Source organism: Cucurbita pepo, chromosome LG06 (assembly GCF_002806865.2).
Source record: "Cucurbita pepo subsp. pepo cultivar mu-cu-16 chromosome LG06, ASM280686v2, whole genome shotgun sequence".
Classification (NCBI taxonomy): domain Eukaryota; kingdom Viridiplantae; phylum Streptophyta; class Magnoliopsida; order Cucurbitales; family Cucurbitaceae; genus Cucurbita; species Cucurbita pepo.
This window is the reverse complement of record NC_036643.1, coordinates 6800346-6872434: the sequence shown is the minus strand read 5'-3', so window position 1 is coordinate 6872434 and position 72089 is coordinate 6800346. Positions and strand designations below refer to the sequence as shown.

The following is a 72089-nucleotide window of genomic DNA, read 5'->3' as shown; positions in this document are numbered from 1 at the left end:
TCATTTTTAAAACAAAATTTGATCATTTACACACATGACTTCAGTCATGTAGAATAAAAAGACCACCACAGACGGTAATAAAAATACTCATGGTAGTGCCCAAAAAAAATTACTCAGAGATGGAAGGTCTTTAACTTCTTTGAAAAAAAATGAATTGTCTAATCTTTCTTTTGCACAGAACAGGTTAGTCTTAAATATGTGTAAAAGGTTATACACCTAAAATACTTAGAGCTTAGGAACATAAAATGAAATATTGCAGCAAAAGAAAGAAATAAAAAACGAGCGAAGTCAAAAAGAGAGACTTGAAATAGGTAGGTGACCCACGGGAAGCTGACATGCTTGCATTGGTATAGAGAACCTAATCATGATTCTATTCAACCGAAAAATAGTTGAAATTGAGCAAAATGTTATAACAGTATCCAACTGTTCTTAGTATTTTCAATTTCCAGTAGGAGTATTATTCTCACTGGTCTAATACTTTCCAAAGTGTAGGAACATAGCCCTTAGCCCGTTACATATTGCAACACTCCCATGAAAGGATATGTAATAAAGATGCGACTAAATACACTGAGAATGCACAAAAAAACATTATCATATTGACCATCCAAACTGTTGGACCTTCAACCATGAACAAACCAACAAGCAATCCTAAAGCTTTTTTTTTACGAGAAACCCCAGATAGTTTGGTACAAGATGGCAAGATCCTACCAACGGCCTACACATACTAATACAAAGAATGAGGTGGAGTAAGCTAATCGGCTTGGAATCAAATAGTGAAGAAACCTGAACCAAACAAGGGTTGGGACCAAAATGCAAAATATAAATAAGCACACACGGATATCAATATCAGCTGTTATGCATGTCTGTAATAGTTTGAATATTAGTTGACCTCTCCAACCAGTGAAAAACTGTTTAGTTGCAGAAGAATATGTCTCAAGATATTAAGTACCAAACGATATTTTAAATAACTCAATACAACTAGATGTTAGAACCTGCAAGGAAATAAACAATAACTATTGACACAAAACGGCAATAAGTCCAAGAGAAAAAAGATCATATATCTTTACAACAGTAAGCCTATATATACTCACTGCTGTGTTTTGAACAAATATCATCATCTGCTGCATCACTGCCTTGGCATCTTCCTTCAGTTGCCTTTGTTGTGTAACTTCTGAACCTAACCTATAAAACAATCAAAGACAACATAAGAAACGATTACAATTTACAAGTCAGAGTATTATAATTTGGAAATCAGGAAAAAATGGGAGGCTAGTACTCCATCAGACATTACTTATCAAAATAGCGGTTCAAATTGTGCCACTGAGGATCTTTGCATCGATTGCCAAAGCGAATGACTTCGCAAGTGAAAACTTTCAGTTCTTCTCTGCCAGAATTCATAGAAGAGAATTACTCTTTTCACAATTTTGACTTCAAACAATGATCTAGAGAGATAAAAATCAATAGTATACCGAAATAACAACATTTTACTAAACTATCCACCTCTTGTCTGCTGCTGCAATTCTCAAGAGTTCATCCATGTCTCTTGATATTAAATTTTGGACCCCTTCTGATGGAAGCACTTCCTCCTTTAAAACTCTAATGTTATGCTCTGAGAGAGAATGCATTAGACTAGAACCCTTCACAATGGTGTTGGCAACTTCAAAAGCTAAGATTAAAATTTTGTTCCCTTTCGTTGCCACCCCCGAGGTGAAACCACCACCAAGGTTCAAACTCGTCACACTACTACCAAGTGTATCCAAAACATCAACAGCCTTTCCAAGCCCAACGGTACCTGCTCTGCCTATAAGAGAGCTCATTTCTGATACCTATATTACAAATACAATTTTTTTGAGTTGACATAGAAAAAATGATGTGATAATGTTGATTTGTCTATCAGATTCTAGTTCCCTGGAAGAACAAAATCATAGGTTCAAATATAAATCTAGCACATAAAACAAAAAGTAAACTCTCCCTTCTGGTAGTTAGAAAATTATTAAGGTCATGTGCATGAATATTTCAGAATAAATAAATACACTTGGTAGAGTAAGAAGGGTATCACCAAAATTAAACAATTCTTATAAACCTTGACACTTCATTGCGTCGCATTGAGAATATTCGACTTTATCTTTCCTTCGATAAGATGTTTGGTTTAAATTCATGAGGAAAATTTTTATGAAAATTGTCTTATAAAAAGAAGAACCATACGAAAATACTCCGCTCTTTGTAGTCATTTTTTTGAACAAAGATAGAAGAAACAGTCCTGAATATTTTTGCTAATCTGTAAACAGAATTTCATAAAAGTTAAAAGTATTTACTTAAACTGTTCTAGTTGCAAGTAAAACCTAGGTGCTTTTACCTTCGCAACAGCTTGTCTGGACTTGGTTGATCTAGATTTCTGAGATAACGTTCTAGACAAGCGAGGAATTCCATCATTGATATCATCCAGTCCATATGGAACCACATTCACCTCTGGGAACGAAAACGGTTCTCGCAACGGCTTATTCACACCATCGTCAACAGCAGACGGTATGGAGTCACTAATTTTCGATGGCAGATCACGAGACTGATAAACCATCCCCGACTCATTGTTAGAATGACCATTTTCATGCGTGGAACCCCCTACTACACCAGTATGCCCACCAATAACAGCTGAAGTGGTTCTTCTTGTTCTCGAACAAACTCCACCCATTGTGCACAAAAACAAATTATATTTCTCCTGCGTCCACAATTTCCATAAAAAAAAGCCAAATATTTTCCTCTACTAGCCCTCAATGAAGTAGAACACTAAATACATCCGCACATAAATCCTGCCTTAATTAATTTTCACAAACTTGGCCTTTCCCAAACTGAACTTCAGCAAACATTGACAATCTAAACCCCTGATGAACCCAATTACCACAAAACATATCTCGACAAATTTTGAAGCTTCAACCTCTCCACAATAGCCATATTCAACTGTGAATCGAAACACAAACAGAAGAGTTCAAAGAACAAGAATCTGAATCAATACATGGAGAATCAAATTACAAAGCCTTCACCAAAACCCATATTTCAAAAACAGATTTCCATCATTAAAGCAAGTGAAGTAAACATGCTAAAGATCTACACCATCAGCTCATACAAAAAGAGTTAAAATCAATAAATTAGTGATGTTTCAGAGACAGAGAGCAAAAGGAACAAACCAACAAACACTTGGCGGACGTAGATGGATCTGTAAGAAACCAAGATTGAAACACCGCTGGTGAATCAAACAAACACCAAAAACATGCGAAGAAAATCAAAGCGTATGAAGAGGCGATGATCTTGGAGCGATTTCCAGCGATGAATCGTGGGAGAGAAGATTGCGATAGAAAGAAGGAGAAAATCAGAGAGTAGAAATTGAAGGAAAATGGAAATGGAAGAAAAACTGAGTTGAGAGAGAGAATCAGGGAAGGGGTGAGGCTTTCAAAAATGAATAAAGAGGAAGGAGCTTGAAGTCCATAAATGGGGTCTCAGTGGTACAGCCATGGTTGAAGCGAATCGGGTCTGGTCAAAGCCCCAAGAAGCTCACCCCAGCCTCCATTGCTTACTATTTCTCTCTCTCTCTCTCTCTCTCTCTCTCTCTCTTTAAAGCTTCTCAATCCGTCACTTTGGTGGACTTACACCACCACTCTCGTCTATGGCGCGTATTCTACACGCGACTTTTATTCTTAATTCCCATTTTCCCACCTTTTAACTTAAAACATTCAAATTTAATTTTGGATGAGAATTTAAATAAAATATTATTTTCAAATCAGGTTAACTCGATCAGTCCAACTAGAACGGTTTTGGTTCGGCTCGATTCCATTCAAATAAATTTAAATTTTATGGATTGGGTTGGTTCGTGTGAGTTTCTTTAAAATTGGGTAGAGTTGAATTAAACCCGTTTAAATTTATTATTAATCTATAAAAAATATATTTAATTTCATAATTTTTTTAAAATAAATTTTAACCCAAGTTAATTTTTTAAGATATATGTTGAGACTGGAGTTTAAATTTAATTAAATGTTTGAAAATAAATAAATAGATGTCGTGTTAATTAACATTTTAGTTTTATTAAAACTAGCAGAGTTGTTTTGACTATATAATCATGTCTGTCTCTGGAGCGAATAGAATGATCGGGCTGAGGTAGCCCGGTCTCCTCTCACCCTTTTTTTGTTATCTAAATGTGAAGACTGAAGTGGGCGAACACTTGGCTTAGCAGGCGAACATGGCGGGCTTCGACTCCAGTTCCACACTCAGTAACTGACCCCTGTCGGGGTTAGATGCAAGCACATACAACCGTGAGTGAGATTTATCATATCAGTCTATATTCCTACGGCGGCTATCATAAGCGGGTCATTGGATGTATATTTACCATTCTACGCACAGTCCACACGTGCGAGTATGGACCCACCAATCAATTCGCACTCCTCCTGGACCGCTTTCTCGTCGAGCAAGCATTCTCTGATAGTTGTTGATGTTAGACACCCGTTAGAAATAGTGACCGTCATAGCAGCATTATGGTAAACATAATGATCGTTTTCTTGCTTCGTAACGTATGCATCCCTACCATCGTAAAAGAAGAAGAGGTGCCCTCCAATGCATGAACACACAATAATGCATGAGGTCCCAACATTTTTCCTTTCATTATATGTATCATTGTCTATCTAACGTTTACCTTTATATCATATCATTTTTTATGTCAATTCGTCATTTGCATGCCAATCATATCATATATCATTCATGTCGTATATATGTCATATTATAAGCTTATTATATCTTCTAACATATCAACTCGTATCATGCACATATCATATATCATAACATTCACGTATCAGATCACGAGCATGTATTCAAACATATTCTAATTTAATATATCATATCATATACATATCAATTTATCACATACAACATTCACATATCGTAACGTACACGTAACATTTCATAACCGTTCAACTATACGAACATATGACACGTGCGAAACCATGGACACATGGCCACTTACTTGATTGGCCATAGCTAGCGTTTCCATCTCTTGAAAGGACATTTCATACTCGGTGGCCACTTACTTGATTGGCCATAGCTAGCGTTTCCATCTCTTGAAAGGACATTTCATACTCGGTGGCCACTTACATTTCACAGTACGTTCGCTTTCCGTCTCTCGACATTACTCCAAGTATCGCCGGTTTTCGTTTCCTATTAGAATGTTCATCTCGTTTCGTTAGTAACTCACATGTCCTTAATTTAAATCGAAAAATTGGACTTTAAATTGACCTAATTGCCTTATACAAGGTCAATTTCAGCTTTGTGATGATCAAATCAGTAGAAAATGGGCAAATTTCCATTTACCGAGTCGAGGGAATGCTTTTTGAGCCAAAGCCGAGTCAAGCCAACTAAGCCATGTAAGCTGAAGGTTTCTAACAGTAGGTGTGACAGGTGGTACAATGAGGCGTTGACGCATGTATAGGTCGAGTCGGGAGCGAGAATTCCAACACTTGCCTAAATTCTTGCGAATTTTCAGTGACCGTGCATTTTTTTTCGGGTCATTACACAATGTTTAAATGTGTCCACCATGAATTTACCTACATATATTTTTGTCGTGGCTTCAACATAGCTTCATTGCAATAAGATATATGTGTTCGATCACGAGATCTGTTTAAAGTATATTTATTTGTTCATAAAAGGAGATCAGACATTTATTATTAATAAAAATGAAGACAAATTCAATTTGGTTTATATGAGAACAAATTTATATAATAAACGACGGTCCAAATTTGTAACTGTCTGTAAATACATATATACATATACATATATATATATATATATATATATATATATATATATATATATATATATATATANAATAAATGTCATTTAATAACTTTGAACCATAGCCATAGATAGACACATTGAGCTTCTTTAGTTGAGTTGTTGTCAATGGTGAGACAATCCCTTCCATGGTTTGTTGACACGGTTGTTATATAGAATTTTTTAGGTGGGTTTGGATGTCGACTATTGTCACTAACCTCTGAGAATGTTTGCTTAATCCACCGCACCTTAATGATGTGTGAAAGTTCTCTGTTTATAATAAAATAAATTACAAGGATATGGAAATAGTAATAAATGGAAAGATATCGAGTAAGAAGACAAATATCTATAATGATATATATGGTAAACTATAGTTTAGTATTAAATATCTTTAACACCTCCTTGCAAGGTGAGTGTCGGATTTGAACGAACGTGAAGCTTGGATCTAAAAAATTCAAAGAGAGGTCAAAAAACATTTTTCATGAAGATGTCGACAACCTGGTTCGGAGGAGGCGTGGCCATCGAAAACTACAGAGAGATTGATGCTCAGCGGCGATACTGCCTTGGCTTCGGCTAGAATATGTCTAACCCATGAAGAGGGATCGTCGCTTAGCGACGATGCTATCTTGGCTATAGTGAGAATATGTCTAACCCAAGAAGTAGAAAGGGAAATCTAGAGCAAGGGACAAAGACAATGTTGAAGCCAAAAGAGTCACCACAGTGGGCGAAGGAGCCAATTTTGGCGAGAAGGGCGGTGGCGACTTGGTTGGCGAAGAGGCCAGTGCGGCACCTAAATTCCAAAAGTAAATCTCTGCAGAAGGTCAATTGGCTTATCGAGATTCCGTATATTTCTGAAGAGAACGCTGATGAGGATCCTGAGAGAGGATTTCTGTGAAGGATGAAGGGTTGATTGGGAAGAAAATGATAGAGGCTATGTTGGGTAAGGGGAAACCGATTATGTTAGAGAAGGTGAGGTTGTATGTATAGAGTATGACAAAGGATGATTTGGAGGTCAAAAGGGTAGAGCCGAAGAGTAATCAATCGGCTCCGCATGTGGCAGCCATGGAGACTGCCCCTGCAGCGTTAAAGCCAGCAGTGGTGGTGGAGAAGAATAATAGAGGATTCAAAAGCCATTGAAAAGAAAAGATCGGGATTGTTAAACCGAAAGTGCTCTAATACCATGAGAATGTTTGCTTAATCCACCGCACCTAAATGGTGTGTGAAAGTTCCCTATTTATAATTAACAACCTCTAATGACCATGGCCACCACTAAACTCTACCAACGACCACCATTATCCACCATATCGTAGGGGAATGTTGGAGTCAAATTTTCACTCTTATAAGCGAGAAGTAAGTAACAAAATCATGTCATAGAGGAATGTCGAAGTCATTAGGTACCGAAATTTGGATTCCAATTTCTGAGCATGAGGTATTACAACAATTACCTATTGTTGCAATAAATGTTCAACAACCACTCAACCAACCACCAACAATCGATCATAATGTTTTGTTCATTGTATTTAGTAGGCGTTCTTTATACTTATTTAACATTTGTATAATCATTTTGAGTGTACAGTGTCATGACCATGCTCGTCCAAGACGTGTTGCTCATGGCTGCATGTCCATGATATGTCAAACCTTTTATTTGCTTTCATGTTGTATATTACATTTTCTATTTGTATGATCGTTTGTCGAAATTATATATGGGTCTGTCATACCTAAATCGCCTCAAAATGTATTATAGGGGACCAAGTAGTTATCAAATGTAATGACTCTAGATTTCTGCTAACCTAAAGTCGCTATCGTCATCATAACATATTCTCTAATGCGAAAAATAAATGTTGAAAACATCATCGTAAAACATTATCATTAACTTACATGTTTCAAACCGTCTTTAAAAAGGACATACAAAATATTAAATAAAACAAAATAAAACATTACAAGTAAAAACACATGATACTAATCTAAAGTCTAAAAATGAAATACCACACGACTTGAGATATGCATGTATCATGGTCTTTATTTGTGATGTCGTCGTCAACTGTATAGGGTTGTCTTACCTTTACCTGAAATAGGAGTAACACATGACTTGAGTATTTTGAGAAATACACAATAAGTGACCCACTATTGGAGTCAGAGAATGTAAACACATACAACTCATACTTGGGAACCTATCGTTAAAACCATCATAGAGGTGATCTCCAATCCGGACAAAATTGGATGTGTAGTAATTTCCTACACACCCACACGTGCGAGTGTGAATTCCCAGGCAGTTTGCACCCCCTAGACCCATTATAGTTGGGTTAGCTGTTTGTAGCCGGACGTTCGGAGATCAGCAAACTCCTGAGTGTCATGTGGGCATGATGATGATGATAATCATCATCATCATAGTGTACACATTCATACTCATCATCATCAATGGGGAAGTAACTCGATGTATATGAACACACAAAATGCATGAAGTCCTATAGTTTTCATCTTTAAATCATCCTTATGACACACGCATTACTCTAGATAACATGCATGTGTTGGCCTTCATACATTCATCGTCATTAACATCAATTAGGCTTGTGTCTTAGAATACTCGTCATCATAATGCATCATGACATGTAATACATGCACATCATATTAATATGAAATATTGTCATATTAAGTCATATAATCATCATGCATTTTACATCATCATGTTATCACGTATCCTCATCATCATGTGATCATATCATATCGTGCATCATCATCATCATGTAACATAATCACATCATCATGCAACATCATTACGTCATCATATAACATTGTCACATCACCATTTAACATCTTAACATCATCACATCATCATATAACGTCATCACATCATTATATCGTTATATCGTCATATCGTCATATCATTGTCATTATATCTTCATATAACATCATCACATCATCATATAACGTAAAACATAAATAACACGTGCAAGGGCCACTAAGCACATGTCGTCATACATAAAACAAGTCGTCCGATCGAGCCGATAGTAAGTTCACTTACCTGATTAACTTAAGCTAGTGTCACCGTTAATGTAAGTTTAATTTTTTCCCTTTGAAATCCAAGTCAAGTGAGCCTATGACATCAATTTCAAGTTCAAATTTATACCCTATTTTGCTAAATTTTACGGTAGTCCATGTAGTAGACTTAATGTGAATATTAGACACTTTACATAATTAGAGTTTTGGAATATTTATATATGTTTGTTATAATATTATTTTTATGCAAACAATTTAAAATTATTTAACAATTTCGAAATCTTTCTTTTTTTAATTATGTTTCACAGTTTTTATTTATTTATATAATTATGTTTACTGTTATTATTATTATGATTGTAATCATTTGTAATAAAGTTGACTAAATTTGAAGGGTTTAGAGCATAAATCTCATGAAAAATGTATTTTTATAATCTTTTTGAAAATTTAAGAGTATTTTTTAATTATAAGAATACTTTTAAACTAAAAAAAGATTTTTATTTTTTATTTTCTATTAGGATTATTTTAAAAGTTTAAGGATTATTTAAATTTTTTTTTATAATTAATTTAGCATTATTATTATTATTATTATTATTATTATTAAAAAAAGTAAACTCCAATTATTATTTTAATTCCCTCGTGGGGAGAGAATAGAGATATGTCTTGAACCGTAGAGTGGTCTTGGTGGGCCCCACTTAAATTTGAATCTTAAAATTCAATTAAATCTTTTTTTTTTTTTTTGAAAAAAAAGTTAAATCATAAGATTTTATTTTATTAGCAAATATAAAAAATCGTAAACGTGGTTCTTTTATATACTAAAAATCAATTTTACTATATATTATTCTAAAAAAAATAGATTTAATTGCATTCACACTCTAAAATTTTTATAATTAAATCAATTCATCTCGACCCGAGAATATGGAAGTTCAAAAAATTCGATAACGAGAAAAACTTAATTAATCCAATATGAGATTTGAATTGTATTTGATTTGGTTCATTTAAATAATAAAAAAAAAATTTGAATTGAGATAATTAATGCGTTACATTAAAAATAGATTGTGATATGAACCAAAAGATATCAATCCTACCTATATTTCAACGAAGATGTGAATAAAATGCTGTTAAAATTATTAAAAGATATTTAAATTCATGCCCGTTCATTGTTATTAATTTTGGGTGCATTACAATTTAGAATAATTTAAAGTTATTGTATTTTATTTATGTATTTTAAATTTTTTTTATTTATTTTTAAGTTACTAATTATAGTTATAAAGTATACAGAGTGACCAATTATGGTCATAAAATATGAATGTTACCCACCTTTTGAAATGTCTGTAAGGTCAAGAGTTTTATTTTGAAGCTATATAAAGTCATGTAGGTTGTATTTATAAGTGGACTTTGAAGATATAGTAAAAGAAGTATTTGTGCTTTCTTTAGCCAATGACTAAGTTTCTTTGCAATTATATGTAGTTTATGTTGCATGTAGAATCATTCAAGCTCGACATGATCAATCTTGCTTATAAAGTGATTCGAATCTCAAATAAGTGTTTTTGCCTTGAGATATTTGATCAACAAGAATCATTCAAGCTAGACATGATCGATCTTGCTTGTGGAGTGATTCGAATCTCAAACAAGTATTCTTGCATTGAGATATTCAATCAACAAGGTAATACGAATCATACTCCCTTTCCAGTGATTCCATATTGAACTGAACCAATTTAAATTTATTGTTAATTTTAATATATAAATTTTTGCTTACCATACAATTATATATACATTTATTTAATTTTATAATTATTTTTATTTATTTATTCTTCAAAACTTTTTTTAAAAAAATAATTTTTAACTATTTGAAATGCAATTTTTAAACATATATTGAAATTGAATGGTAACATTTATCGGCTAACAATTATCTTATATTAAAAAAAAAATTGAATAAATAATCCAAACAACTCGAACCAACCCAACTTAAAATATTTCGGGTTGGATTGAGCAGGGTTCATTATTTAATGAGCGTTTTTTGAATTTAAATTTTTTTAAACTCAAATTCGAACAATTGGGTTAGGTCTAAAAATGTCTCAACTCAATCTAACTAACGAACATCTCGTGCCCTCCAAAACTACAAGAAGGCACGTAAAAAAAAAAAAAAAAAATTACGAACAATAATTATAAAATGATGGTATTAAAAGCTTAGTGCAAGGGATCCTAGTGTTATAGCTTTTAGGGCAGAAGTGTGTAATGTAGATTTAAAAGAGAGTTATGTGATCATTTTAATTTATTATTTATATATATACACACAGTGAAAAGTAAAACTCAATTACTTAGATAAAAAGTTGAATTCTTTTACAACTTTCATCTCTATAATCATTAGATTGGTCAGAAATGATTTTTAATGCTTTTTTAGTTTGATTTACACATTTTTTTCTCTTAATTTTGCATTTTTTTTTTCATAATCCATCCCGTCCTTACTGGCACATCGCCTCGTGTCTACTCCTTTCGAGGAAGAGCCTCCTCGCTATCACATAGTCCGGTGTTTATCGTCGCGTGTCTACCCCCTTCGAGGAAGAGCCTCCTCACTGCCACATGGTCCAGTGTTTATCGCCTCGTGTCTACCCCCCTTCGAGGAAGAGCCTCCTCATTGCCACATGGTCCGGTGTCTATCGCCGCGTGTCTACCCCCTTCAAGGAAGAACCTCCTTATTGCCACATGGTCCAGTGTCTATCGCCACGTGTCTACCCCCCTTCGAGGAAGAGCCTCTACATTGCCACATGGTCCGGTGTCTATCGCCGCATGTCTACCCCCTTCGAGGAAGAGCCTCCTCACTGCCACATGGTCTGGTGTCTATCGCCTCGTCTACCCCCTTTCGAGGAAGAGCCTCCTCATTGCCACATGGTCCGGTGTTTATCGCCTCGTGTCTACCCCCCTTTGAGGAAGAGCCTCCTCATTGCCACATGGTCCGGTGTTTATCGCCTCGCGTCTACCCCCCATTGCCACATGGTCCGGTGTCTATCGCCGCGTGTCTACCCCCTTCAAGGAAGAGCCTCCTTATTGCCACATGGTCCAGTGTCTATCGCCACGTGTCTACCCCCCTTCGAGGAAGAGCCTCTACATTGCCACATGGTCCGGTGTCTATCGCCGCATGTCTACCCCCTTCGAGGAAGAGCCTCCTCACTGCCACATGGTCCGGTGTCTATCGCCTCGTCTACCCCCTTTCGAGGAAGAGCCTCCTCATTGCCACATGGTCCGGTGTTTATCGCCTCGTGTCTACCCCCCTTCGAGGAAGAGCCTCCTCATTGCCACATGGTCCGGTGTTTATCGCCTCGCGTCTACCCCCCATTGCCACATGGTCCGGTGTCTATCGCCGCGTGTCTACCCCCTTCAAGGAAGAGCCTCCTTATTGCCACATGGTCCAGTGTCTATCGCCACGTGTCTACCCCCCTTCGAGGAAGAGCCTCTACATTGCCACATGGTCCGGTGTCTATCGCCGCATGTCTACCCCCTTCGAGGAAGAGCCTCCTCACTGCCACATGGTCTGGTGTCTATCGTCTCGTGTCTACCCCCTTTAGGGAACAACCTCCTCGCTGCCACATGGTCCGATGTCTGGGCTCTGATGCCATTTGTAACGGTCTAGATACACCGCTAACAGATATTATCTTCTTTGGGCTTTGCCTTTCGAGTTTTCCCTCAAGGCTTTAAAACACGTCCACTAAGGGAAGGTTTCCACACCCTTATGAAGGGTATTTTGTTCCACCAACGTGGGACATCACAATTATAAATTTTAAAAACAAAAAATTATAAAATATATTATATGTTGATAACTTTATACATAATTAGTAACTTTTTTCTTATTGGTCAAAATTGTAATTATATATTAAATGAGCAAATAATAATAATATAATAAACCTTGATAATATTATATTTGTAAAATAAAAATAATAAAATGTTTTTATGACTTAACAAAATAGAGTATTTTGATTTGAGAAAAATAAATAATAATAAAAAATTACGTGAAAATTTATAAAATTGAAAAAAATACCACTATCCATAAAAATGAAATTGGGTAAAAAAATATTACTGTTATACAAAAAAAAATTCCGACCTCGATTAAAAAAATCTTTGAAATTTTTTTTAATATTTTTTCAAACTCCTCGTGGAAACTAAATCAGCTTTCCGATCAAATATCTTGAGGCGAGGAAGATCGTCCTTTGTTGTAAAATTATAAAAATTCATTTAACACGTTTCATAAATGATGTCATGGATTTAAACGTTCGTAGAATTCATTCAAATAAAAAATAAACATCAATGAAAAAGCAAAAAAAAACGAGACAACAATATGTTCAAAGTAATGGAAAAGCTCCGATCGAACCATTAATGGCTATAATTGAAACATAAGTGGAACTATCCTAGCTTGGGTCCCTTGGTTTTCACAACAATGTTGTCATTCGTATAGGAATGTTTTACCTTTATCTAAAAAGGAAGCACCACATGGATTGAGTATTAAAAAATACTCAATAAGTAGCCTAAACCTAACTGTTCGGGTCGAAAAATGCAAACATAAGCAATCATGGTGGGACCCATCTTTTCATAAATGTGGTCTTAGGCTTTATTTTCCATATGATTAGGGTTGGATGTATAGTACTTTCCTACACACGACCTACGCATGCGCAGATCGGCTCACTAGGCGAGCTCGTAGAGGTACCCTTGGGCTTGGCTCATCAGGCTAGCACATGCTCAAGTTGTCGGATGCTACAAAGGGAAAGGGTCTGCATAATATCATGACAAAAGTAAATATCATAAAGGTCTGTGTCCATACAAACTATAACGGAGAAGTATCCCCATGCACTTGTAGAATGCATTAGGTCTCCTAACATCAAAACATGCCATATACTTATTTTCTTTCTCAAACTTACTCTCATCTTTCATTTTCTTTGTATGTGGCTGTACTCTGCTTTATCTTTTATGTTTTTTTTGTTCACATATATTTTTGGCCGATTAAATTTCATTTTCTTTCTCTCGGGCTATACTCTGCTTTATCTTTCTCTTCCCGGACAATTTTTTATTTCTTTCTTTTGTTTTGTTCAAGAATGACAGATCCAAATTCATCATTAAGATAGCAGTCCTAGGAAAATAGACTGTTATGATAGGTTCCATGCATGAAACTGTATGTGTTTGCATTTAACCCAGATAAGGGGTCGCTTACTGAATATTTCTTAAAATACTCAAGTCACATGCTACTCTATTTTTCAGGTAAAGACAAGACGCCCCTGTATGGCTGACGATGACATCGCAACTACGAAACTATGACACATGCTTAGGATAGTTTCGTATTTAATTATTCGTAGACTATAAGTTAGTATATGTTAAGTGCATTTTTATTTAGTAGCATATGGATTAGTAAATGAAGCACGCAAAACTAAGGTTAATTTTATTATAAAGTTTCAATTGAATTATTTTCGCTTCATGATATGTATACCATAGCAACCAACTTAGGGTAAATAGAAAATTTAGATTATGTTACATAACTTTTAACTAACTAGTAAAGCCACTTACTTGGTTGACCTTAATCCAAGTTCTATATAGCTCCAAATTTACTTACTTTTGTCCTTCGCTTTTGTTCTCACGTATGTCGAGGCTTCACCTTTTTAGGTTCAATAACACTATGACTTATATGGGTCACGACCTCATGTATTTATAAATGTGTACAATGAGGATTACCTACTCGGCCTCCATCCACAGTAACAAACTAGAAAATCATAGATTCTCCTTCATCCATGTAACAAACCAGAAATCAGTAAAAATCGAATGTTTTCATTATTTCTAAATTGTGTTCGAGAGTAAAACATGAATTACCAAATATGTCAATATTATTTCATGCTGATTATACTATCCAAATATTGTTCATTACAATATTATATTTACGGGGTACTAACAATTTTTCCTTATATATATATTTATTTATTTATTTCTCTAACAAAAATATATATATAATAAGTGTTTATAGTTAATTTTTTAAATAAAAAAATTAGTCTCTATTACCCATTTTGGAAAAAATATATTATTATATAATTTTTACATGAAAATAATACTTATAATTAATAAACAAATTTTTCATAAAAATTGACTTGAAATAGAAAACCCAAAATAATATTTAACCCAATAAAATATTTTCCAACTTAGAACATATGTTTCATTTTTTATAAGTCAAAGTTTGAAAAACATTATAATTTTAAAAAATAAAAACATATAAATTATCATTGTTTTAAAAATTAAAGGTTTGACTAGAAAATTCTTCCTTTTTTTTTTCTTAATAAAAAAAATGTTTTTTTTTTATGCAAAATTATTTAATTACAACTGATTTTGTTTCTCATTTATATTTTAATTTAGGCAATTTGACTTTGGGATCGTTGAAAAGTCAATCCTTTTCAATCAAACAATTGATTATATAATTAGTCATTTATTTTTTTTTATTAAAATTAATTTCATCTTAAATTATTCTTCCACGTTTAAAATGTCTACTTAATAATTTTTTTTAAATGTTTTTGTGTGCTCTTAAATTAATAGTAGTCGTTATTATAAAGTTGGAGTATGGAGATCGCGAGATGATGAAGAAATTGTTGTTTTTCGGATGATTTTGTAAAGATTAGATTGAGTAATATGTAATGTTGGTTTGTCACGAATAAATTCGTGGTGTGGGGATGATCTACTTAGAGATTTTCATGTAACGCTTTAAGCCATTTGAGTTTGGGACGTAATAGAAGCCATGAATTGATACTTGACTTATGTTAACGAATTAGACACTGTTTCCTACTTTAAGGGAATCACCGAGAAAACAAGTGATAAGTCTCCAGAAACGTGGTGGAAGCTCAAGGATTGGTAGGCTCTAGGGTTGATCCAGTTGGCGTTGACCAAAAATATAGTGTAAGGTCAAGGATTGGTATGTTCTAGGGTTGATCTAGTTGATGTTGTGCAGAAATATAGTAGAAACTCGAGAATCGATAGGCTTTAGGGTTGATCTAGTTGATGTTGTCTAGAAACATGGTGTTCAATATCGTCAAGGAGAAGACAAAGTCAGATTTGTTGAAGGCATTGTCGAACATGTATAAAATAACTGTTGGATGAAATAGTCCAGTAATGACTTGAGGGTTAAATGAAGATTTCACAAATGCATTATGAGTCCAGATTTGGCTAGATAGTTGTGAGTTAGAATTAGAATAACATTGGGGGAAGATTACTATGGGCCCATACCTTGTGAGGAAGTGTTCTGAGAGGAATGATCATGAGAGAGGTAAGCAACGCTCGTAGAAGTGCTCTAAGACGTGAGCACACATATAATTCTTGAACCATTGCATGGAAATGCTTTGAGAGGAGTGAGCACGAGAGAGGCAAGCGATGTCCGTAGAAGTGCTATAAGAAGTGAGCACACGTGTATTCCTTGAGCCATCACCTCATGCTTAAAGTGGATAGTTACACAAGAGTTTTCAAGACCAGCACCCGCTCGAGAAGAGGACATCAAGCTAGATATGAGCGATATGAAGAATGGAATTGTAACAAGACCAGAGAAGTAGTAGTGCTACGATTGCCATATGAATGTGGCTAAGTAAAGGATGAAGTGTAATGCCAAAAATTGAAAGGGTTGTGTTAAATAAGAGATGTGGTCACAAAGATGAACCGAGTTAATTTGTGTGATTAAGAGAATACATGTGTTAGAGGCTAAGATGACCACACTTAGGTCAGGCGAAGACATGCCGATACTAGTTTTTTGCCATATGTGGTGAGTTCTAAGACCAATCCACTCAGGTGGTACAAAGATGTACCAAGACCTGAAACAACACTTCTGGTAACGTATGAAAAAGGACATTACAGAGTTCGTAGTAAGTGTCTAGTGTGCTAACAATTAAAAGCCCCTAGGCAGAAAACAACCGGACTACTACAACCTCTAGGTATACCAAAATGGAAGTGGGAGAATATTGTTACGAATTTCATAGTAGGCTTTCCCAGAACACTGAAGGGCTATACAGTAATCTGGGTAATTGTTGATAGACTGAAAAAGTCGACACACTTTCTATCGGGTAAGGCAACATATACAATAGACAATTGGGTCCAATTGTATGTGAAAAAAATCGTGAGGTTGCATGGAGTCCCAGTGTCAATAGTGTCATACCAAGACCCGGGTCTTGCGTTGGCCTTTTGGCACAGACTCTAAAAAGTGTTGGGTACCCGCCTCGACTTTAGCATTGTCTTCCACTCGCAGACTAATGGCCAAATGGAACGGTTGAACCAAATTCTAAAAGATATGCTTCGAGCGTGTGTTATGGATTTCACGGGAAGTTGGGACACCAAGCTACATTTAATGGAATTCTCGTACAACAACACCTTCCAAACAACAATTGGGATGACACCGTTTGAAGTATTGTATGGAAAATGGTGTAGATCCTCGTTGAGCTGCGACGAAGTAGGAGAACGAGAACTAATAGAACCCGAATTAGTCCGCGTTACAAACGATGCCATACAGAAATTAAAGCAAGGATGCGCACGACGCAGAGTAGACAAAAGAGCTACGCTGATGTAAGGCGTAGAAACCTAGAGTTCGAATGAGGGAATATGGTGTTCCTAAAAGTGTCCCCTATGAAGGGCATTCTAAGGTTCGAACGTAAGGGTAAACTAAGCCTCCGTTTCATCGGACCCTTTGAAATCCTAGAACGAATAGGCTTAATAGCATATAAGTTAGCCTTACCTCCGTCACTCTTGAGCGTACACGATGTATTCCATGTGTCTATGTTGAGGAAGTATGTTACCGACCCTATGCACGTGATAGACTATAAGCTCCTCGAGATCGAAAAAGACTTAAGTTATCAAGAAAAGCCAATTAAGATCTTAGTTCGGGAAGTGAAAGCCTTACGTAATAAAAACATCGGTTTTGTCAAAATACTGTGGCAGAACCACCATACCAAGGAAGCCACGTGGGAACGAGAGGAAGAAATAAAGGAAAAATACCCAGGAAAAACCGAGAAAATACGAGAGAGAGAGAGAGAGGAATCCGACGAGTGTCCGGCGAGGAATCCGACGGACGCCGGAATGGCGTTACGGTAGGAAGAGGGGGTACAGGTAGAGAAGACAAAGTCCGTGGACTTCGGGTCAACCCGGATCCGTAAACCAACTCGCCTGCAGCCGATCCATCGCCCTTGGCCCAGCCCGATTTGTTGTAGCCCAATTCTCCGCAGTCCACAGACCGAAAACTCGCAGCCCAAATTCGTTCCAGCCCAGAACCCGCGACCGACCCGCACCTCGACCCGCACTCAGTCCACACACGCGGCAGCTCCCTATCTGCCACGTGTCACTATCTGACGCTAAAACTCCTCGACTCCGACAGCTTTAAACGGCTCAGCGGCTCCGGCTCCAGCTCGGCTCCGACGCGACTTCTCGATCGGGAATCATCCTTTTGACCTGTTTGCACCGTTTCGACCTCTCAAACCTATTTTCGACCTCAATTAAAGTAAATAAGATTATTTTAATGTGGTATTTCACAATTTCAAGTTGGATTTATGATTATTATTATAAAATACTAACAAAAACGATGAACGATCTAATAGGAACTAACGACCGACGATAATGTGGGACACTTTTGAGGAGCAAGAGCTTTCGTTAAATTAATCAGGGAGTACGCCAGTTAAGGCAAACGGAATAAGTGGTTTCACATGTGTCATAAATTGTATGTTAGACTATTATGGATTAATATGTAAATGTTATGCAATGTGAACGATATGCTATCTTTGGATGAATTGTTATGATTTGTGATGTTATTTGTTATGAGATGCTTGGATTGCATTATGTGACTGTTATGGTATTTACTGTATGATATCCACGATATGAATTGTTGTGTTTGAAAGCATGAAAACATTACGTTATGTCTTGTGAATTGAATGTATAGCATGAACAACAATAAATAACATGCAATATAACTCCTGTAGATGCATGAATGTTATGCTAACTTATATGAGAAATTGTATGATATGAATAAAATGATAGCGAAAGTTATATTTAATTGTTAGGATCGCACAACAACGTACACGCTCGATCTAGATGAACACAAAGAATGGGATAAAGAAAATTGCAAGAACTTTGGCTAAAAGAATTTTTTTATTGATGACTTCAGTATGTACAACAAGAGAAAGTACAGAGAATAGAAAGTACATCTCAAAACTCTACTGGACGGGATATATATATATATAGTTCAATTTACTATATATAGTTTTACCAGATTTAACCATCTACTATATATAGCTATTTACTATATATAGTTTTACTCGATTTAACCATCTACTATATATAACTATTTACCATATATAGCTTTACCAAATATAGCTTTACCGGATATAATCGTTGACCAAGCTATAAATAAGCATCAGGCTCCATAACCTAACAATTCTCCCACTTGGAGACTGATATAGTCAACCAAGAATTTCATTCTCAAACGACCATGAGCATCTTCATGGTTTTCATGGCACCATATCAATTGAGGCTTTGCACAACCTCAATATTCCAACATCAACACATTTTGTCAACATGTTTGCTGGATTCTTCGCACCCTCTATCTTCTCCAAACACATCACCATCTTTCACTAACCTGCAAGTGAAATGGTATCGTCTTCTGTGTTTTCTCTTGAAATGATAGACCGGGTTCCTTCGCCAACTGTTTGACACTCTGACTATCTCTGTAAAGAATATCTTCGTGCTACTTCTTGCCCATTCTTCCAGATAGTCAGTCATTCATATCGTCTTCTTTCCAGCTTCAACTATTGCCACGTACTCAATCTCAGTACAACGCATTTTTGAAGCCTAGACGTCCCATCATCCATGGCTTGCTCCTACTTGGTTGTATCCTTCAACTGTAGGGTCTCATCAAAGGGTTGTGGTTCCCTTTCATCAGCAACAGATAGTGTAATGAAGGTACATGCATATCTGGTACTCTGATAGTACAGGATGATCTTCTCAACACCAGTTCAGGTGTCACTTGCTCCACTGCTGATTCCTCCGCAACAACCTCAGGAGTTTGTTGAGTATCTGCTACAAGATCACTTGGTGATTTTCTCCGCAACTCAACCTCAACTCCCACTTGCTTTGTTGTCTTGGAACCTTGCTCCACATCTGGTTCCTCAGCAGTAGTCTCAGGAGTTTCATGAGTATCTGCTACAACATCACTAAGTGAGTTTTTCTGCAACTCAAGCCCAACTCCCACTTGCTTCGTCGAACCTTGCTCCACATATGGTTCCATTTCTAACCACACTATCTTCAATTCTCTAGCGGTCCTTGTGAAGCTAACTCGTTTCTGNAACAGCTTCAACTATTGCCACTTACTCAGCCTCAGTACAACGCATTTTTGAAGCCTAGACGTCCCATCATCCATGGCTTGCTCCTACTTGGTTGTATCCTTCAACTGTAGGGTCTCATCAAAGGGTTGTGGTTCCCTTTCATCAGTAACAGATAGTGTAATGATGGTACATACATATTTGGTACTCTAGTATAGGATGATCTTCTCAACACCAGTTCAAGTGTCACTTGCTCCACTGCTGATTCCTTCGCAACAACCTCAGGAGTTTGTTGAGTATCTGCTACAAGATCACTTGGTGATTTTCTCCGCAACTCAACCTCAACTCCCACTTGCTTTGTTGTCTTGGAACCTTGCTCCACATCTGGTTCCTCAGCAGTAGTCTCAGGAGTTTCATGAGTATCTGCTACAACATCACTAAGTGAGTTTTTCTGCAACTCAAGCCCAACTCCCACTTGCTTCGTCGAACCTTGCTCCACATATGGTTCCATTTCTAACCACACTATCTTCAATTCTCTAGCGGTCCTTGTGAAGCTAACTCGTTTCTGCTTGCTCATAACGTAGTTCTCACAACGACCCACATCAACAGATTTCAGACCTTCTAAAACACCTTTCGCAGCCAGCCTCTTCATTCCTTTCGCGCTCATAGGTTCAAGTCTATTGTGCTGTAGACTTGAATTTGAAGCACTCTCAGCCACAGCAGCTATGTTCATACACCCTGCAGTGGTGTATAGGGTTCCAGATTTTGAGCTACGTGTTACCACCGTAGCACCCTTCATAATCTTCCACGAACCCTTCCCTAACTTTGTTGCATAACCTGTGCTGTCCAACTGACCAATAGAGATCAGGTTCTTTTTTAGAGCAGAAATATATCTGACATTCTTTAATGTCCACTGATTTTCTGGCGGAGTTTTTATGCAGACATCTCCTTTTTCTTTAATCTCCAAATCTTTGTTGTCGGCAAGATACACCTTCTCGAAATTTCCAGACTTGAAATTCCAGAACAACTCTTTATTTGGAGACGAATGAAAAGATGCACCTGAATCCAAAATCCAGAATTCAATCGAACTGTCCGCGCTGAGGATTAGAGCATCCCCAATGTTTTCTGCTGAATTTATAGAATCATCATCATCTCCAGATTTGTGATTCTGCTTCCTCTTTGGTCTTGTACAACCTGTCCGAAAGTGACCTTTTTCTCCACAATTCCAACACGTTACATTTGGTCTATTTGGAGATTTTTCTCGGTTCTTTGATTTTGATCGCCCTTTGTTTGGGCCCTTCGGTTTACTTCTTCCCCTTCGATCAACACTGAGAGCATTGCCTGGTGAATCTCCAGTTTCCCGTTTGCGAATACTTTCGCTGAGAACTACATCTCGAATTTCATCAAACTTCAGTTTATCAGATCCTCGGGAACTGCTGATTGCGGCAACAACAGTATCCCATGACTCGGGTAAGGATGACATCAAAATCAACGCTTTAATTTCATCTTCGAAATTAATTTCCACCGAACCCAGTTGACTTATGATCATATTGAATTCATTTATATGATCCGCAACACGTCCACCTTCAGACATCTGTAGATTGAACAATCTACGCATCAAATACACCTTGTTCATAGCCGACGGTTTTTCATACATATTTGACAGCGCCTTCATCAGATCTGACGTTGTCTTCTCCTTGATGATGTTAAACGCCACGTTTCTGGATAGCGTCAACCGGATCATCCCTAAGGCTTGTCGATCCTTGAGCTTCCACTGTTCCGTGGTCATGGTATCCGGCTTCACCCCCAACAGAGGTTCGTGAAGATCTTTCTGGTACAGATAATCTTCAATCTGCATCTTCTAGAAACCGAAATCGGATCCATCGAACTTCTCAATTCCAATCTTTGAACTTTCCATCTTCACAGATCGTGGTGAATTTCGCCTAGCTCTGATAGCAGTTGTTAGGATCGCACAACAACGCACACGCTCGATTTAGATGAACACAAAGAATGGGATAGAGAAAATTGCAAAGAGAACTTTGGCTAAAAGGATTTTTTTATTGATGACTTCAGTATGTACAACAAGAGAGAGTATAGAGAATAGAAATACATCTCAAAGCTCTATCGGACGGGATATATATATAGTTCAATTTACTATATATAGCTTTACCAAATTTAACCGTCTACTATTTACTATATATAGTTTTACCCGATTTAACCATCTACTATATATAGTTATTTACCATATATAGCTTTACCGGATATAGCTTTACCAAATATAGCTTTACCGGATATAACCATTGACCAAGCTATAAATAAGCATCAGCCTCCATAACCTAACATTAATAATGATGAAAATGAAAAAATGTTGGTACCTCCTGCATTAACGTGTGCTCATGCATTGAGGGATGCCCCTATTCCTTCACAATGGTACGAACGTGTACACTACTAGGTAGGAGAACAACTATTATGTTTTACATAATGCTGTCGTGATGGCTACTACTTCTAATGGGTTTTCGACATAGAGAGCTCCTAGAGTATGATTGTCCCACAAAGAAAGGGACCTAGCGGTGTGCAAACCGATTGGTAGGTCCATACTCGCACGTATGAACCGTGTGTAGGAAATGACACATTCAAGATGCCTGTTAGAATAGTACCGTAGGAAAATATTCGCATGTTCTTGCATTATAACCCCGATAGGGGGTCGCTTACTGAGTATTTTTAAAATACTCAAACCTCGTGCTACTACATTTTTTATATAAAAGCAAGGCGCCCCTGTAAGGCTAACGGAGATATCGCAACCCCAAGACCATGACACATGCATAGGATAGATTTGCATTTTCTTTAGTAGTATACATTAGTGTAGATTGAGTTGTATTTTTCCATTTAATAGTATAGGTTAGTTTAAATCGAAAGACATGATGCATTATGTTGTCTCGCAAGACATAAATATAATCGTACCAATATAGTAGTCATAATCAAACATAAAAATAAGTATACGCGTCCACATAATTCATTCAAATATCATAACATAAATAATAAATAATAAGACATAAATACGACTACAAGGTACATGTTACTCATACTTCAAACAATTGCATCCAACCTAACCTAGGCGTAGCAAGTTCACTTAAAGTTCATACTCAACTTGGTGCACTTAAGCTCATCCTGGCTTATTGTTCATATGTTCAGCTCAACTGAAATCCAATTTCACATATAATATTTCATTCATTGAGAAAATCGAATTTAAAGCCTATTTATGGAGTCGACATAACTTAACTATCCTAAGACCCGCCTTAATCAATACTAAATAGTTGTAAAAAATAGTAGTTATACTAACCATTTCTAGCCTTAATTACATTAGAAATATTTATGGGACGACCTAAAATGGTCAAAATGAGCCGAGAAAAACCTAAGAATTTTTTTTTTTTTTTTTTCAATTTGACTATAACTTCTTAGCTTAACAAGTCTACTTTACAAGTTCTATGCGAGCAAAGCAAATAGATTTCAAGTATATCTCCCTGACGGCTCAAACTTATTAATGTTTGTTAGAAAAAAAAACATTATTATTTTTAATTTCATAAACGGGTCAAAATGTCAAATTCACTTGGTTTCGGCAGAGATTTGAGGGGATCGGGATTAAATCATAGCCCCCTTCACCACTCAAACCTATTAATGTTTGTTGGAAAACTTTATTATTTTTTAATTTCATAAAACTTGCAATGGTCAAATTGTCAAATTGACCCGTCTTTGGTGGAGATTTAAGGGGATTGGGATTAAATCATAGCCACAAACGTCTTTTGTGGCGAGACTATAAATACGCACAAATTGTTACGTAAAAATCAGATTCATGGATGAATGAAATTGAGATCTCAAATTGAGACGTTTCCCTTATAAATCTGAGCATCATATTTATCATTTCTAAGTTTCAAGCAATTTTTGTGGTAGAATTGCATCCGAGCCATTCAATCAAGTCTTGATCAAGTTCGACGGTGGGGTGACTCAATTTAGAACAAGGTTTCTAAATCTTGGTTCTAGATCTTCGATCGTAAGAGGTAATCTAATTCTAGCCTGGTTGATCTGAATTTTGTACAAGGAGGTGTTAATTACTTTTAGTAAGGGTTCTTGCTCCAACAAAAGCTTGAATCATTGGGCTGAGGATTAGGGTTGCATTATCACCAATCATAATAGATTTTTCACGACTAGAAATTGTCTAATGACCCTTTAGTAGCCTCGTCATAGTAACTTGATTACATCATAAACATGAGAGGAGCGATCTCATACCTGAACCAACTAAGATAAACATGTGAGCTAGCATAATAGCTTCATTGTTGCTAAAGATTAGCTGGCGACTCCTAGTAATCTCATCATAGTACATGATAATGTGAAGAAACACATGTTAGGATCGCACAACAACGCATATACTCATCTATATGAACACAAAAAAATAGGAGAGAGAAAATGCAAAGAGAAATATTGACTAAAAGTTTATATTGATAATTTCAAAATGTACCGAAAGAGAGAATGCAGGTAATGCAGAAAAGTACGTCTTCAAAGCACGGGTAAGTAGTACATATATGGTTTCAGTTTACTATATATATAGTTTTAACCGATATAATCACCTACTATATATAAATATCTGTCATATATTAGGCTCCATATTCCAAACACATATATGAGGTTAGTTGGTGACTCTCGAGCAACTCCATCATAGTAAACTGATAACATGAAAAGGTACATACATAATCATAAACGAGAACATTGATACCATAGGCAATCAAACATGTTCATACCTAAGCCTTATTTAGAAAATCATGTGTCTTGCCGATGAATACACGATGAATACAGTGACAACAGATGCAATTTGACGTGCTCCTTTCCAACTTACAAGTCTTGTAGCGATGATAACGTTATTGCACACAAAAACACGGGTGATGAAGCTAAGAAAGATGACAAAAAAAAAAAAAAAAAAAAANCTTACCATAGATGTATGGTGAGCGATGATAACATAATTGTTTGAAGGGCCGAGGAAAACGAAGTCGTTCATAAATTTAAAGGGGCTACGGACGAATTTGATTTTCGTCTATATATTGACAGTAAGAATTTTTTTTATTAGGCTTCAAAATTTAGACTAGGGGCAAAAAAAGGTTAATGATATTCCCAATAAATAAATATATAACTCAATCATTTGAGGAGCATGTGTACGTCTAGCTCGAATGTGTATCTTTTTCATTTTTTTCTAGTGATGAGACAAATTTCTTTGGTGGCTCTTGGCTTTGGTGAGTTCTCTTAACCAAGCTACCGCCTATGAGTCGCTCGACTGACATCCTGCTTTCAAGAGATTGGAGTCAAATTCTCTTTATAAAACGGTACAAGAGACAACGTGCAAACATATTTTGTAATTATAAAGAGTCTTGCCCCTGCCTATGAGTCGCTCGACTGACATTCTGCTTTCAAGGGACTGGAGTCAAATTCTCTCTATAAAACGATACAAGAGACAACGTGCAAATATATTTTGTAATTGTAAAGAGTTTTGCTACTTCATCTAGGAGTAAAATATGTAGGTCAGTTTTGTTACGTCGAAACCTAAAAACCCTAAACCCTAATTGTCGATAATTCCTTATTTGTCATAAACTAAACTCTAAATCGGGATGGATCTCACTCTTGTTTATTCTTCTGGTCGCAAGTTCAAGGAGCTTTACTTTAAAATAGCTCAAACAAGCAACTCTTTTCAAAAACGAGATTACGAAATTCTTCTAGAATGAACTTTTAGAACCAGGTTTGAAGTTAAGTTAACGAGTTCTTCTTGCTACCACCTCCGATCCATAAGGTATTAAGATATTATCTTCCTTTATGCCGTCGAAGCTAACCATAAAAGATAAGACTCCTAATTTTAGGTAACTCATCTCCTAATCTTCCTCACTATTGTATGAGCTTAACTGCATAACCCTTACGCAATTGAGTCTTTTAAAAAAGATTGATATTGGCACCTTTGTGTTTATAGTAGGGCCGTCAATAAAATATAAGTTTTTCCATTCTCTATTTAGTTGACCTTCTAGACCAAACGGGTACCTCGACATTCTTTGATAGATCTTAAAAGTAGCTATCATCAAAAATAGATCTAAGTTTTTGTCATTCGAAAATAATTAAGAGTACACGAGCTAAATAATTTGAAACAACATTTTCCTCACCTTTATTTTTACGGCTTAATCTATGTTCTTCATTATTTTTAAACTAATATATGTATCATGTCTCGTAAAGACAGATGTAGTAGGGATTGCAAACCAGAATACACAACTTGGTTTTGGAAGAAATGACATTCAAAATTGTAGAGCTGGTCGTCTTTCATATCGAGCCATTGAAGCAATGCGTAAGACTATAATCGGACAACTCCATCATGCTATGTGTGAACAATTCCAAAGAAATGGTAAAATATGGGTCAGAGTTCTCGTGGATCTCCCTATTACTGAGAAACCTATAGGTTGGATTGCTCGTGTGTCCACGGGACAAATCCCATTTGAAATAGTTTCGATGAAAATAACTTGTCACTAAATTTACAATTCAACTTTATCGCTAAGGACATGTTTGTAACTAAACATACTACTACAAGACGGACCATTGTCAAACTGAAGGAGACGATGAACTTGTAATGATATTCAGCAAGGAATGTCCAATAAAACCCAAGAACAATCAGTTGGGTGGCAAATGTTTGCCACAAAGTATATGAAGCTCATGAATTCTGTTCAAGTTAAGCAATTATTGAAATGATCAATGGTGAGCATCATAAGAGAAAAATTAGTTGGTTAGCACATTCACTGTGACCACAATGAACAGTGTTCATACTCGGCTGCTCGAGAAAACGAACCTCCTGGAACCACAGCTGCTGATTTCATCAACGCTGAGAAGATCAAATCCAGCAAGCTCTTTATTAAGCAAGATCCCAACCCCGCATACGGTCGGTCATTAATCCGTCTGAAAAAAGATTAACAAGCAGTCGCAACTTGGTTAGACATGATATTACTAGTCGCCGCACTTCATTGGACTCATGAGTAACATTAAAAAAAGCTAGAAAACGAGTCGAGAAGACAGCATCTGAGAATAGTCATACCGCTTCGAGCCTCTACTGTGGAACAGATATAAGGTCTTGTAGTTCATCAACAATGGTTCTATAGCAGAAAAAGTATTGATCCTAATAGACAGAGGAGTTGCAAGTTTGTTAGGAGTAAACCAACAAAGGCAAATAAACTCATGGTTATACGAGCGCAGCAACGGTTACGTTATCGTGCATATAACGACCTTTTCATGGACAAACAATTTAGAACAATTAGGAGGCTACAGATATAGAACGAGAGAGGCTAGTTTACCAGTGTTTGGACCATTCCAATTCGCTGGGATCTAAATGTAAAAATGGTACTGACAAGATCTAAAGCAGACAAGTCTCCAATAAGGATTCTCTGAATTGTGTTATGAATTGCACAATATGTTCCAGTTCTTCCAATACCTGCACTGAAGAAGTGAAATAACCTCAGATAAAGCGAACGAGCACTGTGTGTCGTACGATGATCGACATAGGCTGTACCTGCAATGCACCACTATTGGGCCGAGATCGGGTGGTAAATGATACAGCCTCTTCAACATTTCACGAACAGCAAGTGTGTCATTAGGAACTCCATGGTCAGGCCATTCTGGGTACTGAATATGTAGAACAGCTACATGTTCTTCTGACTACAAAGCCAATGGAGAGGGAAACGTGACTCGGAGCTTAGTAAAAGCACAAAATAGGTTCAAGACGAGTCGCACGAATAGAATGAAAAGAGCACGTGTGAAAGCAATTCATTAAATGAGCTTAAAGAGCTGGCTCTTTTATAAGTTGAATCAGCTCGAATCAACCAATGGGGAGCTTAAAGAGCACGAAGGATTAAGAATGTTTGTATTAAACTACAAGGCCCCCAGAGCTCTTTCTCAATCTAGTTTTTGAGTGTTTTTACTATTTCCATTTGAGTTTGTCTGCCCAACACACACCTGATTTCTTGAGTTTTGGGAAAAATAACCAAAACTCATGCATAAACCAATGGAACTAATGTTATGTTTCAAAATTTATACGAAGGTGCTTACAAACATTAAGAAATCAGTGGATAAACATTCCATTGGTTTAAGCTTTGAAACAAAGGCCCAACTATGTAAAATTACTCAAAGATATTCTCACCAAGGAGAGGAGATTGGGCGAGTATGATACGGTCTCTTCGACTAAGGAATGCAGCGCAATCTCGAAGGATCAAATTCCTCCTAAGGCGAAAGAACCTGACACTATCAGCATCCCTATATACATAGGAGGGAAAGAGTTGTTTAGAGCCCTCTGTGATCTTGGAGCTAGCATAAACCTTATGCCTCTTTTTGTTTATCAGAAATTAGGCAGAGGAGAAGCTAGGCTCACCACTATCACTTTGCAACTTGCACATAGGTCCACTACCTTTCCTGAAGGGAAATTAGAGTGTATTTCAGTGCGAGTTGACAAGTACTTTTTTCATTTTGGACCATGAGGCTGACATAAATGTACCCACCATCTTAGGAAGATCCTCATAAATGGGAGTTGACTATAGGAGTGAATGGTCAGGAGGTGAAATTCAATGTTTATGATAACCTGAAATACCCCACTGATGTTGAAAATTGTTCTATGATTCGGGTTCTGGGTGAGCTCGTTACGGATAGTTTCGAGCAGAAAATGCAGGAGAAACATACAAAGATATATGCACAATCGGATTCTCTATGAGTGATTGAAGAAGACAGATTTTAGCTAGTAAGTTAAAGTAAGAATAAGACCTGGTTAAAGGATTGCACAGTGAGCTTGAGGATTTAAGTAATGGTTGTATTAGCAATTGGGAACTAACGGGTTAGTTAAGCGTTTATAGGTTTTAGCAAGAGAATGATGAGACTGTAGCATAGGTAAGTTAAGTTAGGAACTAAGATAACACCACAGCAGAAGGATTTGCAGCATCATTAATCTTGATAGAGCGATTTGTGGAAAGAAGAGCCCAATGGAGAGCTATACAAGGTAGAAACAAATTCTCTACCTAAGGTAGTTGGTTTACTGATGGTTAAAATTTTAGGGGAGATTCATGAGGTTTGTATTAGTTAGGGGCATGTTATAATTCAAGTTTGGGGGTTGGAGAACTCATAAAAAAAGAGTTACTAGCTATGACTTCGAGTATAAAGCCTAATATTTGTGAGTGATTTGCTAATGATTTTACGTATTTCTTCCATTAGTTTGTCTTTTTCATCAAGCAATATTAGTAGAATGCTCATAGTTCCTGTTTGAGCATTTTAGTATCTGATCTGATATTCTTATGTACATTATAGATGTGAGATCCCACATTGGTTGAGGAGGAGAACGAGGCATTCTTTATAAGAGTGTTGAAATCTCTCCTCAGTAGACGCGTTTTAAAAACCTTGAGGGAAAGTCCAAATAGGACAATATTTGCTTGCGGTGGGCTTGGGCAATTACAAATGGTATCAGAGCCAGACACTGGGCGATGTGCCAGTTAGGAGGCTGAGCCCCCAAGGGGGATGGACACGAGGTGGTGTGCCAGCAAGGATGCTGGGCCCCGAAGGGGGTGGATAGGGGGGTCCCACGTCGATTGGAGAAGGGAATGAATGCCAACGAGGATGTTGGGCCCCGAAGGGTGTGGATGTGAGATCCCACAGGTTGGGGAGGAGAAAGAAGCATTCTTTATAAGAATGTTGAAATCTCTCCCTAGTAGACGCGTTTTAAAAACCTTGAGGGAAAGCCCAACAAGGACAATATCTACTTACAGTGGGCTTGGGCTAGGATTCAGGATAGCGGAGGAGCATTTCGTGAGCAGATCTTTTTATGGTTCAAAACCTTAGCATTTGGAATTCGTCAAGGGGGACGAATTTCACCAGAAGTAGCACATGTTAAAGCAGCTCACTAAATGAGCTGGCTTTTTTATCAGTTGGTTCCACTCGAATGAAGCAATGGGAAGCTGCCATTGTACCCTTCCTAGTCTATTCAGCCCTGGTTTCAAAAAGGAGGGTACTTATTTCGGTAGTCGTTCAGTTTTTATATATTTATGGGTTTTTCATTCAGTTTATATATATATATATGTTTTCATTTATGAATGGTGTGATATGATCATGATACCACGAGACTCAACCTATCAAAAGGCATCAAGGGATAAGCCATAGAGAACCAAGGAGTAAAGTTGTGCATGCGACTCACGTCCATTGCCAATCAGCCACGTGTATCCACACAATAAGACTCAAAACCCTCCTAAGAAGTTATACCATGCACAACTGCCCTGTCTTGGTAGCTCACGCTTGCTCACCAATGTGTACACACAATATCAACATTGCCAACACATCAATGCACACGTGGGACACTGGGTGCATGCCAACATTTGTGCACAGGATGTTCATGCCAACCTTGAGCACATCACCTGTTGGCCACCCACGACACCTAATCTACTACTCACAAGGCTAGTCGCCTCTCCTTACACGTGCCTCTACCCTGTCTACCGCCCAACTACATGCACACCCTTCAACGGCCCAGAACCTAACCCAAACCAACTTCTTTTGAGAAGTTTCCTTGCTTGTTTCTTTGATTAATTTAGAAATATACTTGATCCTTTTGGAGATATGTTAGATCATGGATTATATTTTGTAAGAGACTTTTATAGCTTTATTTTATTGCATTTTTAGTTTAGGAAGAATTCTCTTAATTGTGTTCACGCATTTCCTTTTGTAAGCCTTGCTTTAGTCTTACATGTTTGAAGCATTCATGTATTGGTTGGTCATCAAACTTGTAGAGTGTTTCATTCTCGAAGTACGAACAAGTTTTTTCTTTGCCTTCGACCATAAGATAACCCTCCTTCCACCTCTCACCTCGAGTCAATTTCAATTTGATATTGTGTTCTATCAGTTTGCGTACTAGAAAGGTCTAAGAGGTTTTTTTCATAGTTTCCTGTGTTGTTTCCACTAGCTTCGTACCATAGAGGAAGTTCGGGAGACGGAGATACACATAATTTTGATGAACCAATCCACGATGGAGGATTGTCGAGAGAGATAGCCCTCTAGAAAGATTATTGATATTGGCAATATAGTTTTAGCGTTATTTTTCCTATATTCAGAATCCTTACACCCGACTCGTCACCCTCTATCTTCAACTTCCTATGCACTTTATTTGCACACACATGCTAATTCTAACCCAGCTTGTCACCTTCAAAATATACCCAACTCACCCTCTAACTACATGACACCCAAAGGCAACATTAGTGTTTATATGTTTCGGTTGACGTATAGAAGTTATATACACGTGCAGAAATAGCATGTAAGAAATTACCTCTTTATGGTTCACTTCCAAATGGCGCAGTATAAGAGAGGAAATGGAAGATTTTATCCATTTGGAGACTACCAATAGATTACCAAAATCTCTACTACCATCTTCAGCTGGAAAGTAATCTCCACACTTCACCGTCTGCACAAATTATTAGAAGTTAGGCATTTGTAGTTATAAATCACAATGATATAAAACAATCAAGAAAGTTAAGCAGGATTGACTATAGTGATAGAATTTGGTAATGGTTGTGATATAAATTAGGAAAATTTGGGAGTCCCTTATTTCTTCTTATAATAAGACAATGATCAGAATATTTAGCCAAGGAACCAAAAGCCAATAGGCTTTTACTCTATCCCGAATGGACCCAACCCTAGCCGTTGTCGTCAAACCTAACTCTAGTCGCCATCATTGCCAAACCCAGTCGCACCACTGCTGGTCCTATTCATTGTCATCTAATTGTCGTAGACCAGTTACCTTTGTCTGTTGTCCTTGTTTGCGATCTCAGCTTCAATATCTGTCCACATTTATGAACTCATTCTTTGTGTAACGCCCCAGATACACCGCCAGCAGATATTGTCCTCTTTGGGCTTTCCCTTTCAGCCTTCCCCTCAAGGCTTTAAAACGCGTCTGCTAAGGGAAGGTTTCCACACCCTTATAAATGGTGGTTTGTTCTCCTCAACCAACGTGGGACATCACAATCCACCCCTCTTCGAGACCCAGCGTCCTCGCTGGCACTCTTTCTTTCCTCCAATCGATGTGGGACTGCCCCCAAATCCACCCCCCTTCGGGGCCCAATGTCCTTACTGGCATACCGCCTCGTGTCTACCCCCCTTCGGGGAACAGCGAGAAGGCTGGCACATTGTCCGGTGTCTGGCTCTGATACCATTTATAACGCCCCAGATCCACCGCCAGCAGATATTGTCCTCTTTGGGCTTTCCCTTTCGGGCTTCTCCTCAAGGCTTTAAAGCGCATCTGCTAAGGGAAGGTTTCTACACTCTTATAAATAGTGGTTGTTCTCCTCCCCAACCAATGTGGGACATCACACTTTGGGTCTAGTTTGCAAAAGCTCTTCTATCTCTCCGATGGGTTAGCTTCAACAGTCGTGTGTCGCCACTGTTCGCTGTCAACACACCTTCTTTCTCAGTTATTGTTTTTATTGTAGTCCATCAGCTCTGCCAGCCGAAGGATTCTTAGCTTCGTTTTTTGCACTTTTTTTTTTTTTTCCATAAGTTATGGTTGAAAGGAGCTGCTATGTTGATAATAAGTACTTTAGCATTTGGAATGAAAATGGTGTATTCTTTGTTCAAGTAGTGAAGAACAAGTTGATTACTCCTCACTCATTACCACATTTCCACTGGTTGGAAGGCTCGCTTGTGGATCTTTTGCTTCTTCTAATGTCTATGAACTTTCTCAAGCAAACTCGAGATTGATAGTGGTACAATTCGTTTGTCAAAACGAAGGTTTTATTCTGGTTGGTTCATAATTGCATTGTTTGCCCACCTTTGGAGGAAGAAAGTTAATTCAATTCCCTGTGAGTTTCTTAAAAAAAAAGTTGGTATATTTTCTAAGAAATGCTAAAAGACTTCCTCAAGAATTATGATGACAACTCCCATGTTTTAAAGGGTTTAGCTAAATCATCTTTAGAGAAAAATTCTTATTCTTTTAGTGTGTGAGGAATGTATCAAAGGACTTGAATGGAAAACAGGGGCTCAAGCACTGTTGAAAAGTTGCATTCTTCTTATTCTCAATGGGTGAAGAAAGACCTAGAAGTGGTGAATTTGAATTTTAGCGAGCTTATGGTTGTTTCTAGGCTATTTACTCACAATAATTGGAAGGAGATTAATGATGTTTTGGAAGAGAACTTTAAGGACTTTGTTTCAATTAATCATTTCATGGAAAACAAGGCTTTACTAAGTTTAAGGGTGGAAACTCATTCGTGTCTTTTGAACATTTGTATATTGAAAAGTGACCTCGTGAAAAGTATAGTCGTCCACATTTTATTGAGGGTTATGTGCGGATGTCCATCAAAAACTTGCCTCTAACCTATTGGGATCGTAGGACGTGTGAAGCTATCGGTTATTACTTCAGTGGTCTTGAGAGTATTTCTTCCCAAACTCCTAATATGTTAAATTGCACTTAGCCTCATTGAAGTAAAAAGAAATGTGTGTAATTTTATTCCCGCTTCCATAGAAATCAAGGGTAAAAATGGGGGAATGTGTTTACTAGATTTGGTGAAGTTACTACCTTAGACCCTCCAAAAATCATTAATGGAGTTCTCTCATTGAAAGACTTCTCCAATTCTATGGACTTGCATCGTTTACATCAAGTTAGGGAAGATAAAGGAATTATGAGCTTGAAGTTGGAGATATTGGTGGGTATTTTCCTCCTCCTGAGCTTCATGTGTCCCTTTTTGACGCATCCATTAAAGCTCTGGAGTCGTCAAGGTCTTTGTATGTTAAAGAAGTTCAAATTGCGACATTGTTGCTTATCCCTTAAACTATACTCGGAGAAGTGGGCTGCTCCTTTCTTTTCAGTCACCCATTGAGGATAATACTATGGATCCTAATCTAGTAGAAGAAAATTGTTCACGTCTATCGGTCTCCTCCATACGACAAGGGGGTAATAAGAACGTATCAACATTAGTTCCATCAAATCTTTCAATCCTTTCTAGAACATTTTTGTTCACGAATGAAATCTTGTGGAGATTAAAATTAACATGTAGTTCATACAAATATTACCTTGTAATTATCAATGAGACGAGTAAGCATCAAGATTGCAGGGCATTTATACTGCAATACCATCTCCCAGAAATCCTCATAAGTGTGTGGTAACGGACCTTGTGTGGCAATAAACTTAGAAAGGCTTTCTGAGGAGGAACTCTGCATATTCAAATAGACAATGGAGAGGAAAGTCAAAAGAGATACTTGTACTGAAATATTATCTAAGTAGAAGCATATCAATTATTGCACTTACGGAAATAAAGCTTGCATTGATATAACCCTTTGCAGAAGGTCTGTAATCCTTACAAGAGTCGAGCACGACTCTAGTCTCGTCAACTGAAATTATTTATACAACATTTCAGCTATCATATTGGACTAACTAATAATGAAAAACTTTTAGTTTTCAAATGGAAGATTCAGTAAAACAAAAGGTTTGAATGGTGTTTGAACTTACAGGGTAATACATCGGTGTAACGATTCTTACTGATGTTGACATTGTCAAGAGCCACAGAGCAATTTTTCTTCATATCCGATGCGGTTATTCTCTGGGCCTGAATCCACAATGAGACAACAGTTCATGAAAATTAGAACATAGAAAAAATTATTCAACAACCGTGCGTGAGAACTAGAAATTTATGTATTTGCAGGCTTAAAAAAATGAGTTGGATATGTTTCATGTTCGAAGCTTATTTGTAACAGTCTAAGTCCACCGCTAGCAGATATTGTCCTTTTTGGGTTTTCCTTTTCGGGCTTCCCCTCAAGGTTTTTGAAACGTGTCTGCTAAGGAAAGGTTTCCACACCCTTATAAAGAATGCTTCGTTCTCCTTTACAACCAATGTGGGATCTCACAATCCACCCCCCTTTGGATTGGAGTCCAGCGTCTTCGCTGGCACTCGCTCCCTTCTCCAATCGATGTGGGACCCTCCAATCCACCCCCCTTCGGAACCCAGCATCCTTAATAGCACACCACCTTGTGTCCACCCCCCTTCAGGGCTCAACCTCCTCGCTGGCACATGGCCTGATGTCTAGCTTTGATACGATTTGTAACAGCCCAAGTCCACCGCTAGCAAATATTGTCCTCTTTGAGTTTTCCCTTTCGAGCTTCCCCTCAAGGTTTTTAAAAGGTATCTACTAGGGAGAGGCTTCCACACCCTTATAAAAAATGTTTCATTCTCCTTCCCAACCGATGTGGGATCTCACAGTCCACCCCCCTTCGGATTGAGGCCCAATGTCCTCGCTAGCACTCATTCCCTTCTCCAATCAATGTGGGACCCCCCGATCCACCACCCACCTTTGGGACCCAGCATCCTTACTAGCACACACCTCGTGTCCACCCCCTTCAGAGCTCAACCTCCTCATTGACACATGGCTTGATGTCTGGCTTTGATACCAGTTGTAACAGCCCAAACCCACCGTTAGCAAATATTGTCCTCTTTAGGTTTTCCCTTTCGAGCTTCCCCTCAAGGTTTTTAAAATGCGTTTGCTAGGGAGAGGTTTCCACACCCTTATAAAGAATGTTCCGTTCTCCTTCCCAACCGATATGGGATCTCACACTATTATTCTCATCCTATGTTACTATATTTCTCTAATTATCATGCTTAAAAAGTATTCTACATGTGTCTAACAAACATTAGATTTGTATTCACTTTGCACAATTAGTGTCTCATATATTTACAGTGCTAACAAATGTTGTCAAACAAGTATTGAAGCATCAGAGTGTCCGACATGGACACATTACCTAAACTAAGTGTACATGCTTCTCAGACAAAATCCAAGACATTGATACACAAAATTGATCAACCCACTCAAACTATCAAATCTATTATCAGAACTAGAACCTCATTTAGACACTTCCAGAGCAAAGTTTTAAGGATTTCATGAGCAAAAAAGTAGAATCACTTACAAAACTCAATAATGCCGTTATCAATTCTAAAACTAGATGAACATATCGATTATTGTCCAACTTCTTAAGAAGATAAACTACAGTAAACAGAAATTAACCACAAACTAGATCAATCTCCATGTATTTCTCAACAGAAGGACAAGAGAAACAAATATAGCATAAAAACGAAAGGCGAACCTGCAATCGGGCGAACTCCTGGTTGATGACATCAGGCATCTGGAGCTTCTCCTTGAAGGCCTCAAGAGCTTCGGAACAAAGCTTAATCTGATGCGGTGTGAGAGCGAGTCTAGGGGGAGAATCGGGGGAGAAAATGAAAGGGTTGGAGGAGGACGAAGAGGAGGATGAAGAGTTACCCGCGGCGGCCATGGGCGACCGGCGACGATGATTCCGGGAACGTGTGGAAGTGAGATTCCCCAGCGGTCTGATTTGGAAGGGAGAAAATGATGGATCGATGAACGGAATTGGAATCTGGTAATGGTTGTGATGAACTGGAACTCGTTGGGAATTTGAATCAATGAGTGCGCTTGCTTTATCATCTCTCCATTTCATCTACTGTGCTTTTTCTGTTTGTTTATGGGAATTTGATATTTAAAAATTCAATCATTCATTCCATTATAAACCTAATGAATTAAATTAAACTAAAGAAAATTTTATGAAAAAATTGATACGCACATATTTGAATGATGCTTAGTGTCACGGTCATGCTCGTCCAAAACGTGTTGCCCATGGCCGCAATCCATGACAAGCCCAACACTTTATGTCTTTTCATATTCTAGTGTTTTTCTTTTCATTTATAGGAAGTACGAGGTTTCACAAATATCATGTCTAGGCCTGTCAGACATCAAATGTCTCACAATGTATTATAGGGGGATACGACTAGTTGTCAACTTATCCCTACCCAAGGTTATATACGGTATGCCATTGTTATTTCTCTCTTGCTTGCTTATATAACGTCTCTTTCAAAAATCTCTATTCCTAAAACCTTCTCTTAAAACCGAGGCCAGAGGCTCGAGCATACGTCGCTTGGTCGTAGGTGACGCAAGAACGAATTGGCTTAGCTCACTTGTCGTTGGAAAGTGAGTGCCGCACAATCGCAAGTCTGCTGCCATCAAAAGTGCGATTGTGACATGTAGGTGGCACGATGATAGTGTCATCAAATCAACGGGTAGAGCCTGCGTCGACCTTTTATCTAATAAATATATTCCTTCCATAAGTCGACAGTACTTGTTTACTATCGATCTCTCGCCCATATTTAATCTTGGATAGAATTTACCGCCAGATTGAGACTACATTCCCAAATAACCAAACACTCAATGACAGCTCCTCTAACATTCTAATGAGTCTAGAAATTAAATTTCATAATTTTTCAACTAATTAATTTTTTTAATGAATTTTTAAACCTTAAAGAATACAAAATTAGAAAAAATAGTTAGAGTGGTTAAAAAATATATATATATTAATAATTTAAAAAATATATATTTATATCCAAAATGCAAGAATATTTTTATTATTTTAGCTTTATTCTTTTATTATTTATTAATAATAATTAAATTTTTAATTAATTTCAAGGTATAATTAAATATTTAAAAATAAATAAATAAATAGATTATTAATAAACAGGTGGGTCTAAAAAATGTCTCGACCCACTCGACACACAACCACTCATGTAAATATAAATTATACAGTAAAATTAATATAATTATTTTTAATGACGAAAATGATAAATAAAATTTAAATTTAACCGAACAATTATTTCCTCGATGTATGATGTAACATATTCAAATAATGATCATAGGTTAAATTAAAGTATGATTTTTTTAAGTATATATATATAATCATTTCTACTTAATATATGAATTTGGTAAGGTTGATTGGTCTAACCTCCACGACCTAACTTTAACTAATTAATAATTATGAATATTTATGGGTGTCTTTATACGTCTTGGACAAGTAAGACCGGGATATCTGTCATACGTCTTGGACATACATGACCGTGACATCCTCTCCCACTCAATTGGTTAACGTCCCTGTCAACCGACCCGAATAAGCAAGACTAAGACATCTGTCATGCGCCCATAAGCAACATGCTTTGGATAAGTATGATCGTGACATTTGATTAAATCTAAATCATGTGACAATTTTAACTTCAATATTAATTATTGGAGCAATAAAATAAAAAAAATAAATAAGAGTTTTTTTACTTTTTATCTTCTACTATTATGTCGTCTTTTTTAGTTCATTGGTGAACGTTTTTCAATTTCGCAGCAAGATTCTACTTGACGAATCGACTTTTAGTGGAAATAAAGTTTATTTTTATCATATTTTTCTTTAATGGAGTAATCTCATTCTCGAACAGGGCGCAAGACTTTTGGAATCGCCTCCACCAATTTTTCTATCATTGTCATGACCTGATTTTTAAGGATTTAAATCTCGAACCATGACGAAAAAAAAAGTGAATAAAAATAAAATACGGTAATCCATCATAAAGACCTAATTTTTCTCTAAGCTCTAGGAAGTTCGGTTCTAATTTTACAGCTAACGGAGCTTCTAGGAAGGTCTCGAAGTTCCAAAGAGTTCTTTTATCCATCATAAAGACATAAACTCACTCTGGGTCGGGAGGATGTTCACTCATTTCTGGCATCACAAATCTACTAAACAAGATATCTTAGCTCGGGATGAACTATATTTAGTGTTCTTTTGACATATTTAGCTTGCATTGTCATGCCACTGAATGAACGTATCCTGAGTTGAGGCACTACCTCATATAATCTATTAGGACAATATGACATCTACAGGTTTGAACATCGTCTATGGAAGGTTAACTAGCAAACCCTTCCACGAGGCCATAAAGTCACTCTAAGTTTGGGGGAGCGACCCTTTGTGTTCGCTAGATACTAAGTTCATCTGTGTGTTTACTCGTCTATTATAGTTGGATTTTCAACGACATGACCATCTTCAAAAGGCATGGGGGCATTTCCACACACGCTAGGGCACTCATCCTAAGCTCGTTACCCATGTAATTTCTAGTCCCTCTCAAGACTGGTTTACGAAATCCCGACCTCAATCTTAAACTCATTGCTACACATGATAGTAACTAAATTGTCTCGTCACGCTATCATATATAATCGATCTGAGTCACATTTCTGAACTCACATTTCTAAGACGTTGGGAGCTACCTCCTCGAGGGTATTCTAAGTTTTGGGAACATTATGATTTCAACTACTAATCGCCACTTACGATCATAAGGTGCTCGGTCTACTGAAAAACGTATTGACCTAGGTCAATGTGAAACCATTCAAGCTCTAACGCCCTACTCTTCATATCCTAGGGGCATTTCAATAGAATTTCATAACATACAACGGATTCTCGTTTAAAATTGCCTTTCTAAGGTCCTAATCCTGTATATTCTAACCACCTAAGCAAGATATATGCTGCATGATAGCATGTCTGGGCCCTACCAGTATTATTTGAAGGAAGTTCTAATGACTACTTACTTGGGGGATACGTGCCTTCCAAAACTTGCTCTTTCGTTGCAATTTTGTTTAAATTTTTTTTAATAGGTCCTAATTCAAGTTAAATTAAGGTCGATGATAAATAGTTGAATGAAAAAAAAAAAAAAAAAGACCTCACCACGTGCCTCGAGGGCCTTCCATACGCAGTTTCACGTGTGAAAGTTGGTCACGCACTTGGAGGAGTAGTCACACTCTTGGCATGAAACATGGAACCTTCTGATTGGTGCCGTCATTCTTGGCATGACATTTGAGGTAGTGGTGTACATCCAACCCGCTAACCTGAAAACTTAACCGGAATTATAAGGGTTGGGTTGAGTTTAAAAGGATTTTGGGTTTAGGTTGGCCTTGGAATCCGATCTGATATCGAATTGGATTCGAGTTCAAAGTTCAAATTATTGGGTTAACTCAACCCAACCCAAAAACCTTAAAACAATAAATAAAATAGGCTCAAGCCCACACAGCTCAAGCCCATGAGTCACTATGCGTCCGCGTCTGCGTCTACCTCTACATCTGGCGTGCGTCTGCACTCTGTAATATATAGTAAACATTTGTATATAGTAAATCACTGTATCTAGCAAAGTTATATATGGTAGCCATATATATACCCTTAGGTTGTGTTTTGAAAATTTACTTTTTGTCTTATTTATTCTCTAGTACGGTATATACTTGGAGTCAATATTCCTCCCTGTAATTTCTCTCCTCGAGTGTGTGTTGATGTACAATCCTAACTCTTTCCACCAAAACTATTTTACGTATGTCCAATTGAGGTTGATCCAAAATTTCTCTTCCTACCTCTTGATTCATACTTATATTGTTGAATGTGTACACATCGTTAGTTTAATAGAGTTCTACCATGGATCTTCGCTATAGCAATACTTCCGAGACTCACTACTTATTTGTTCAATACTTGAGGAAGTAATAAAGTTTTACCATGGATCTTCACTATGACAACACTTTCGAGGCTCACAATTTTTTTGTTCAAACACTTGAGGAAGCAATAGAGCTCTACCACATATTTTTACTATGACAACATCTTCAAAGCTCCCAACTTTTTTGTTCGTCGTTTGAGAAAGTAATAGAGCTCTACCATGGATTGAGTTTTCATTACTTTTGCTTTTTAGTTTTTTCAAAAAATCTCATACCAACAAAAATAGTATCTCTTACAAATAACATGACACAAATAGCTCGACAATTGATGACGGTAGCCGTTGTGCTTCCCAGAGTTTCATAATGTACTAATAGTTCGTTTGTCAATCAAAGAAATTAGAATTTCTCCAATTGTTGTTACCATAATTAATTCAAGTTTTGATGATTTCCCCAGTTCACAATCAGCTAAACTATTGTTATAATAGTTGGTAACATTAGAGAACAGCTTTGTCCAACACACTCTCTACGATGACTGAATTAACTCATCAACTATCCTATCAATTCAAACCTTCTAGCTAAGCAATGGCTCACATAAGGTCAAGAGAAAAGAAAAAAAAAAAAAAAAAAAATATCCATCCNTCAAGAAAAAAAAAAAAAAAAAAAAAAAACTATCCATCCCTAGATGAGTGCAGCCATATTAAGAATTACGGATCTTGATATTGGTATGATATTGTCCCTATATAATCCCCTCGAACAAAGTACGCCGTAGAACTTCTCCTTTATTGAGGCTCGACTCCTTTCTTTAGAGTCCCTGAACACTTTGCATGACTAAGTTAAAGGCACAACTTTAATACCATATTAGAAATCACGAATCTCCACAATAATATAATATTTGTCAACTTTGAGCATAAGCTCTAGTGACTTTGCTTTCGCCTCCCCTAAAAAGCCTTATACCAATGGAGACGCAATCCTTACTTATAAACACACGAGCATTCTCTAATAAAGCAGTAAATATGAGACTCCCTTCTAACAATTCTCTAACTGTTGTATAATTGAATTGATGGTATGACAAACAAGAATGGACTTGGAAGCCTCTAATCAAACGCTGCATCACCACAAGACTTTCAAAAACGCAAAGGAACATTCACACAAAATAGATAACACCACCAACAGCCAAAAACACGAAAAAAAAACAAGAAGAAGAAGAAGAAGAAGAAACCATTTCAATCTCTCTCTAGAGAATGTAAAGTTAATGGCTATTTTCCTCACCAAGGAGCCCCTGGGTTTCCCCTTCTGCACCATTAGCGGCCGTCATTTCCAAACCAGTGAGCTGCTTAGCCTTCAAAGCCTCAGCCTCCCAATCAGTCTTCACCAAAACCATATATAACATCGACACAGCACAAGTGATCTGGGCTGAGAGCAGCCCAAACCAAAGCCCAACAAATCCAACTCGAAGCCCAAATGCAAGGCCCACAGCCACAGGGGTGCCCACCAGGTAAAAAGATCCCAAGTTGATACGAGCACCCACAGCAGGACGGGCAGTGCCACGAAGGATGCCGTATCCAGTGGTCTGCGGGCAGTTCCAAAGCTCACAGAGACCTATGATTGGCAAAGCCGAAGAGACCAATGATTCAACCGACATATCATCTGTGAAAAGTGTGGCCCATGTCCGCCGGAGAATCACCGTCCACGTCACGTTGATTCCGCCTACCACAAGTGCGCATCCCAATGCCACCACGGCTGCAGCTTTCGCTTTCCTTGGCTTTCCACTTCCCAGCTCCTTCCCTACCTGCCTTGCGTTATGTACATTTTACACCCTAATCAGATCAAGAATGATGATGATGATGATGATAATGATCAATTGATCATAAACAAAAAGGATGAGATCAACGGTGGGGATTCATGTGGACACACTCGCTTTCCAATAAAATCATATTTTATTGCATCAATCAAATCAGAAGCTTTTTAATGGGTTACAACAATCTAAGTGCGTTCTCGGTTGTCACAATCAGATCTTTAACAATTTACAAGAAAGATGACAAATGAATTTACTCTTCCCAGTAAAACACATTCTGAAGTTTATCTCAACTAATTCTACTAAAAAAACAATTTTGTATGATCTTAAAATCCTTAGGGTTGTTTGAGGACATTAAGACTAATCTTAATTATGCCGAGGATTTGGATTTTTTATTATTATTATTATTTTTAGATGAAAGTTCTGTATCGGTAATTATTTACGGAATCAAATAAATTATAAAAGAAATAGAAAGCTGTAATGAAAGGCTAAATATCCTACCATATATTTGCTATGATAAAATGTCAAATATGATACTTATCTATAATAAAATGTCAAATATGATACCTATTTACCAGTCATTTCTATATGCTTCTTTTGGAAAAGCACGAGAATGGCCTATAATATCTATCGTACTAAGACTCAAAAGATCATCTAAAAATTGAAAAATCGAGATTCAAAACGAGGAAATCAAACTCAACTCAAGCAATCACTCAAGAGAAGAAAGGATTTTAGCTTGCCGAATTTATAAAAGAAAGAAGGAGAAGTCAGGTCATTCAATTCAAAAAAGGGCTTAAATGAAAGGAGCGACAAGAGTCTTTCACAAACTCGAGTTCAAGATCTCCGATTCAAATTCGATCGACTAGATCTGATCACATGATCAAAGAACTATTCATGAAGAAGAAGTTCCAACCAATTTCAATAGGTTAAACCATAATGGAAGACTAAATATCTTCCATCTTACAAAATATTTGTCTATCATAAAGAGTCAAATATGATCCATATACTAAACCATAATTTAAACTAAATGTCCTCAACAATTTTTGAGTTTGAGGTCGATGAGCCTGAAAGTTTAAATAAGTTCAACCAATTTAAAAATAATATTTACGACCATAATTCTGATATCAATTGGCAAAGACAACGTATCAAAATAATATTGTCTACCTAACCTCTCCCGACTTTACTTCTACCTTCCACACAACATAATTCATATCAAAATAATTGTTCTCAGACCTCTTCCTTTTCTAGTCAACTTCATTGGTACTTAACAATACTGAGGCATAATAAATGAGTGCGGTGCCTATACGAAAGAATACTACAAAATTTTCTTACTGGACCCCTCGTGTACACAACTTTTTAGATCATCAGTGGATAGACTGTCCCTACGTACACGTGCTACCCTCTTCTCACCCCCTCCCGTTCTCCAAAACCCATGCTATCTTATGCATCATAGTTCTGCGCCTCCCAGACGCACAAATAGGCATCATGTGCCCAAATAAATGCCAATATAATTTAAGCCCCACTGTTAATGGAGAGCTTAAATGTAAATGGTGTTAGATTCATGGGGATTAAATGGCTTAAAAAATTTACTAGATTTTCCAGTTTTTCCAAATTAATGAACTGGTTTGAAGAAATCTTCTCATGAAATGGCATGTACTTTAAACGGCAATCTCTACTGAACCATGAACATAGAAATAAAGGGTAAACAAAAACAACTAAAGAACGTTAAAAATATCCTCACTCGCCAAGACTAATAATTGTATAAGCTTATTTATGGTTAGTTTAAAAAAAATTATGCATTAGTATATTAGGAGAATGATTTAGAGATTCCGTCCCTATTACTTAAAGAAAAGAATTAAAATATTTTTAGAAATAAATGATAAGATATTTTAGGAATAAATTGTTTAGTTATATTATAAATACCCCTCCAACCTAATTTTATCCCAAAAGATATACAAAGCACATGAAGTAGTCTATACAAACTGTTTTTGTAATATCTTTTCAGTTGGTGTTAATAAATAGTCAGTGTTTTCTATAAAGAGTTTGTTCAACCTACAAAAATTTGTGTTCTAACAAAGAATCAATCTCCTACTCATGAAAGAGAGATAAAATATCTTCCCTTATTTTCCACTTGGAAGAACGGACACCTTACTGGGCTGATTTGATAATCAAACTGGTAGAAATATGAACCACAAAACTGGGATTGGTATTAGTAAAGTATTCATTCTGCAAGCGGCAAGTACCAAATGGAGGACAAATCTTAATACTAACATGGCTCAAAATAAGAAGAGTTCATCTTATATAGGGTGACAAGTAAGATAATAAGGGGAAAAGTTTCCTAATCAAGAGGAAAAAGTTAAGGCTTCTAGGCCGCCTAGCGATAAAAGGACTATGGTGCAAGATAGCCAGAAAATTTACCTAGAGAAAAAACCTCACTTTCAATGCGTGATAGTTCACTGATGGATGCTCTTAGGCTGAAGATGATCGGGCGGCTAAACAATTAGCCAAAATACATAGAAAGGAGTGTGTTCTACCTAAAGAGAGAGATACGCGCACGAGCAGTGGTGGACGGACCACCTCCAGAGTAAGAACCACTGAGGTCTAATCTAAAAGGGCAAAACGCACCAAGGATTTATCCCTTTTGAAGATATGGAGTTCATATGCATCCGTGTAAGATACAAAATGTCCTAAAATGCTAATATACCTAAAACCAAACAAAGAAGAGAGAGAGACGGCTGAAAATGAAAGGTTCCACATCGAAATATAGGATTAGAAAATGACGTGGGTTATTGGTATAAGTCTGTAAATTTTTAACTTTACTCAATTGAAGGTTTTTACCGGTTGACCATACCGGATATTGACTGACAAACTGTACAATTGACAAATGTTAAAAAAGGATCATGAGAAACAAGCATATTACTTGTCAAAAATTAATGATTACATAATACACAAAGATAATCACAATAATAATTGGCAGACTATAGATACGACAGAGATAAATCTAGCGTAGTGTTTTCACAATTTTTCTAGATTTATAGATACGACGGAGAAAACTGTAAGAGAAAAACATAATAATTATAAGAGATTGGGGAGGAAACTTACCCTGGAGGAGACGCAACCAGAGAGAGCCAGGGGTACGGTGTACATCATGCTTGTAGTTTGGATGAGAATCCCAGTGGCGGCCACAGCCGACGTTGGATTGGATAAATAACCAGACAGTACTGTCACTATTTCATACCACCACCACTCCAAACAGATTCCCAAGCAACTCGGTATAGCCAGCTTCATCACTGGCCCCACGCCTCCACAAACCTCACCCACCTTCAACGTCCATCTCATCTCCCCTTTCCTTCCCCACACCCACACGTATCCAGATAACAATCCCACAATGTTCAAATTTGTTATCACCGAAGCCATTGCCACTCCTTGCATTCCCATCCCCAGCGCCACCACCATCATGTAATTCAGAGGCACATGAAGGCCAACTGCTACCAGAGTGCTATACATCAAGGGTTTCGTGTCCTCTTGTGACCTCAAAAATATTTTTATGGGTTGCAACAAGGTGTTTGTTAAAAGGTCTGGAAGAGAATAAATACAATAAATAGCCGCCATCCTTGTGATTTGGTGATCTTGACCCAAAAATACCATGATGTTGTCAAGGTTGATCCAGAGAAAACCGATGGGTATAGTTGCAAAGAGGAGGATTAAGATCATGCGTTGCAGAGAAAGACAGAGGAGATCCCAATTTTTACTTCCGTAGGCTTGGCTGCATAAGGGTTCCAACCCAGCGGCTAAACCCACCATAACAGAATAGCCTGTGATATTTGTAAATCCTATAGCAAGTGCACCACCTGCTAGCTCAAGGCTTCCAATTCTGCCCAAGAACAAGACAGAGACCACCTGCCTTAAAAACACCAAGAAGTTCATGGTAGTTACCGGAAAGGTCAAACCCCACAGCTCTTTCAACTCTTCTACCACCTGCAATTAGCCGTTATACAATCTTCAAATCTTGAACAAAAACCGGGGGATGTTAAATTTTTGGTTCGTTTTTGTACCTGAGAAACAGAGAGGGCTTTGATTGAAGAGGCATCTGGGTTTCCGACTTCCATTTTTTCCAACCAAGGAATTATATTTTTTTTTAATTTCTCGACGAGGCGTATAAGCTGCATGGACACGCTCGATCAAACAATGAACAAAATAGAAATCGACGTCATAAAATTTATCGATGAATCCAGACCTCCAATGGAAAGTGTGGCATTTAGAACAATGAGTAGGAAAACAAAGTAGAGTACGAAAACAGCCTAAATAATTCAACTATTAATGAGATACGAGTTTATTAAAATATGTTTGAAACTTTTTGATCGGCACGAAACATACCTTCCTACGCTGGTATAGAAGTCTGACTCTGAAGTGCAGGAGTTAGAAGAAGCAAGCAAAAGCTAGGAATGAATAAGAAGACGAAGGAAGACAGAAACAACCAAGCAGGAATCTCGAATTTTAATTGTTTACCTCAAAAAGGAAATAAAATACGATGTAATGCTCAAGTGCTTTTGATCAGCTATTTTATTTTATTAAGGTATACATGCACGCCCATACCATGTTGTATTATATACACAGAGCGACATATATTTGTGCTTAGAAAAGCAGAAATGACTTATAAAGTGGCTGCTATGGCCTACTACCTACCACACGCACATATTGACAAATAGTTGAATGTTTAGAGCTTAGAGTGAATGAAAATGATGGTTGCAGCACAAGGGAATAGAGATAAGTAAGCAGGAAAGACAACGGGAGGGGGAAGGAGGAAGGGGCAGACGGAAAGGGACGGCAAAAAGAAACGGATCCATTTGTTGGCGTTTCGATGATTGATAACTTTTAATATCCAAGATTTTCTACTTTTTATACTCTCTTTAAACCGTGGGAAACCGAAAAAGTTAAATCTTTTTTTCTTTTCGGCACGACCCACCATGTGTGACCACACGAATACAGAGTGGGTGGGGACGGGTCAAATATGAGGGTTGGAAGAGTCGGCACTTGAAGGCCAACAGCAATGGAGACTGGACTCAAAACTCCAATTTTCTTGTGCTTCCTATTATCAAAATTGTGTTTTCAAACTTCATAAACGTTGGAACTGAAAAAAGACAGATGCATATCCACTTATCCTCTAGAATTCACAACTAAACAAAATATGAAATTATTAACTCAAAACTTTTTCTCAAACACTAAATCCCGTCAAAATTATTTAAGAGTATGACTACTTTAATAGAAGAGAATGTTATAACCATAAAAAGACCGTTACACACATAAAGAGACCGTTACACACAACGAGTCAATTGAAACAATCTATTCTTTCTAAAATAAAGAAATAAATAAAAGATACAACATATATGCTTCTTACGTGGAAAGCACTTATATGTCCATATATTTAAGGACGTCGAAAAAATGTGACCAACCCAACAAAATATTCGATACAATAATCATACGGACCTCAAATTTCATAATATTTGTAGCTTAGAAATCATATTTCTTAATAGATTACTCTTATAGGTAAAATAGAACAACTATCATCCATACACTTACTATAAAAACTATAGTTACATAGATATGCAAATGAGAGAATAAAAAGCCAGCATTGAATATGCATACGAGAACCAAAGAGACAAAAAATATATATATACGTATATGCAATTTCAATTCCTAATATGAATAAATAATTTTTTTTTTTTTTTATTATTGCGGAGCTAAATAATTGGAAAAACAATATCACGTGCAATTAACCTATAAATGAATGCCAAAGAATTATCACCAAACAAATTAATAAAATCACAAGCTGCAAAAAAAAAAAAAAAAAAAAAAAAAAAAAAAAACCAATTGGCAAATGTATTCTAGCGATTCTAAAGCAAATGTTATAATAATTCAAATATATAGAAACTTGATGCAATGGTCTTTTGTTAGCAATTAACTTAAGCATTTAATAAACTCTACAATATTAATTTAAGCATTACTTAAATGATCAAACTAAGTATTTTCCATGAAAGGTTCAAACTCTCACCCATTCGCACATGATGTTGAACCAAAAAAACAAAAAAAAAATATAATCAAATTCACGAATTTATACAATAAAAGAAATTTGGTAAGAGGTTAATGCACTGAGCCAAAAGAAATGTTATCCACTCACAAATTAGAATTTGTAGGCCATGTCTGTTGGTACACTGGCTCCCGTTAGCTCTTTCTGAATCAATATTATTCAAGTTAATGATTGAGAAAAAAAAATTATATTAATGAATCTAGATTAATAGAAAATTCCGACATAACGAAGTTCCTCATAGCCTCTGTCCGATATTCCTTTGTACTTATTGAACACTGCAATAATACACATCCAACTTCATTGCTTCCATTGTCTTCTACTTCGCAAACAAATTAAAACGAAATAACAAATTCTAAATCGTAACCTCCAAACGCATTCAGTAAAATTCTCAAACTCCTCTACAAATACGCTAAACAATAATCAGCCAAGTTAAAAAATCCAAATCTGAAAAATAAATCAAGGCACTCAAATGAACACTACACCACAATACAACACAAATTTCGAATCAACTCCACAAGTAATGGTCGAAACTCGATCAAGATAATCAAATAGAGAATCGTGCAACAAACGTACTAGAAATTAGGTTCTGTTAAAAAAAACTCACAAGTAATAACCGCCAATATTCGGCGGTTTTCAGACGAATAAAAACGCCGAAAGCCGCCGGAAAACTTCCGGCGCACGTTTCTTATTAACATCCTCTTCCTCACATCAGACGGCGCAATCCGATGCTAAAATCAGTTCGTAAACTAAAGAATAAGATAGATTGATCACCTGAAACGGAAGTGGAAGTCGAGGATTGAAGCTATGGCGAAGTTTCTGATGAAGAAAGAGAATGAAAACGGAAGGAAGGAGGGGAGAAGAAAGGGAGAATTGGAGGGAAGCGTCCATGTCTCTCAGTCATTTTCCCTCCAGATTTATTTATTGAAATTATTTATTTATTATTTTTATTTGAAATTTAAATCTCAATTTAATCCCTAAACTTTTTGTTTATTCCGTTTTAGCCCTTCAAATATATTATGCTGCGAGAATTTACTAGAAACTTCTAAATATTTTATTTGCTTTTGATATTTCTATAAAAAAAAAAAAAAATTATTTTAAAACATAATTTTTTTAATTTGATATTTTTATAATCATTAATATCACCCAACTAATTTATATATATATATACAATTTAATGTCGTTACTATATATGGACTTCATTTAAATTCCATAAAACGTAACATGTCTTAAAACACAGTCATGGACTTGCGTGTTTTGAAAACACATTTAAAACGACACAGCAAAAGGCTAAATAAAATAAATAAACATTTAAATTAAAAACATCAACTTAAGTCTAAGAAAATAAATAAACATTTAAATTAAAAACTTCAAAGTTATTGTTAAATTAAAAATAATAATGAAATTAATATTATATTAATTATTAAAAGATATTGAAGTGGGTCCATTCTTAAATGCAACATAGTCCCATCATAGGGTGGCATGGACGTATTGATAAATTATGATAAATTAGGGGAAGTAATGTCAAGTTTAAAATATTAAAATAAAATCTAGAAAAATATATTTAAAAATTTAGGGACCAAAATGAAGTAGGTACAAAAATCGAGGACTATATTATTATTAATATGAAAGATATGAATTATATTATTAGCCCGATTCCACCGCTAACAGATATTGTCCACTTCTCTTCAGGGCCTAGCGTTCTCACTGACACTCGTTCTTTTTTCTGTTCTATGTGGGACCCCCACCAAATCTACCCTCTTCGGGGCCAGCGTTCTTACTAGGACACCGTCTTGTGTCTACCCCCTTCGGGGAAGAGCCTCTTGAGCCTCCTTGTTGGTACATTGTGCAGTGTCTGGCTCTGATACCATTTGTAACAGCCCAAGCCTAATTTCACCGCTAACAGATATTGTCCTCTTTGGGTTTTCCCTTTCGAGCTTCTCCTCAAGCTTTAAAACGGGTCTATCAGGGAAAGGTTTCCACACCCTTATAAATAGTATTTCGTTCTCCTCCCCAACCAATGTGGGATATCGCGCATTTGTTATGGTGAGAATTATCTTTTTTTTATACTCAATTTAACATAAGATTACTCCAAGTAAAACACATTTAACCACGTGATATGGTGAGAATTATCCTTTTAAAACATTATGGCACACTTAAGCATGAAGTTCATGTGATTGAGCTACCGAAAAAGAAAAAAAATGTGCATCTTGTTGGTATAGGTACTAACTTTCATACTCATAGGAATTTCGTGATTAAGTGTGCTTTACTTGGATCAATTTTACATTGGCTGACCTACTAGGAGTTTTCGTGGAATGCATGTGAATGAGGACAAAACATGTTGGAAGGGCTCGTGTTGGTTCGTGAGTAGTCTTCACTCTTAAGAATCGAGAAGTAGGTAACATGATCATACCGCAGGAGATACAAGGGAATGTCGAAGTCATCAAGTGGCGAATTCAGATCCAAATCTTGAGCATGGAGAGTTATAAAATGGTATCAGAGCGATATCTCTCCCAATAAAATGTGGTTCGAGGACGAACCAACGTGAAAGTTGATGTGCATGTGACACTTGAGTAAAGTATGAGTAAATATATGGGTACGTGAAAGTTGGTGTGCAACGTGGTTCGAGGACTGAGATCACATCTAAATGAGAGAGATCCTGAAGATAAAATAAGTAAGAAAAACTTAACAGAATTGAAAGTCACTATCTATATCAATAAAATGTCTGAAATATTTTATTTTGTTTACAGATACTTAAATATATTAAATAATAATTATATTAAAAATGGAATTAATTATTTAATTTTGATTAATAGTTTAATATATTGAGTGGGGGACAGGCAATTCGCTTTAGGAAGATCATTTTGTGCATCTTTAAAAGACATATAGCATTCTCCATATTGTAAAGTTTTTTATTTTATTTTATTTTATTTTATTTATAAATGGCTTTGGATTAATTTAATTAGTAAGCAAAAGAGATTATTTTACTTTAATCATATCTTTAAAAGCGTTCTAATTTGATTCTTTCCGTTTCTTCTTTTTCTGACGTGTAATAAATTTGGACTGTGATGTCCCACGTTGGTTCGATAGGAGAACAAAATACCCTTTATAAGGGTGTGGAAACCTTCTCCTAGTAGACGCGTTTTAAAGCCTTGAGGGGAAGTCCGAAAGGGAAAGTCCAAAGAGGACAATATCTGCTAACGGTGGATCTGGGTTGTTACAAATGGTATCAGAGCCAGACACCGGACGATGTGTTAGCCTTCTCGTTGTTCCCCAAAGGGGTAGACACGAGGCGGTGTGCCAATAAGGACGGTGGGCCTCAAAGGGGGGTGGTTTAGGGTGTGGAAACCTTCCCGTAGTAGAGACGTTTTGAAGCCTTGAGGGGAAGCCTGAAAGGAAAAGCCTAAAGGTGATTACAAATGTTATGTGCCAGCTTTCTCGCTATTCCCCAAAGGGGGTAGACACGAGGCGGTGGGCCAGTAAGGACGGTGGGCCTCAAAGGGGGTTGGATTTAGGAGAACAAAAGACCCTTTATAAGGGTGTGGAAACCTTCTCGTAGCAGAGACGTTTTAAAGCCTTAAGGGGAAGCCCGAAAGGAAAAGTCTAAAGAGGACAATATCTGCTAGCAGTGGATCTGGGTCGTTACAAATGGTATCAGAGCCAGACACCGGACGATGTGCCAACCTTCTCGCTGTTCTCCGAAGAGGGGTAGAGACAATATCTGCTAGCAGTGGATCTGGGTCGTTACAAATGGTATCAGAGCAAGACACAGGACGATGTGCCAGCCTTCTCGCTGTTCTCCGAATGGGGGTAGACACGAGGCGATGTGCCAGTAAGGATGCTGGGCCTCAAACGGGGTGGATTTAGGAGAACAAAAGACCCCTTTATAAGGGTGTGGAAACCTTCTCCCAGCAAATGCATTTTAAAGCCTTGAGGGGAAGCCCGAAAGGGAAAGCCCAAACAGGACAATATCTGCTAGCGGTGGATCTGGGTCGTTACAAATGGTATCAGAGCCAGACACCGAACGATGTGCTAGCCTTCTCGCTGTTTCCCAAAGGCAGTAAACATGAGGCGGTGTGCCAGTAAGGACGCTGGGTCTCAAAGGGGGTGGATTTGGTGGCGGTCCCATATCGATTGGAGAAAGGAACGAGTGCCAGTGAGGACGCTGGGCCCCGAAGGAGGGGTGGATTGTGATGTCCCATATTGGTTGGGGAAGAGAACAAAAGACCCTTTACAAGGGTCTTGAGGGGAAGCTCGAAAGGGAAAGCCGAATTTCGAAACTTCATGTTTTAACAACTTCGTAGCGAACGGATTGTTGAAGATTCTCTAACGGTCCACATACATAGTATCGTTCAGCCACCATATAACATATACAATCAGGCACGACTATGTCTTTATCAACTCATCATCATAAAAGAATACAAATGTGGACCCTTGTTAGGTTAATAAGGTCAGAGATGCTAGTGGTTCTTTCTTATAATTTTGATGCACGTCGTCGGAATCAAACGCTATCTCTATATAGATTAAGAGCATGTTCGAAAGTTTAAAGTGGTGTTTGATATAAATAGACTCGAATTCTTTTTAATTTATTGAATAATTTTTAAATTAAAATTAAAAGTTAATAAATCTTACCCGACAATATTCCAAGTTTAAATATCGACCCGACACCGACACGGACACAATCCTAAAAGTTCTATAATTATAGTTATAATTTTCAACGGGCCTAAAATCTATACCATAAGTCAGATGTTTGAATTTTAAACTTAATTTTTAATTTAACATAATAATAATACTAATAATAATAAATAAATAATAATAAAAAGAAAGAATAAGAATAATAAACCTGTCGCCCACCATTTAATGGTTTGTTAGTCATATGTCACGACTTTCCCGTTTGTTACTTGGAAAATGGGAGGAATGTTGAGCGTTGTTCATACGCCGTCGTATTAGACACTTGGAACAAAGCAAAATATAAAAATAAAATAAAATAATCAAACAAATTTATTCCATTTAATTGATGCTTTACTTTAATCCATCAATTTTGATACTTTATTCTATACAATTATTGAAATAATCCATTGTATTAACCTAAAAGTGAAATAATCCATTTTTTATAAATGTGTGAAAACGTATTCCTAGTAGACGTGTTTTAAAATCGTGAGACTGACGAAGATACGTAAAACGAGCGAAAACGGACAATATTTGTTAGGGATGCGCTTGAGTCATTACAAATGGTATTAGAGCTAAACACCGAGCGGTGTGCTAATAAGAACGTTAGGCCACCAAGGTGGGTGGATTGTGAGATCTCACATCGATTGGAGAGGGGGACGAAACATTCTTTATAGAGGTGTGAAAACTTATCCCTAACAGACGCGTTTCAATATCGTGAGGCTGACAATGATATGTAACGAGTAAAAGCGAACAATATCTGTTAGTGATGGGCTTGAGCTATTACAAATGGTATCAAAGATAGACACCAGGTGGTGTGCCAGTGAGAACGCTAGGCCACCAAGGTGGGTGGATTTTGAGATCCCACATCGGTTGGAGAGGGGGACGAAACATTCTTTATAAAGGTGTGAAAACTTATCCCTAACAGACGCGTTTCAATATCGTGAGGCTGACAATGATATGTAACGAGTAAAAGCGAACAATATCTGTTAGTGATGGGCTTGAGCTATTACAAATGGTATCAAAGATAGACACCAGGTGGTGTGCCAGTGAGAACGCTAGGCCACCAAGGTGGGTGGATTTTGAGATCCCACATCGGTTGGAGAGGGGGACGAAACATTCTTTATAAAGGTGTGAAAACTTATCCCTAACAGACGCGTTTCAATATCGTGAGGCTGACAATGATATGTAACGAGTAAAAGCGGACAATATCTGTTAGTGATGGGCTTGAGCCGTTACAAATGGTATCAAAGGTAGACACCGGGCGATGTGCCAGTGAGAACGCTAGGCCACCAAGGTGGGTGGATTTTGAGATCCGGTTGGAGAGGGGGACGAAACATACTTTATAAAGGTGTGAAAACCTATCTCTAGTAGACGTGTTTCAAAATCGTGAGGCTGACAATGATACCTAACGAGCAAAAACAGACAATATCTGTTAGTGATGGGTTTGAGCCATTACAAATGATATCAAAGGCAGACACCGGGTGGTGTGCCAGTGAGAACGCTAGGCCTCCAAGGTGGGTGGATGGTGAGATTTCACATCGGTTGAAGAAGGGGACGAAACATTCTTTATAAAGGTGTGAAAACTTATCCCTAGCAGACGCGTTTCAAAATCGTGAGGCTGACAGTGATACATAACGAGCAAAAGCGAACAGTATCTGTTAGTGATGAGCTTGAGTCATTAAAAATGGTATTAGAGTCAAACATCGGGCGGTGTGCTAATGAGAACGCTAGGCCACCAAAATAGAAAGACGAATTGACACTCTAGAATGTCCCCCTCTATGACCATGCAGCTCTCAAACGCTTCCCACTCAATCAGCAGCTCGCGAACACTTGAAATAAAAAAGAAGTGGAAAGAGGTGAGTATAAAAGTACTCAGTTAGCAACCTACTTGTAAGCTCTCATCGCATCCTTAACTAAACACGTATCCACAGATTTTCTCTAGGCTTTAGGAAGTTCGAACCTAGTCTCTATTATTATTTGAGCACCTGGGAGACTTCAAAGTTATTGAGCTGAATTTTGTCCCCGGGGGTTTGCACAAGTTTTTCAACCATTCTATTATTTAACTTAATTTGCATTGCTTACACAGTGAATGACTAGTATTTTGGGTTGAGATGCTACCTTATAATCATTTGATGGAATAGTATGATGTTTGAGGTGATATCCAATCAATTTTCCTTTAACGATTTGTTAAATACTGTGATTAAGACTATCCAGCGTTCTCGCTATGAACGATTGATTTTAAATCTCGCAAGAGCCTACGATGGCTATAAATTTTACCTCCCAGCCTTTCTTGACTTCAGAGGGCGAATTTATCGCTGTGGTATTTTGCATTTCCACGAGTGTGATCTAGCACGAAGCCTGATTGTTTTTGCGGATCACATCATCCACGAGAGGTTAGCTAGCGAACACTCCCACAAGACCATAAAGTCACCCTAGTTCGAGGGAGTGACCCCCATGTGCTAGCTACTATGTCTTACTACATGACACCATGCCCCTCTAAGGACGAGTTTTACTATTTAGTGCCCTTGTTCAGGGGACCCCTAGCCTTTTCCTTTATGTAAGGACATTTGGTCGCCTCGACGCACTACACTATCTGGCCTAAGCTTGCCTCGTTGATACCTATACTACTACTTCTTGGTAGGGAAGTACTAGCGATAATGGTGTACAGAAGAAGATAGGAGGTTTTGAGGTCCCACATCGGTTGGGAACAAAATATTCCTTGTAAGGGTGTGAAAACATCTCCCTATTAAATGCATTTTAAAACCGTGAGGCTGACGGTGATAGTAATGGGCCAAAGCGAACAATATTTGCTAGAGGTGGGCTTGGGTTGTCACAAATGGTCAGAGGAACGAATCATTTCTTATAAGGGTGTAGAAACCTCTTCCAAGTAAACAAGTTTTAAAACCGTGAGGTTGATGACGATAAGTGACGAACCAAAGCGAACAATATATGCCACCGGTGGGCTTAGGCTGTTACATACTGTATCATAGCCAAATACTGGGTGGTGTGCCAGTGAGGACGCTGGGCTACCAAAGGGGTGGATTGTGAAATCCTACATCGGTTGGAGAGGGGAAACGAAGTATTTCTTATAAGGGTGTGGAAACCTCTCTCTAGTAGACGTGTTTTAAAACCTTGAGGCTGACGCTGATACGTAACGGGCCAAAGTGGACAATATTTGCTAGCGATGGGCTTGGGCTATTACAGAGGCGGGGACTTTGATGACCCATCGTACTACTAACTGCTAGTGAATTACCTTGGTCATTCCTAGATGCCGTGGAGATCTTCCAAGTTCTTAGGGATGTCAGTTCAACTATGGGTCGGGCAAACAATCTTAGGTTCCTTTAGTAAATATGTCAACTCAAAATATCCGAGTAAACTTTCTACATCATCAAACCGAGAGAACCTATAACTTTATGCCTCTAAACAAGTCTAGACCAATAAAGTTATTCCTCGTTTAAAGTGTCCACCAGATCACGTTATTCAACATTCGATCATTCAAGACTCATACTCTGAGAACTTGGTATAAAGCTCATTGTATAGAAACACCAAGTTGGATTAAGGGTTCATTTTATTACTCGTTTAGACCCTAACTAAGCTACTATGTTTACGATATACATTACAAAAATTAGTCTAAGAACCTCTTCAAGTTGTGGACATTAGTGAGTCAAAAGACCTCAGAGTCACTGATAACGACCATATTGAAACTTAGAGAAAATCTTTGATACATTGTCCTACTTGGCTCATACGTTCTTGGGAAGCATGCATCTTCTTTCTTGCTACCTTGGTCCGTTCGTGATATTTAATAAATGGCCACATAGGTCGATCATTTTCTCTTAACGATTACACTAATGTGTTAAATAGAAAATGCTAAAGTGTTTGAAGTCTGACTTAGTAGCTCACGTATCTATGGCTTGGTCTACCTCAACTCTACTCTATCGTTCTATCCATAATCTTAAGAACTTGAAGTGGGTTCACAACTTTATTGAAATCAACGTCTCATGTTGATACTAATGCTAGAAAACCTCAAATACTTAATTTATAATTTTCCCACACTCCCCTTGGTCATGGTTTTTGTACTGAGAACCTTGGTCCGGGGCCTAAGATCTTAAGTTCTTGGTTGTTGTGTATTGGCCATTAGACACTCCTCTAGGAGATCTGTGAGGTTCTACGGTTAGTGAACAACTCAATTTTGACCTATGTTCGAAGCTTCATTCATTCCCCGTGAGATAGTTTGGTACCTGCATCCAAGGCTTTATGTGTTCTCTACTAAGAAATATGCGTACCTATGTCTAGGGTTTCGTGCCATCCCTGTGACATAGTCTAAATACCTATGCCCAGGGCTTAATGTGTTCTCTGTGACGTAGTCTATGTCAAAGGACTATGTTGCACTACACATCGAGAGGTCTTTAGGGTATCTCGGGTTCCAACTCTAAGAGTACTCTCCTATATCTTGAGGCACAACTAAAGCAAAAATCTTAGTAGGTAAGCCTTCATCCGTATGAGTCATAAACATTTCTTCACATGCATACATTTTCTAATCCCCTTAAGACCTTTAAGGGTAATTTCGTTCGGTCCCTCTTGGTTCATACACCAAACATATTCTAATCCCCTTAAGACCTTGCATAATTATCCTTAAGATCATAAATAAGTCTCGCATAACGTTTCATAGCATTTGAAGTCCTCTAAATTCTTCGAAATATCTTAGAATTCTTATAAGGGTATTTTGGTCATTTACCACCCCAAATCTTAGTTTAAATCCTTAACATATTCCAATGGTCTCAAGCTTGCACGATACCTTTAAACCATGAAATAAGGCTCCTTAGAAAATTTTGTGCCAATTAGATGTCACTTGGATCGTAAACCAGTGGTACGTAACTATAGGGGTATTTTGGCCATTAAGGCTCCTTACTATAAGGTGGTACGTGACCGGTGGTACGTAACACCCCAAATATAAGGCTCCTTACTATACTTGGATCAAGTATAGTAAACCACAATATAACAAAACAACATCATTTATTATCTAAATAAGTCATATCTAACCGTGACCAAGCGTTCGGTGCAAGGCCATGGAAACATTATGAGCCTACATCGTAAGCTAGTCTACAAAATCTATAAGCCTACCATTCGAATACCACCTGTAACGACCCTGTTTTCCTATTAAAAATAAGGTAGTCATTGCATGCATGACATGTCTATTACATATAGAAAAATTCATTTATCATAAACGTCCGTAAAAAATTCTTTTAAAACAATAACGTTATTATCAAAATAGTGGGAAAATAAATAACATGAATTCAAAAAAAAAAAAAAAAACAAAAGCAATGTCCCGAGCTAACTTAAGGGCTACTAAAGCAGACATGAATGCAACATTCATAACTCTGGTTCCATCGCCTTCATCGTGACCGTCATCATCCGTATATGGGTGTCATACTTTTACCTTAAAAAATAAGAGTAGTACATGACTTCAGTATTTTAGAAAATATTCAGTAAGTAACCTCACTAGTGGGGTTGGCAATGCATACATAAACAAACTTTTCGTAGAAATATTTGATAGTCTTGAACTTTGGTTTCCAGTCCGGACAAAAATTGGATATGTAGTACTTTTCTACACACTGTTTAGTACGAGCACATGGTGTCATTAGGCAGGTGCATATGTACCCCTTAGGTTTATCCTTAAGCCAACATACGCTCACAGTGTTGGAGCTATGGAGAGAAAGGAGTCCACATAATATTATGGCGTACATAGATATTATATGTATGTATCCATACTCATCATAACGAGAAAGTATATCGATGCAAGTAACATACAAAAATGCATGAAGTCTCCATAGCTTTAAATCGTGACATAAATGTATGATGCAGGTCGTACATTTGTTCTTTCATGAACTGTCTTTCATGAATGTGTGTGTCCAGACATAATATAAACATCTCATCAACTAACTTAGAATATAACATGCGACATCTTGATCTTGACACGCTCACGACCAGCCTTGAAGAGAACCCAAGCCTCATCTTCATTTTTTGCTCGTCTTCATGGCTTTGTCGGACCTTAGGCGAGAGTTGTCTTCACCAACTGAATATAACTTATGCGGAATCCAAGTTTGTTCGGCCACACACCGCCTATGCGTGCATGTTCAATCTTTTGAGACTCATCCGACTTGCCTCTACACTAGGCCAAGTTATTTAGCTCGACATTGCCTCTACTCGAGGCCAAGGTCTCTTGATGCAATGTTGCATCTCAACATCATCTAGGTTCCCAATTAACATGACCCATATGTCTTGACGTCATCCCAATTTGGGGGTGTAGTCGACCATCATAGCTCACTTGGTCATAGCATCGAGAACAGGCCCACATGCCGTTCATAATGTCGAGACATCCAAAAAATCTATCCGTCTAGTTCTATTAAGGCATTGGGCTCTCCCGTGTCCATGCCATATTATCTACAAATTTCGTACTAGATAGCGGATGTATGATCCAACCTATGACACATAGGCTGAGGCGCAATGTTGGCACACTTGTGCCGTCCGACACTCTCCTTAAAAAACTCATTTCAAAGAAAGTTGCTCGAGACACTCGTTTCGCAATGTTTGCTTTCACCATGATACATGTATGTGTCATAGTATAGCTTGCTTAGGCCCCAGGCCAAAGAGTGGTGGAGAGCTGATATCATGCCTCTCCCGAAGGTAAATTCTAGAGCATTTTTGGTTTAGATGATGTAAACATGATTTTGGCTAACGATCATACAGTGTTGTGGAGCGTCCTTTCAAGGTCTGATTAACATCGAATTTGTTGAGTTTTCATATTTTATATGGATGGACTTGACTCCAAAACCGCACGCCCAAATTCTCCAGACTTTCAACGTTAAGACCCAATACCGTACCCGACCCTTCAACAAGCCTATCTTTAACACTCTTATCTACTCGTTACCTCATTCTTGCCTATACCTCAGCTTAACTTCAATATACACATTATACAGTGTGTTGGATGATACACCATCCTTCTCTATCGCATCATGTCACTCGTCAATCTTGACCCTCGTGTGGTCAAATGGGTATCACTCGAGAGTCGCCGCTTTACCAACACGAAGGTCACAACCTACTCTCTTCCTACTAGTAGATTTTTTTTCTTGAAAACATTAAAAAAAGGAGCATATAGAACGTCGAAACTTAGTTACATAATAAAATAATAGAAGACAAAAACACAATATAAAAAGGCACTTGAAAAGAGCGGCACCGCCATCCACGACACGACCAAATATACAAAGGAAAAGGTGTGTGTTTGCGCATGAAACACCCAATTTCAAGGAGGAAAAAAACACACATTGTTCCTTAATGCTTCCAATCATGTTTCTTAAACAATGCTAATACCTCCAAACCCACCTCTCTCTTTTTAACTAACTTCTAAAAATTAGGTCTTTTTTGTCCCCTTCTATTTAGATAATATACTACGAGAGATGTTCGAAAAATTCAATAACCCAAATAATCTGATCAATCTAAAGCAACTGTATAGATCGAATCCACGTAAATGAAATTTTATGGATTTAATTGATGAGTGTTCTCCGAAAACTAGATACCCATCTGTTCTTTAATTTCGAGAGAAATACGATCAAAGCGAGCTAATTCAAACCCTTCAGGTAAAATAAAAACAGCTCCCACATTCAAACCGCCTATTTTCCCATTTGCAGGAACTTGTTTCAGTTGCATGTCATAAGAAATTCGAACAATTGCTTCGAATATAGTATCAGGAAATATCGTTTGTGGAACCTCGATATCCAAGGGTTAAATCGAAGTTCGAATTCATTGTTAATTTTTAAATATATATTTTTACTTACAAATAATTATTTTTTCTGATTATTTATTAAATCTTGTATGACAAATTTTTTAAAGTATATATTAAAAATGAGTTACACAATTTAATTAAATGTTTGGAAATAAATAAATAAATGTTTTATGAACTAATATTTTATTTTTATTAAAAATAAAATTTTGAATAAATGACCCAAATAACCCGAATCAACTCAACCCAAGAAAATTTACGGCTCGATTGAGTTGAATTCATTATTTAATAAAAATTACGGCCCGAATCTAATCTAAAAAGAAATTCAACCCACAAACACCCATATATCTTATAAATACGATAGGAACGGAGAATTCGAGGATGACTTAATAAATAAGATTTTAAGCCAATATTAAATTTAAAAATTTATTATTTTTACGGAGAGGAAGCAGAAATATTAATTTAACTGTTGAGTTGTGCTCAAATGGATCATTTATTTAATTTTAGTAACTAAACAGATTAATTTTAATCAATTTGTCATTAAATTATTGTTCGAGTTGGATTGGTCCGGGTTGTCGGGTTGAATGTACACTCCTACTTTTACCTCCCGATCTTTGAATTTTTTTTCTTAAAAAAAAATCTCATTATTAAATTTCTATAACTAAAACTTTTAAAACAATGATATATATATATAAATTGATTTAATTTTTATTTGAAATAAAAAAAATTAAATTTTGAATAATTTAAGGAAGATTATTTAATAAAACATAAAGTAGAGGTGACTAATTGGTGATTAATTTATTTGATTAGCATGACAAAGATTCAAAGCTATATCTTAAATAAAATATTAATAAAATATTAATAAAATATTAGAGAGTTGGGAGAGCAATTTGAAATAAATATATAAATATTCAAATATTTTATAATGACCAAATATCTAATTCTAATTATAATTATTGCAAAGGGATATTCCAAGAACCCAAAGAATTTAATTAATTTATGAAACCATTTTAGGAGGCTAAAATAGTAAATTACCCTTTCTCAAAAAAGAAAAAAATATATTTTCAAATAAAATAAGGATAATTAAGTTTTGAAAATTAGTATTAATTTTATTTGATATTTTATCAAAATTATTTAGATATAATATTAAATAAAATAATTTTGTGTGATTAATTTTATCGAAATTTTATGTATTTTAAAGATTGTGGGTCGATTTTTTTTTTTTAAATTAATTACCCAAATAAAAAGAATTAGATGTTTAATTATATAAGTTGTTAGATGAATACGACTCTCCACAATGATACGATATTGTCCACTTTAAGCATAAGATCTCGTGGTTTTGCTTTGAGTTTCCATATAATATTGTCTAAATATATCTCTATCAAATTTTTACCAAATATCTACTGTATATAGCTAAGATCTTTACGAAATATCTTTCAAATAATATCAGGTTCCATATCCTAAGTGCTGAGAAAATCGCTATTTATATTTTATATTATACTTAAATTTATGTTGGATTTTAATTATGCTATTTTAAAAAATAAACTTCCTTTCGAAAATCGTTTGGCTTGAATGGTAAATTAACATGATATTACAATACGAGGTCATTTATTTAAACTCTCATAATAAAGATAATAAAGATAATTTTTTAAAATCATATGGAAAAGATTAATGATATTTGACTCATCATATTATTCAAATAAATAAATAATAAATCTCATCCCTATTTGGTTTATGTTTAGTATTCTCGAGTTTAAGAAAGATGATATATGGATTAGCCATCTCAAAAAATATTGTCAAGGAAACTCGTCGTTTTGAGTGTTTTTCATTCTCTCATTTTTAGTGATTCTTATAATCGGATGAGTACCTCAAACTTGGTGTCTCAAGCGACATTCAGAACTAATCGCTATAATCAAGAAATTTGGATGCAATTAGGGAGAATTGACCCACTATTTTCCTCCTTGTTTTCTTCTTTTCGAGTGGAATAACTCATTGTGGAGGGTCCCGTATATGCCGAGGGCGTTAATCTCAACATTCAACTTAAACCCTTGTTTTTTTTTTTTTTTTTTTTTTTTNACAATAGCAAGCCGTCTCATAGTCACCACTTGTCTAATGAGCAGGCACTTGAACATAAAACTGATGAAATTTAGAAGAAAGATGGAACCGATCACTATGCTCGGAGACAAGAACTACAATGTCTTACGATCTTGAGTCCTTTCCTCTCCTTGAGCATTTTCAACAGGATCCCGAAACCACGCTATCTAAAGTTATAATATTGGAAGAGAAAAAGAAGGAAAATATTAATCAAAATCAACCTATGAAATTATATTGTGATACAAAGCTTTTGATGAATCAAACTATATATTGATATTCCTAACTAAAAACAGTAACAGTAAGGTCATTACATTCTTCATCAAAGAACAAAGAAGAAACAAAAACATCTTAATTAATTAGCCATGAAAACAAAGGAACCAAAATTTAGGTCGTCAGTGAGTGTTTTGTCAGCCTACTTCTGCAAAATTTAGGTCGTCAGTGCTTCGTCCTGTTTCCTTGAAAATTGCAAATAATTCTCCTTCAATCATCAACCTGTTGAGGAGGGTTGGATCGGAGTCTCACGTAGATTAATTTAGGGAATGATCATGGATTTATATTATAAGCAAGAAATAGTATATCCATTTACACGAGACTTTTGGGGAGCCTAAAACAAAGCCATGAGAGCTTATGCTCAAAGTAGACAATATCATATCATTATGAAGAGTCACGATTCCTAACACGGTAATTTAAAATGGCCAACCCTGATCAAGAAAAATAATCCTTAGATTGTGATTGTATTAAAAAAAGAAAAAAGCTTGGTCTTGAATTTTAGTCAAACTCTGAAAACAAAAACAAGTTCTTGAAAACTGTTTTTTCGGTTCTCAAAACTTTGCATGATTTTTGAAAAGTAGATAGATAACATAAACAAATTCTTGAAAACTGTTTTTAAAATTTTCAAAACAAACGAAAACAAGTTCTTGGAAACTGTTTTTTTTTTTTTGTTTTTAAAACTTTGCATGATTTTAAAAATTGATAGAAAGTAGATAACAGAACAATAAAGTTAATAAGCTTAATTTTCAAAAATCAAAAACCAAAAACAAAAATCAAATGGTTATCAAATGAGCCCAACCGTGCACCAATAACAATAATATTACGCTACCACCCTCCATATTTTCGAGCCCAAAACAATAAAACAATAATATTATGCAACAACCCAAATCTCTCCCCCTTGTGATATCTCACATTAGATGGGGAGGAGAACGAAACACCCTTTATAAGGGTGTGGAAACCTCTCCCTAGCAGATGCGTTTTATACACCTTGAGGAGAAGCCCAAAAGGAAAAGCCCCTAACGGTGGGCTTGGGCCGTTACATTCCCCTATCACTACACCACTAGCAACCCACATAAGATCCCAAGAACTTTATAAACGTGGGCAATCTGATGTTTGCTTAAATAAAAATGCTTAAAATTGTATGAAGAAAGCAAGAGTATTAGACCTTACTCAGCGTTTTCGTCCTGCCCGCCATTTGTATACAGGATTAGAAGTTGGATTGGAGAGCTCATCTTCCTGACGTTTACGTTTTCGGCCCATTTTCTGTTATAAGCACGTATCGTTTCAGAATCAACAATTTTAATATATACAACCTACCTGTGTATCAAACTGGAGCTGAAAACTTTAACACGTTAAAAAGTACCCATAGTTCTTGTTGAAATCTCATATCCCTATAAAGTTTCTCTAATTCCCAGACTCTACTCCTCCTTGCCTCCAATTCTTTGTAAGAAGCAGCGGTTTTCCTGTGCAGAAAGTACAGATCAGGCCCAATTTGAAGTATTGGAAATGAGCACCAGTTTTTATTTTGATGAACTTCCAGACTTGCATTGAGCGTAAATGAAACAATACAAAGTGCATACTAGAAAATCAACCCAAAACAAAAACAGGGCTCCAATAGAGACATGGAACTTAGCAAGGGCACACATCCACCTCCTTAGACCTCTCCAACCCCTCTAAAAACTCTATTGTTCCTCTCAATTCGAAGGCCCCATGAATTACATTAACTCCCACAAACCACGAAAACCAACCGTTCTCGCGTAAGGGCGGATGAGAAAGAAACTCCTCGACTATCAAACAAACAACTATTGACTGAGCTACCTGAAAGACCAAATTCCTCGAAGGAGCAGTCTCAAATCAAAATGACAAAAATACAACTCGCACAAAAGAATAAACTTCAAACAAAAGATGAAGACTAAATTTTGACATTGTACCTAGGACTACCTTTACTTTACAAATGTCAATTTGTACCTAGGACCTATGACATTTGTACCTAGGACTAAAAAATTTAAATCAAAAGATTTGTGGTTAAATTTTAGAGGTAGTCCTAGCTATATCTTGGTGTAAATTGTCTAATATTTTTAGTTCCTATAGTTATACCTCCCTCATTGCAAATTGGGAATGACTTTTGTAAACATCATGGATATTACATCCCTTTTGTAAATTTCAATCATCAATGAAATCAGTTCTTATAAAAAAAAATGAAATTTGAAAGTTACAAGAACTAAAATTGAACAAGTCTCAAAATACAGAAATCAAAATCATAAGTAAACATGAAAAGATTACATGCAACAGTGGTGTCCTCATTAAGAGTGTTACCTCTTAATACTGTTAGGAACTGTTTCATACAATGCTATCCATCTACCTTTGGAGGAACGACATTGAATTTCATTGGTATCCTCCCTGCAATTCATCAACAATGACTAGCATAAATAACTTCACCTCATTAGAATTAGCAAAAAGCAATGAGTCATGGTTCACCAAAACTTGCTGCAAATAAGGTTTAGTGTATTTTAATAAAGATGGCACAAGTCAACCATCATGGGTTAGCCTAGTGACCATAAGAGCCATGAGAATAATAAAAGCTTAGTGGGAATGAGTTCAATCAATGTGATTAGATACCTACAATTTAGTATCCTGCGAGTTTCCTTGGCAACCAAATGTAGTAAGGTTATATTGATACAATATCTCACAACAAAAAATCTATGTGATACGTTCTCGACGCTCTTGTTTGAAACAAAAGAAAAGTAATAATAGGTGGTTGTTGTGGGGTTTCATCCCTTTAATGCAGAACAACAATTATTTGATTCGTTTCCAATTAGGAATGTAGAAAAAGATTCAAACCTGTCTTCAGCAAAGCAAAGATGCTCATTTGATGGCTGATTATCAAAAGAATGTAACGTGGCTGTCAGTCTTTCAATTTTCTACACAGAAGAGTGAGAATTGATAAATTAGTTAAACTAAATCAATGTGTTCCTCAACGAACTCCTGGTCAATTATAAAAAATGAAAGCTCGCAAAGAACACACCCTTTCCTCACTCTGCATTTTCTGAAGTATATACTCTGCATCTTGGGTTTTCATCAGTATGAGTTGCTCTTTAGTATACTTATTTACCCGTCTCCTACATTATATAAAGATTAAGATGCATAAGAAACTAGAAGAAACCAGAATTACTGATCATCAATAGATATTAAGAATAATCTAAAATGATTACTCTGGTTTATGGACTGTTCTGGTCTTAATCATCTTAAAGTAAAATTCATCTGGATTCCTGAAGGCTGTTTTCCCTTCAAGTTTCTGGAAATCAAACAGCACGAAACATACAAACAACCATATTAAGAACTTCACAGAATTCAATAAACAGCAGAAAAATTGTGTTAACATTAAAAACAGAGTGATAATGGGCCTTCCAAACTTTACCTCTACAGTGGCTTCCTTCTTCTGATAAGCCTTAGCACGCTTGACATAGTCTCTGTGTTTCTCAAAAAGCCCAAAATGTCTCCGAGAATGCCTGATCCATTACATAAACCCATTATCCACAAAGAGTCAGATATCACAATTTGAAAGAAAAAAACCCCATTGCATCACAAAAAGCCCTTATCACTTACGGCCGAGCTCGCTTCTTGTATAGCCGCGAACGGATGACATTCTTCAGTGACCGCATTGCACTCAACGAGAGAGCGGAAGAACGTGCAATTACAAGCAAATAATGTTCTCTGTGTCTTAGTTTTCCTACAACTAAACGTAGAGAAAATCGAACGAATCCTACACAAGATAGATGGTTTACAGGGATGGATTCCAAATCAGAATATTTAGACAATTCAGAATGCCGTCGAGGAGCAGAACCACTGTAGATATCGGTGGAAGACGTCGCCAAGTCGGCTATAGCTAAAGAAGAATCCGCCGGAATATGTCCTTGTGCAGTTCACAAATCTGCTCAGTCGAGCCTCGCCGCACCGTTTCTTGAAGGAGCTATCGCCGCCGCACGGCTCGGGTGTTTGCGGTTGCTGCTAGCGCCGGAAGAGAATGGGGGAACGGAGTGGCCGGATCGCTCCGTACAACAGATGGTTGTGCCGTCGAGGTCGGCGCCGGAGTTGATATGTGAGACGCAGAAAGTGGGTTTAGGGTTTCCGATGAAGAATGGAGATGACCTCATACTTCTAAACGCTGACCTCACAGATCGTTTAGGGTTTGGGGTTATTTCCCAATCTTTCCTAAAATGTTAGTGATAAGGATTTTCCTTTTTTGAAATTCAATTATTTTATTTTAGATTAAAGAGAATTACATTTGCAAAAAAATCTAATTAGTTTTGGAAATAATAATTTAAATAATGTAATAATGATAATAATAATAAAAGACAAATTTGAGAATTATGTTAGAATTACATACCATCGATATGTTTCAAGTAGATTTTATCAGCAACTCGTGTACGTATACAAGATTTAAAGATATCCACATGACTAATGATATATCTCAAATAGGAGCGTCCACGAGATCGGTTGGATTAGGTTGAGACATTTTTTAGAACTAACACAAACAATCTTTATTAAACGAGGGGGTGTTTGGAGTATAGGGTTGGGAAACCGATGTTGTATTGGGAAGCTTGGAAAATGATAAGACCTCGATTCCCCCAAGCCTCCCATGCGGTGTGTCACGGTCATGCTTGTCCAAAGCGTGTTGTCCATGGCCGCATGCCCGTTGTCACAATCGCACTCTTGATGGCAGCGGACTTGCGATTGTGCAACACTTACTTTTCAACGACAAGTGAGCTAAGCCAATTCGTTTTTGCGTCGCCTACGGCCAAGCGACGTATGCTCGAGCCTCTGGCCTAGGTTTAAGAGAAGGTTTTAGAAAACGAGGGCAGAGATAGATTTTCGAAAGAGAGATTTTTGAAAAAGATATTATATAAGCAAGCAAGAGAGAAATAACAACGGCTCACAGTATATAACCTTAGGTAAGGAGAAGTTGACAACTAGTCGTATCCTCCTATAGTACATTCTGAGGCATTTCATGTCTGGCAGAACATGATATTTCTGAAACGTCATACTTCCTAGAACTACAAAAGTAAAACACTAGAATATGGAAATACATAAAGGGTTTGACTTGTCATGGGCATGCGAACATGGGCAACACGCCTTGGACGAGCATGACCGTGACATCCTCCCCCACCTAATTGGTTGACGTCTCTGTCAACCGACTACTTTCAAGCCTGGCGATGTGGGTGGCGGCGGAGTCCAGATCTTCGGCGTGTTCCCAACTGGTTTTCTCTGTAGAGAGATTCTTCCATTTGACAAGAATTCACGAATTTTCCGTACAAGTCTTCCTATCTTCCTAACACTGTCAGCTAGGATCTCCTCTATTTTTTTTGGTGTCTCTTTGTTTCAGCCCAACCGCTGGTCCATGATGTCAATTTTGTCACCACATCATCAATTTTGTCACCATATCATCACATCAGGTATCTTGTTTTGAATTTGATTGGTCCATGATGTCAATTTTGCCACCACATCATCATGTCGGGTATTTGTTTTGACTGGAACTTCTTCGTTTTATCTCTAATTTGAGTGAACCAAAAAAGAGGTTGAAATCGTTATTCCCAACCTTACACTGTGGACAAAAATACTGAGAATTGTTAATAATTGAAGGTAGGTTTGTTATCATCAAAATATCAATTAATTAATTTGAGATTAAGGCAAAAAAGCCAATAGTATCCAGTTCTTCTGGCGAGCGTCGACGAAGTGACGTAAGTATTCTTCGAGCAAGCAGTTGAACCGTTCTGTCTGTCCATCAGTTTGAGGATGATAGCTCGAGGAGATGTTTAAAGTCGTTCCCAAGAAGGCGAATAACTCGATCCATAATGTGCCAATGAATCTACTATCCCTATCACTGATGATGCTCGACGAAATGCCCTATAACTTTATAATGTGTTTGAAAAATAGTTGGGCTGTTAGTTCAGCGGAGCATAATTTGGGAGTGGGGACGAACGTCGCATATTTCGAGAATCGGTCTACGATAACCAATATGGCGTCATATTCCCCGACTTCTGGGAGGTGTGTTATAAAGTCTAGAGACACACTTTCCCAAGGCCTTGTTGGCACAGATAGAGGTTCCAAGAGTCCCGAGACTTTGGCTTTCTCGACTTTGTCCTATTGGCAGATGAGACACGTCTTGGTGTATTGCATGATGTCGTCCCGCATATTTGGCCAGAAGTACCCTTTTTTATTAGGGCATATATTATTTGCCACCCAGGGTATCCGGCCCATAAAGTATCATGACATTCCTGAATAAGCTTCGTCCTTAGTTCTCCTATTCTTGTGACGTATAATCTGTTTCCTTTAGTCATTAGAAGGTCTCCCTCGACCCAAAACTATCGCATCTTCCTAGCTTTAGATAGTTCGACGACGGCTTTGGCTGATGGGTCTTTATGTAAATGTTCTTTGATGATGTCGCACATCGATCCATCAATCTTACTTGAGTGAATATGGGCTAACATGCACAGGGCCGCATGTTTGCCCTTCCAACTCAGTGCGTCGGCTGCTTGATTACTCTTTCCTGCCTTGTGTTCAAATTTGAAGTTGAATTCAGCCAATGACTCCTGCCACCGGGCTTGTTATACCGTCAATTTTAGTTGATCGAAGAAGTGGCAAATGACGCTGTTATTCGTCTTCACTACGAACTATGATCCTAAGAGATACTGTCTCCAGACTCGTAAGCAATGGACCACAGCCAGCATTTCTTTTTCGAAGACAGTGTATTCTCCTTTTAGCATCATTGAGCTTTCGACTTTCATAAGCAATGGGGTGGCCTTCTTGAATACGGACACCGCCTAGGGCCAAGTCGGAAGCATTGTCTCTATTTAAAATGGCTTAGTAAAATCTACTAACCCGAGGACAGGACCCCTCGTCATGGTTGCCTTTAGATCTTCAAAGGCCATTTGACATTCATTTGACCACGACCAAGAGTGGTCTTTCTTCAGGAGCTCTATTAATGGGGCGGCTCGTCGTGAAAACCCTTCGATGAACCGCCTATACTAGTTTGCCAATCCAAGGAAGGATCGCACATCGGATATGTAAGTAGGGATTTTCCACTCTTGGATAGCTTTTATCTTATCGCTATCCATACTGATATGTCCACAACTGATGACATGTCCAAGGAAGTTGGTACATGTTTGTGCGAAGGCACATTTTTCTTTCTTGACGTACAACTGATTCTGCCGCAGCTTGTCAAACACTAGCTTCAGGTGCACCTTGTGTTCCTCTAGGGTTGTGTTGTATACAACTATGTCGTCGAGGTATACTCCGATGAACTAATCCAAGTATTCGTGGAAAACCTGGTTCATTAACGTGCAAAACGTAGTTGGGGCATTTGTCAAGCCAACGGGTATTACCAGGAACTCAAAGGCCCCATATCTTGTTACGCACGTCGTCTTAGGCTCGTCCCCTTCGACAATACGTACTTGGTAGTACCCTGATCGTAAGTCCAACTTCGTGAAGTATTTGGCCCCGTGAAGCTGGTCAAACAAGTCAGATATTATCGGCAGTGGGTATTTGTTGCATACTGTCACCTTGTTTAAGGCTCTATAATCTATGCAGAGACGCAACGTCTCATCCTTCTTTTTTTGAAATAGTACGAGGGCTCCGTAAGGCGTCTTTGCCAGGCGGATGAATCATGTTGTCTGCTCATCTAGTTGTTTTCTCAATTCGGCTAGCTCAGGGGGAGCAATCCGGTATGCGTTCTTCGCTGGGGGTTTAACTCCGGGTAGGAGTTCAATTTCGTGATCAATGTCTCGACGGGGTGGTACTGTTTGTGGTAAGCTCTTTGGCATTATGTCAGCATAATTGTCTAGTACCTCCTTGATTTCGCTTGGAATAGTTTCCTCAGTGGTCACTTCTTCTATTACCTCCTTGATTTAGGGGTATAGCCATAAATGTAGGTTCTTCTCGTGCGAGTCCTCTTTTCAATTGTATGGCCGAGATCATTCTAAGATTACCTGGTTGCTTGATGCTTGCAGGTATTACAGTGGGGTTGCGGTCGGTGATCAACAAGCATTTCGCCAATGGCATTGGGATAACTTTGTGTTTTAGGAGGAAGTCCATTTCAAGTACCACGTCGAAGTCGTCCATGCGAATCACGACAAGGCCCAACTGTCCTGTCCAAGCCCCTAATTTGAAGGGGACTCTCTTGGAAACTCCCAAGATAGGCAAGGCCTCGGAATTGACAGCTTTCATTTTTCCAGGGTTCTTTTCTATGGTGAGTCCTAATCTTCATGCTTCTTGATTGGCGATGAAGTTGTGGGTCGCACCTGAGTCTATCAAGGTGCTCTTGCTTGGTCGAGAGTTTATTGTCGCATCTACGAACATGAGTCTTTTCTCTATTATCTCCTTTGGGTCGACCTTCTGTTGGAGGGTTGACAAGAATTTAAGCACGCCCATTCGGGAGTTGTCTTGATCTTCCTTCTTGTTTGGCGTAATCTCGATTCCTGTGTCGTTGCTCTCTTGAATGAACACTTGGAGTGCACTGAGAGAGGCCCGATGAGGACAGTAGGACAATCTGTGGGGGCCTTTACACAACAGGCATTGTAAAGGTGTCGTCGGGTAGTTCTTTTGAGGGTAAGGTCCTCGAGATGTCCCCGCTTGGTTGTTCTAAGGAGGTCTATTTGTCCACCCACTTGGTCTGTCGTTACTTCCGTCTGGCCTATTGGAGCTTCCATTTCGATGACCTGGCGGTTCATATGTTTTGCCCTCAGTGTTTGAGGCCTGTGTTGTTCTTCTTTGGTAACTCGCTTTGTTCCCAAAGTCTAGGAGTCTCTCGGCGCTGGCAATTGCGGTAGCTAGGTCTTTGACCTTTTTCTTGTGTATTTTTGTTTTGGCCCACGGTTGTAACCCGTTTTTAAAGAAGAATACCTTGTCCTTCTCTGATGTGCCCCTAATATCTAGCAT

General features: G+C 37.3%; 4 protein-coding genes across 7 annotated transcripts in view; all 4 read right to left on the bottom strand.

Moving 5' to 3' along the window:
* Positions 1–3595, bottom strand: part of LOC111796758 — an 8923-nt gene extending 5328 nt beyond the window's left edge. Inside the window, exons 1-5 of the mRNA XM_023679512.1 lie at positions 3183–3595; positions 2357–2955; positions 1501–1826; positions 1292–1384; positions 1092–1182 (exon numbers count right to left, since the gene is read on the bottom strand). Coding sequence (XP_023535280.1) covers positions 1092–1182; positions 1292–1384; positions 1501–1826; positions 2357–2689 — 843 coding nt within the window. The 5' untranslated portion in view covers positions 2690–2955; positions 3183–3595. The remainder of the gene's footprint in view (positions 1–1091; positions 1183–1291; positions 1385–1500; positions 1827–2356; positions 2956–3182) is intronic.
* A 23047-nt stretch (positions 3596–26642) lies between these two features.
* Positions 26643–36634, bottom strand: LOC111796763 (protein-tyrosine-phosphatase PTP1). Its single transcript, XM_023679520.1, has 9 exons — positions 36262–36634; positions 34636–34732; positions 34435–34517; positions 34200–34340; positions 31465–31599; positions 27688–27833; positions 27473–27614; positions 27217–27297; positions 26643–27080 (listed from the first exon to the last, which is right to left on the bottom strand). Exons 1-8 carry the CDS (start codon positions 36631–36633, stop codon positions 27229–27231), a joined length of 1185 nt encoding a protein of 394 aa, XP_023535288.1. The 5' UTR covers position 36634; the 3' UTR covers positions 26643–27080; positions 27217–27228.
* A 4924-nt stretch (positions 36635–41558) lies between these two features.
* LOC111796761 (protein DETOXIFICATION 54-like) lies at positions 41559–49203 on the bottom strand. Of its 3 annotated transcripts, XM_023679515.1 has the most exons (5): positions 49118–49189; positions 46636–46663; positions 46314–46421; positions 45361–46236; positions 41559–42252 (listed from the first exon to the last, which is right to left on the bottom strand). In XM_023679515.1, exons 3-5 carry the CDS (start codon positions 46365–46367, stop codon positions 41713–41715), a joined length of 1470 nt encoding a protein of 489 aa, XP_023535283.1. In that variant the 5' UTR covers positions 46368–46421; positions 46636–46663; positions 49118–49189; the 3' UTR covers positions 41559–41712. The 3 variants fall into 3 exon arrangements, with proteins under 3 accessions (XP_023535283.1, XP_023535284.1, XP_023535282.1); XM_023679516.1 differs by lacking the exon at positions 46636–46663 and having other exon boundaries at positions 49118–49203; XM_023679514.1 differs by lacking the exons at positions 46636–46663; positions 49118–49189 and having other exon boundaries at positions 46314–46601.
* A 13927-nt stretch (positions 49204–63130) lies between these two features.
* Positions 63131–67294, bottom strand: LOC111796764 (probable U3 small nucleolar RNA-associated protein 11). 2 transcript variants are annotated; one of them, XM_023679521.1, is made up of 10 exons: positions 66982–67294; positions 66762–66922; positions 66574–66664; positions 66368–66450; positions 66181–66274; positions 65997–66076; positions 65472–65555; positions 64519–64618; positions 64321–64418; positions 63131–63377 (listed from the first exon to the last, which is right to left on the bottom strand). In XM_023679521.1, exons 2-9 carry the CDS (start codon positions 66815–66817, stop codon positions 64326–64328), a joined length of 681 nt encoding a protein of 226 aa, XP_023535289.1. In that variant the 5' UTR covers positions 66818–66922; positions 66982–67294; the 3' UTR covers positions 63131–63377; positions 64321–64325. The 2 variants fall into 2 exon arrangements, with proteins under 2 accessions (XP_023535289.1, XP_023535290.1); XM_023679522.1 differs by having other exon boundaries at positions 66580–66664; positions 66982–67292.
* Between the last annotated feature and the right edge of the window lie 4795 nt (positions 67295–72089).

Excerpts from the sequence above, each read along its gene's own strand:
- LOC111796763 (XM_023679520.1), bottom strand. The coding sequence starts at position 36,633 with ATGAAATGGAGAGATGATAAAGCAAGCGCACTCATTGATTCAAATTCC. Across the intron at positions 34,341-34,434 it reads TCAATGCAAGCTTTATTTCC|AGTTCCTCCTCAGAAAGCCT; the intron begins GTAAGTGCAATA and ends TTGAATATGCAG. Across the intron at positions 27,298-27,472 it reads TTGGAATGGTCCAAACACTG|GATCAATACTTTTTCTGCTA; the intron begins GTAAACTAGCCT and ends TCTGTCTATTAG.
- LOC111796761 (XM_023679514.1), bottom strand. The coding sequence starts at position 46,427 with ATGCAGCTTATACGCCTCGTCGAGAAATTAAAAAAAAATATAATTCCT. Across the intron at positions 46,237-46,313 it reads AAGCCCTCTCTGTTTCTCAG|GTGGTAGAAGAGTTGAAAGA; the intron begins GTACAAAAACGA and ends GGCTAATTGCAG. Across the intron at positions 42,253-45,360 it reads CTGGTTGCGTCTCCTCCAGG|GTAGGGAAGGAGCTGGGAAG; the intron begins GTAAGTTTCCTC and ends AACGCAAGGCAG.
- LOC111796764 (XM_023679521.1), bottom strand. The coding sequence starts at position 66,817 with ATGCGGTCACTGAAGAATGTCATCCGTTCGCGGCTATACAAGAAGCGA. Across the intron at positions 66,451-66,573 it reads AGAAGGAAGCCACTGTAGAG|AAACTTGAAGGGAAAACAGC; the intron begins GTAAAGTTTGGA and ends TTTGATTTCCAG. Across the intron at positions 66,275-66,367 it reads AGAACAGTCCATAAACCAGA|GAGACGGGTAAATAAGTATA; the intron begins GTAATCATTTTA and ends TATATAATGTAG.